The sequence below is a fragment of the Panthera tigris genome, chromosome D1 (assembly GCF_018350195.1).
Source record: "Panthera tigris isolate Pti1 chromosome D1, P.tigris_Pti1_mat1.1, whole genome shotgun sequence".
In the NCBI taxonomy this organism is placed as follows: Eukaryota; Metazoa; Chordata; class Mammalia; order Carnivora; family Felidae; genus Panthera; species Panthera tigris.
The window spans coordinates 103,693,768-103,754,715 of record NC_056669.1 but is presented as its reverse complement, the minus strand read 5'-3'; the positions used below and the strand labels follow the sequence as shown (position 1 = coordinate 103,754,715).

The window sequence follows — 60,948 nt, the reverse complement described above, 5'->3', positions numbered from 1 at the left end:
TGGCTATGTCATTTCTAAATATCTTCTTCCATCCAGTAGATTGTCTTTTTGTTTAGTTGACAGTTTCCTTTGCTGTGTAAAAGCTTTTTATTTTTATGTAGTCCCAATAGTTTATTTTTGCTTTTGTTTCCCTTGTCTTAGGAGACAAATCTACGAAAATGTTGCTGTAGCCAATATCAGAGAAATTACTGCCTATGCTCTCTTCTAAGATTTTTATGGCTTCAGGTCTCACATTTAGGTCTTTAATCCATTTTTAGTTTATTTCTCTGTATGATGTAAGAAAATGGTCCAGTTTCATTCTTTTGCATGTTGCTGTTCTGTTTTCCCAGCACCATTTGTTGAAGAGACTGTTTCCCATTGCATATTCTTGCCTCCTGTGTTAAAGATTAATTGACCATACAGTCATGGGTTTGCTTCTGGATTCTCTCTCCTGTTCCATTGATGTATGTGTCTGTTTCTGTGCCAGTACCATACTGTTTTGATTACTACTTTGTAGTGTATTTTGAAATCTGGAATTGTGATGTCTCCAGCTTTTTTCTTCACTTTCAAGATTGCTTTGGCTATTCAGGGTCTTTTGTGGTCCTGTACAAGGTTGAGGATTATTTGTTCTAGTCCTGTGAAACATGCTGTTGGTTTTTTGATAAGGATTGTATTAAATCTATGGATTGCTTTGGGTAGTATGGACATTTTAACAATATTTGTTCTCCTAACCCAGGAGCATGGAATATCTTTCCATTGGTTTGTGCTATCTTCAATTTCTGTCATGAGTGTTTTATAGTTTTCACAGTATAGGGGTTTTTTTTTTTTGCCTCCCTTGTTAAGTTTATTAGTAGGTATTTTATTATTTTTGGTGCAATTGTAAACAATGGGATCACTTTTTAAATTTCTCTTTCTGCTACTTCATTATTAGTGGACAGAAATGCAACAGACTTCCATATATGTGGAATACAAAGAGAAAGCAAATGATCTGAGACTATTCCTTAGCTAAAACGAACAAGGTTTTATCCTATTAGATACGCCCTGTTGCCCACAGAGATCAGAGCCAGGGGACCATTTCTTCAAATCACAAAGATCCTACACACTTTAGTCCACTTAATTCTCGGTTGGAGGACCATTTTCCCCTTTCTTACTGTCTACTACCTGCTTCTTCTTCATTATGTGAAGAAACTCTTCACTTATGTAGGATTGTCTCAGTCTTTGCCATGAACTAGCTTGTGCTGGGCTCTTGCCCTTCCTTCTCCAAATCCCTTGAAGGGTAGAGCAGGTGGTCAGGCTGTGTTTTCATCAGCAGACTTCTTGTTGCCCAAAAGCCATTTATCCCCAGCCTGTGAGCAAGACTAAAATTCTTGCAAGATAATATTTGTTTTTTTTTTTTCTTTCCCAGTCCAAGCATTTAGGACTTTCTTAGCTTTTTCCTCAAGATAACCTACTAATTAGAGATGAGGAAATAGCGGGGGAAGTACAGGAATATGTATAAACGGAGGAAGGAAAAGACTATTGTGTCTCCTAGTTTATAACTTTTGTTTTCCAAAAGTCCAAAGAATAAGATACCGCTAAAGAGGTTATGATAAGTGCTCAGAAAGAGACAAGTTCCCAGTGTTTGGGTACACGAAGAGAAATGGAATGGAAGGAGTAGTCATGATAAAGAGAATAACAGATGTCCCTAGGGACTTGAAGAAGATTCCTGTTGTCCTGAAGAAGACCGGGGGCAAATGCTTGGTGATGAAAGCTGAGAAGGCAGATGGGACCTGGATAAAACAACCAAGCTCCAGATGGCTGTTTGGGGTCCAAAGAGTTTGGGCCTTCTTATTTGCCAAGTAGAGATCCTTATCACAATGACCTGCTTTGATAGATGAACACCAAAATTACCCACCAGTCCAACTCTTCGTCACTTACACACGCCTGCTTTGCGAGCTCTGCCACAGGCAGAAGGGAGACTTCTCACCTCTTACCAGAATAAGATAACAAGAAATTAACTTGAGTGGCAGCAAGATGGTAGAATAGGAAGCCTCAGGCCCCCATTCTTCCATGAAGACACCAAATTAACTATATACGGGCCAAAGTGCCTCGTGAGCTTTCTGGAAACCAGTTAAGTCACAGCATCTCAGGCAAGCACGAAGCCAAGGAAAGATGCATCTAAGTGTGTGAAAAAGCATGTGATATATTACCCACCCTGGCACAGTGTGGTATGATGGGGAGAAAACTCTCCTCCAGCTCTTTCCTCAGGAGGGAAGGAACAGTGGAGGCAGAGTATGTGTCTAGTATTCTGGATTTTCAAGGGGCTTCCAGAGGAATTGGTTTCTGTCTCACTGGATTCAGAGTGCCGATGGAAACTGGCAGTTTGGCTGCAAGGTTGAAGGTCACTAAGAACAAAGGCAACCACTGCGGCTTGTCATAGCGGCAGAGTGACTGTAGTACCTCAGACAGACATCAGGGGAAGAAGATGTATGGGCTCCAAAGAAGAAGTGGGCAAACCTCTTTAACTGGGGGGTCTACATGTACAAGCCCAGAGAAGACGCATCTCAGAAAAGGTTGGAGGGGTCCCCAGAATCTCTAGCCATGCTGATTGGCAAAGGTCTTCCCCGTTATGAAGCCAGTTTGAAAGACTGGAGGAGGTGGCTTTTGTTTTTAATGTCCAAATCTCAAAAAAGATCACAAAGCAAAGAGAGGAACAGGAAAGCATGGCCCAACCAAACCAAAGTAAATCTTTAGAAACTGACCCTAAAGAAAAGAAGGTCTATGGGTTACTTTATCTCAAAAAGATTCCACACTCATTATTTATTGCATCATTATTCCCAGTAGCAAAGAGGTGGAAACAACCCAAATACCCACTGGCAGGTGAATGGATAAACCAGAAGTGGCACATGCATACAGTGGAATATTATGCAGCATTAAACAAGAAGGAGATTCTATCACACACTACAATGTGGATGAAGCTTGAGGACATCATGCTAGGTGAAATATGCTGGTCAAAAGAGGACAAACGTTGTACGATTCTATGGCTGTGAGGACTCTAAAGTAATCAAATTCATAGAAACAGAAAGCTGAATGATAGTTGCCAGGGGCTGAGGGTGGAGGAAATGGGAAGTTGTCATTCAATAGGTATAGAGCTTCCGTTTTACAGAAAAACGTTCTAGACATCTGTTGCATGACAATGTGAATGTACTTAACACTAGTGAACTGTAAATTTTATGTGGTTATATAAATATAAATATAATTATAAATATAAACATAGATAAAATATAAAAAGTAAATGGAGTGCCTGGGTGGCTCAGTTGGTTGAGTGTCCTCTTGATTTCGGCTCAGGTCATGGTCCCAGGATCGGGGATCGAGCCCCGCATTGGGCCCTGCACTGGGTGTGGAGCCTGCTTACGATTCTCTCTCTCTCACTCTGCCCTCCACTCAAATAAATACCATACAATAAGATAAATAAATAATCTAATGCAATTTTGAAAATAAATAAAAATAATAAAAATTTTAAAAATTAAAAATTAAATCAATGAGTTAAATAGCAACAATGATTCGTCTCTTGAATACTTGCCTTTGCACAGAAGTCACAGAAAAAAACCTTTTTGCTTCTAGATCAATGGTTTCTCAATGAGGAGATTTTTGTCTCCTCTCCACTGGGGGACGTTTGGCAATATCTGGTGACATTTCTAGTTATCACATCTGGGGTAGGCAGTGTTACTGGCATCTAGAGAGTGCAAGACTCCCCTGCCCTGCAAAAAAGAATTATCCAACCCAAAATGACATTAGTGCTTCTCCGGAGAAGAGATGTCCTAAATTATTAATCACAGGTGTTACTGCTCTGTCAGTCCTTTCCCTCCAAGTTGGATTGGTGGAGTCCAGACTCTGGAAACGAGAGACGGTCAAGGTGGGATGGGTCTAAGTCGAGAAAACAGAGAGAGGAGTCTCTTGTTCAGATATTACTGAAGCCCAAAAGAAAAAGGAGGAGGAGAATGCAGGGGGTAGAGGGAGGCAGGGAGGGAGATTGGAATAGGGTGTTTGAATGGGGTGGATATTGGAGGGAAGACAGGAGATAAAGCCCTTTTGGACTACCACTCTGTATGGTCCGGTACTAAGCACCTTGCACGTGTTGTTTCATGCAATCCTATAACTCGTCTGCGATTATTTGAAGCTATAATTGTATAGAGAGGAAGACAGACTGTAGAGGGAGTCTTTGCTTGGTTGATAGAATTCATTGGTTATTAGCAAGAGTCTGTTCCTTCTCTCAGACTCATCTCTCGAGTTTAACAAGATAATTGCATTAGTAATCTGTGCCATCTAGTCCTGGGAACTAAGCTAACCTTAATGGTGTTTCTTAACTCTTTTCTTTAATGTGTGGAGTTAAGTGCAGAACCCAGAATCCCTTGAGGTGACAGTGATGGGTTGCAACTGTGTTCCCAGGGTTCCTTCTGGCTCTCCCCCAAGGGAAAGAGGAAGCTTGTGGAATGGGGCTGTTCAGCCTCTATGACTGGCTCCGGTGCTGGCATCCTGAGCCAGCACCCTGATATATCAAAGTTGGCTTCCAAAGAACGTCCATCTGGATGCTTGAGGGTGCATAGGACCCCTCTGCTTCACAAAAGCATCCCAAGTCTGAGTTTGTTAAATCTGTGCAGGTCCTTCCCCAGCTACGCCCCCATCTGGTTTCACTACTTCCTAGAAGTGTCCAACCTTTCTGGGACACAGAGATCCATTGCTAGAAAGAGAGAAACCAGAAAAGAAGGACCACCCTATAGCAGGCAGCATCTAGGCAGTGGGTGCTGAGAGGCTGGTTCAGCCTGTCCAGAGCCTAAGGAACTGGAAAAAGAAAAATTTACATAAGTAACAAAAACATTTTTCTATATTCTATTATTACTGTTATTAGCTATATGTTATTGAATGCCTCTTGAAATCAGCATAGTCATTATCACTATTATTATGACTATAGTTAGCTATATGTTATTTAATATTATTATTTATCAATATCACTATCACGATCAATGTTACTATTATTGAATGCCTCTTGGAAACAGTAAAGGCCTTCTATAAATATTTTCTCTAAACTGATTCATAACAAATCTCCAGTGTTGGTACTGTTGCCCTGTTTAAGAGACTTGAAAACTGAGGGGAGAAGAACACCGACTTGTCTGATAACACAGAGCTAGGAAGTGTTGGGGTGGCAATGCACACACAGAGCTCGGGGAATCTCACGTTCTCCCAATCTTTAGGTTTTCTACTGGAGACTTTGCTGAAGATGCTAGGAGTTTGGGGAAAAAAGGAAGTGCAAGCACATTTCACAAATCCACAATCTGTAAGTATCACATCCTGTGTGGCTATAAACTCTGGACTGAGGAAGGGCTGGTGATTTTCAAAAGGTGAAGACCAGTAGAAAATTCTACAGGACTGTGTGAGAACCGAGAGTCTCCTGGGAGTTTGAGAGACCTCAGCTGCAACCAACAGGCTGGTCCACGGGCACAGGTAGGCAATGTCCAGAGACTGTTTTCAACTTCTGACTCCCCTGCTGTGCCTCCCTTAGAGGGGATATCGGATTGGAAGCTCCTGGAGAGAAGTTAAGAGGCACCAGATTATTTTGGAAATAGAGCAGGCAGAGGGAAGGAGTTCTGGATTAACTCTTGCTGCTGTGTGATCTCAGTGAGTCCCTTGCCTGAGGTCACGTGATCAGTGAGAGCCCAGCTCTGGCCCCTTCAACTGTTCTTGGGCCTTGTACAAACTGGACAGTCCAGGGGCTGAGAACGGTGCTATGAGCAGAGATGCCGGCTGAGCTCGTCGCTAATACTGCAGGCAGTTTGGTCACTTGAGGCTGGCAAGTGGAAGGCTCGGGCCTGGAACCCGGCTTTCATGACTCTGGTCCTGTTACCGTCTTTCTACATGCTGCTGCCTCTCCAGAATGAGTCAACACAGGCACAGTCTGCTGTTGCCAGGTGGAAAGGATGAAGGGGTCACACGATCTAGTGAACTGTGCAAAGGCTGCATACTCAGGGGGAGCTGGGGTCCAGTCCCAGCTCTACAGCTCTCCAGTTATGTGAACCTGCCTGAGTAATCATCATAACTGCAAATCTCTCTTCGGCATTAACTCTTTGCCGTGCATGTGTGCAAAGTGGGTTTTATTTCCCTTCACAACAAGCTTTTTGATTCTGAGTTTCCCTCACTATGGCATGGTTTTGGTAACTAAAGAACCAACTAACCTACAGGGTTGTTGTAAGGATTAAAAAGGCATTATAGGGTGGGGGCACCCGGCTGGCTCAGTCCATAGAGCATGTGACTCTTGATCTCGGGGTCATGAGTTCAAGCCCCATTTTGGGTATAGAGATTACTTTTAAAAAAAAGGCACTAGAGGATAATGTCTAATAAAATACAACTTAAAAATACTTGGGATTAATCCCAATAAGTATTATTATTGGGCTAAAAAATGAACAGTTAGGTAGCATGAGAAGTACAGAACCCGAATAGGAAAACGCTGATGAATAGAACCCTTCCTGCATCTCATAACTGGTAGGGACGTTTGAGGGTGACATTCTTGGAATATTTGGCTATTCACTTGTTGTGAGTAGAACCAGGGGAGAGATGTCGACGTATTGCAAGTTTTATGTGACCATCTGCCTCTCGAGATTGGTGTGCCAAACACCGTTGGGAAACAAATATTCATGATGCCAAGTATTTGTGGTTTTCACTGCTGCATGCTGTATAAATTTCCTTCCCTAAAAGAATAGGTCAAGTCCAGACTAATGGGAAAATACTGGCTTCCAATTTTGGGAGGCCTGAGAGCTCTATACTTTTTAAGAACTGAATGTGTTTATTTTCTCTTCCAGGGTTCGTGGCACAATCATGCTATCACGGTCCATGACCAATGAGGCCATTGCAGTTCTGACACCAAATGGCATCAGCTTCCCCCAAACAGGGGAACCTAAACCCACCAACCAGAGGCAATACAACCTCAAGAAACAGCTAAAGGCAGAGGTCAAAGTTCTTGGGGTAAGGCCAATTCAGAACGTGCTGGAATGGGATGGGGAGGGGGGCGGGGTACAGGAAAGAAACCGTAGTCTTTAGACTATGTCATGGTGGCTCTTAAGTTTTGCCAGAGGGACTCTGGGTTCGTGAGTAGTCCAATGGAAGCCACTTGTAGAGTCATCCAAACCTTCCCCAGACCTAAGATGATATTAAAAATGTTTTTCCCCTCTTCTGAATACTAGCAATTGAGTCTTTGTTGATGTTTCCATAGTTTTGCAATAGCGCACTCCTCTTTTTATAAAAAATCACTTTCTTTTTTATTGTTTTTAATGTTTCATTTATTTTTAGTAGAGAGAGAGAGAGAGAGAGAGTATGGGCAGGGTAGGGGCAGAGAGAGAGTGAGACACAAAATCTGAAGCAGGCTCCAGGCCCTGAGCTGTCAGCACTGAGCCTGATGCAGGGCTCGAACTCATGAACCACAAGATTGTGGCCTGAGCCGAAGTCAGACGCTCAACTGACTGAGTCACCCGGGAGCCCCCAAAATCACTCTCTTGAAGTGTAATCAGAGTACAAAAAGCCATATGTCTACATGTTTTACCAGAGTAATGGTGATAAGTAATTCCATATTTTATGTATGTTTTTTTCTATGTGTTCACCAATTGCATGCTTAGGCAACCTGACTGATGTTTTTGAAGGGAATTTTTCCCTCACCACAAATCATGAGAAAAATAAACTTCTCTCCCCTCTTTTATCCTTCCCTTCTGAGAACAGGGATGATATGTGTCTTTTGTTAGCTTCTCTCCTCTCATGCATGATTTGCTAGAGCTCTGCGGACTGAAGGGAGGAGAGCTGGGAGGGATATATGTAGGACTGGAATTATCTCTGCAGTTATATGATCTAAGGCTGCAGAACCTAGGGGGACCCATTGCCTTGCCTCAAATACATGATCCTGTGGGGTACTACGAGGTTCGTGGGACATAATGTTTGGAAAACTGCTTGGCAAATATTCACAGGGCTGGAAATATCTGCGGCGGGTGTCAAGGAGGCAACCTTGGCCACTTGGAAGCCAAGATCCACAGCTGTAGGGACGTGGACTGGAGGGGTCAAGGAGCCGACCGGAGGGTCAGGTTCTCTGTTGTGTCCAGCAGGGTATGGGAGATGAGGGGAGGGACTTCCACATCACCAGTGCCAAGGCGGTGTGAGGGCTCTCAGATCTCCCCTGTTTCCATAAGAGACAGGAGAGTTGGTAGTAACAGAATGAGAGAGCCAGGGAAAACAGTCCAACACTGAGCCGGGAGCAAGGGCCATGAGCCAGAGAGGCAGAGATGCTCGAAGGCTTGCTGAGCACCTGCCAGATGGCCCGAGACTATAGTTTTCTGTGACACAGCAACATCTCCTCCAACATCTTCGTGGAGCCCCCACCCCAGACCTTTTACAGTGTCTGTATCCTTGCTGGGATCCTGATGATGTGCAAGGACCCTGGGAGAGATAAAGAGGCTTTGCCTCTCCAAATGCTGACTTTAATCCTCTGTCTCCCTTCTTCTTCTTCCAACAGGCTATTCAGATCCTGTGCGGGGTGTTGGTGTTGAGTTTGGGGATCATTTTGGTATCTGTTCCGTCCTCTCCATCCTTTACCCCGGTGTTTTCCACCCTTTTGAAGGCTGCTTACCCATTCATGGGAGGCTTGTGTGTGAGTAGAGATCCTTAGGAGGACAAGCTGGGTGGAAGTGGGAAGAAGATGCCAGGAGGGCAGGCTGTGCATCTGTCAGCTCACTGTCTGCCGGGAGCAAGGGGTCAATGGTAGAACATGTTTCCCTGCGTGTATAGCCCAGGGAAGAGTTGAGTCGGGTGGGATAGCAGGAGTCACCTGATTCTACATCTATGTCTTGGTTGGCTCAAATAATCATTTCTTCTGAAGATCACCTTACTTTTCATCTCATCACCTTGTGGCTAACACTGCGGCTTCATGTATATGTAGAAACTGACCCCACCGTTGTCTCTCCTTTCTGAGTAGTTTGTCATTTCTGGAACTCTGTCAGTCATCATGGAGAAAAAGTCAACTAAGCCTTTGGTGAGTATAAGAACTCCGACCCACTACTCATGGATCGAAATGAAATTTAGGGAGAACTCTCCAAGGTCAATGTCTCCACCTTGCAGGTTCAGAGCAGATATTTATCAGAGTCAGGAACTGAGTCTGGATTATCCATATTCCTGTCCAGTGCACCCTCCTCTGGTCACTGCACGCTCAGTCACAGACTCCATTCAGGGTACTGTCTTATACTCTAGATCAGTGCCCAGGAATCTATTCTAGAAAAAGTCTGCCTCCTTATAATGCCCTTTTGATGGTGACTGGACTTTAAATTTAAGTCTTCAGTGACGAAGACGGTGACAGTGTTACAAAGAGGTCTATGTGTTGTGGATTCTGTCCAAACCCTTGAGAAAAGCCAGTCAAAATTGTTATGTGGGGAATTCTCTCTCATTCTTTTATCTATCTGATCTAAAACTCAATACTTTTGGTGGATCTGAGTATAAACTCTCGAGTCCTAAAAGGTGTCATTAATTATTGGTATTGGATAAAAAAAAAAAAAACAAATTTTCCTGCATTTAACTCTTCCAGGAAAGCCAGGATTGGGAGTGGCAGGGAGAGGAAAGATGATTGTAGGGAGGTTTCTAATCTGTAAAGTTTCACTAAATCTTCACTCAATCCTAGGTCCCTCAAGTAGTTTGATGTTGGGGGTCACATGTGAGAATGCCATAGAACAGAGAAACTCCATTTGGAAGCTCTGCTTAAAAAAAAAATCTCCTGAAGGCATCAGGAAATTAGAGTGAGTGCTCAGGACAATGCCAATCCCCCCCCCCTTCTCTCTCTCTCTCTCACTCTCTCTCTCATCAGACTTTAGAGGTTGATTACTCGGAACCCTTACCTAGCCCCCAAGCTGCTAGATCAGTGCTGTCCTATAGAATTTACTGGAATAGCAGAGATGAAGCAATCACACTGCCAGTCACATGTTGCAACTGAGAACAGGAAATGTGGCCAGTGAAATAGACAAACTGAACTTCAAATTTTATTACAGTTTACTTTAAATATAAGTAGTCCATGTGGCTAGTGACAACCGTATTGGATAATGTTTCTAGGGACGCCCGGGGGGCTGAGTCGGTTAAGCAGCCAACTCTTGACCTCGCCTCAGGTCATGATCTCATGGTTCGTGGGATCAAGCCCCACACTGGGCTCTGTGCCGACAGTGCAGAGGCTGCTTGGGATTCTCTCTCTCATTTCCTTCTGCCCCTCCCACACATGCACATACTTGCTCACTCTCCCTCTCTCTCAAAATAAATAAATATTTTTTTTTAAAGACTAATGTTTCTAGATTATCGGGGAAGCTTATGGGACCCTTACCCCAGAGAAGAGCAACACCAGAGTGAACAGAGCAGCAAACTCAAGGCCATGGGGGTGTGGGCTTTGGGTGCACTCAGGCTCACCAGAGTCATGAATCTTGTAGTGAATTCTACTGTGTTCACACATTATACCAGTCCCTTTTTTTTTTTTTTTAATTTTTTTTTCAACGTTTTTTATTTATTTTTAGGACAGAGAGAGACAGAGCATGAACGGGGGAGGGGCAGAGAGAGAGGGAGACACAGAATCGGAAACAGGCTCCAGGCTCCAAGCCATCAGCCCAGAGCCTGACTCGGGGCTCGAACTCACGGACTGCGAGATCGTGACCTGGCTGAAGTCGGACGCTTAACCGACTGCGCCACCCAGGCGCCCCTACCAGCCCTTTCTGAGGTGGAGGGAGAGTGCTGTCCCAGAACAAACCTAAATTATTCTAAGAAACCTATACTCTGGAAATCAGGTTATCGGGAGGCCCAGGAGCGTGCACCTTAGTCATTATTTTAGGGAATGGGGGTTAGGAGGAGAAAAATGTCCTGCCTATTCTCTACTGTGCCCCAAATCTCCAACTGCTGAGCCCCTAAAGGAAGAGGAACCTAGACAGGATTATGTGATATTCTAATTTGTGGCTACTGGGAGTTCCCTGGACCACACTCACCTATAAATATAGCTTTCAGGATCATCCTCGCTCGAGTCCCCTTTCCTGTGAGTTGGGGTAGAAGAGACCACATCTCTGAGCTCAGTGTATTTGTTGCCCTCACTCACTTCGTACATGTGGAAACGAGACCCAGAGTGGAAAATGGAACTGGGGAACGGAGCACTCAGGAAAACTGAGAGGGTCGTAGGCAAAGCTACTACCATGATGTCAGCTTCCTAACATCCAGTCTGACCTTCTGCCTCACCCTGCCACTCACATGCTACACCATCCTCGGGCCTAAGACTAGAACTCTCTCTATATACTCCTTCATACAGAGCTCTGGGTGTGACCACTCATTCATACAGAGCCCTGGGTCTGTCCACTCCAGGGCTCACCTAAGCCTGACTACACTATGTCCCCATATTCCTATCTGGGTGGGTGGGCGTTGAAGAAGGTGGGGTGCAAGGAGGAGCACCTTGCTTTGTCTGCCTCCTCTGTGTGGCTGATGCTTCCACCAGGCGTTTCTGGATGAGTTGGGGGAGAAAGAAATCACATCTGCCTTTGGTCATACCTTTTAGGGGATTCTGTAGACACGGCCTCAGGAAGCCCCGCCATCAGTCCTGGGTAAAGAATTCAGGAGAGGAATATTCTCTGTCACCTACTGAAGTCCTACGTGGGGAGAAACATTTCATTTATTCATTCACCTAGCCAAGATGTACCTTCTAGGTTCAGAGATGTTGCTAAGTGCTGGGGAGACATACAGGTTTAAGTCTACCCACGCTAGACTTCCTGAAGGACACAGATTAGAAAGTAAGGTTCTGCAATGCATTGGCAGAGAGGGATGGTAGAACATTGGTTGCTCATCGGAAGTGATTCTTAACTCAGCATTTGTCTGTCAGGTTCAGAGCAGCGTGGTTGCAAACATTCTGAGCTCTCTTTGTGCTCTGGTGGGTTTCATTCTCCTCTCTGTCACGTTGGATGCTGTGGATCCTGCCTTTCGGAAGTGTACCTTCAACAAAGAGCAAAGAAAACCTGAACGGACTACATTTAACTATTATATTAACCCATATATGGACAAAGAATGCATCACGGCCAAAACCACTCTGACTGTAAGTATTTTTTAGATGGGTTGTTCCAGTCATATGAGGTTTCTGAAAGCCTTGACTTGTCGTTACCCCTTCTTTTGAGAATCTGTCTAACTCTTTCCGGGTTGGGCATCTGGGGGAAGGCCAAGGCTCCGTCTTCCCAAAGAGGGGGGCACTGCCCGACTGAGATGACAGGGTAGGCTCTGGGGCAATGAAATGGAGTAGAACAGGCAATGACAAATAAAGGTGATAAGGAAAAGCTAAAACTTACCTTGATAGGGTTTCTTAATAATCAAAGTAATTCTGTTGTTAGAGTCATAAAATAGGAGTTTGCCAAACCAAAAATCTTGGCACGTGGAAAGGTAAATTCAGAAAGGCAAAGACAGCAGGAAGATGTAAGTGATCAGGAAGCATGGAAAGTATGTGTACTAGGGTGTTAACTTGGCCTGAGCAGACGTCAGGCCGAGCACTGAGAAGTAGAGGGTAGGAAGTGTGACCCTGGAGGTGAGGGCTTCTCCTTCCGGTGACCGCAGTGATGAACAGTATTGATCGAGTGAGAAAGCAGCATCATTGCTCTTTGTTATAACTTACAGAGGTGGAATTTATTAAATTGAGAAATATATATAGGAGGATGGAGAATGGCAACTGATAACAATTGCCACTGTTAGGGAAAAGAAAGCAATGAAGCTTAGCTAATAGAAATAATGTGTTAGGTTGGAGCATTGAAGGGTATGTGTGTGGTCAGAAAACCCTGAGAAAGACACGAATAAAGGGGCTCCAGAATATCTGTTGTCCTGCAGTCACAAAAGTGGGTGATGTCAAGGACACAGCTGGAGGCTGGCCAGAGCTGGTCAAGCACGTGCTTGCACACCACTCCTTATGGAGCTGGCCCAAGGAACTTGCCTCTCTCCAGGTTCGTGATATGATCATCAGCTCATGGTGAGAATCATCCTGGAGAGAAGTTGAGGAGGGATTTGTATAATGAATAAAGTCTGAATTGGTGAGGGATAATTTTGCTTTATAAATAAAGGGACTATGGTGAGCTTGCTTGCTAGGACAATTTCTCATTAACGTCCACGAGTTGTGTTTCCTCTTCCACTGTGTGTAAATAGACGAGAAGTCCGTGCAGTCACATTTGCTCTCCTGTCCTATCATCTCGCGGGGTCTGCATGAAGGCTGCCTCAGGACAGAAATGGTAGAACCTAGTCTCTTGGTGGAGCATCGTTTTTGAGTTGGTTGGCTTTGTCAGTGAGGGTGGCGGCTTTGTTTATGCTGTGTTTATTGCCTTGATTGTTCTTTCTAACTCTCACAGACATCAAGAAAGGCTAAGAAAGCCCATCCAGAGGGGGTGTTAATATTGACTTTCACAAAGGACTTACACCAATGAGGTCAAAACTTCATTGGTTCTCAGATCCCCCTGAGAAGGAAGTATCATGGTGCACATTTGATAAATGAGGAAACAAGCTAGAGAAGTAGAGACTTCGGGCTCACTCAGCTGCTTAAGCGGTAGAGGTGAGGCTGAGGCAAGAATGGGAGCTGGCCTTTCCCAGCCCTGGGAGTTATTATACCACTAGCTGCGTCAACGATGTAATCAGATACAGCTATGTCTCCGAGCGAGACGTACGGTGCACAAAGTGGATTATGTGTAGCTGATGTAATTACAGTTCATCCTCCCTCTCAAGGGTCTAACTAAGCAAAGGGGTTAAACTAAGCCAGTTGCTAGGCTGGACAGGAGCAGTGTGCTCTTCACTCTGTGATGGTTGAGGCCTTCCTCCCCACAGTCGCCGCCCAACAAGGGATGAGGGCTTCAGTTGACTCAAGCACCGCCAATCTTGTATTTCCTCCGCTGCAGGGAACTCTGTCTGTGATGCTGATTTACACGGCGCTGGAGTTCTGCCTGGCTGCGCTCTCTGCCGTGATTTGGTGGAAAGAGGCTCACTCTGACTTCCCCGGGGTGAGTGTGCTGGCCGGCCTTCCCGAGTCCTGCCAGGTGTATTTCAGGTTCAGGGTTGTGTTGAGTGATGTCAGCTAGGGTGACTGACGGGCTGGCAGTTGTCGGTCATGAGATACACATCGGAGCTGGTTTGATGGGGATGGAAGACAGATGAGGAAAGCAGATAACGACTGGGGAGCTGACTGGCCGAGGGTCAACCAAATGGAATGGTTGAACCTGAAAAATGGACCGGTTCGGTCTCCTGTCTTGTAAATGCAGAAACCTGGAAGTTAAGTGGCCTGCCTGGCATTGTGTGTGAGTCCGTGCTGTGCTTGGGTCCCTAGAACTTGGCTTGTGTCTTCCCTAGACAGCCCCAGTCTCCTTAACAGTCTTGACTCAGTGAAAGATATTTGCACATGACTGCATTTGGCAAATGTCCTTTGCTCTGGCTTCACCTTCCTGTGATCTTCAAATTCTTTTTTCACCTAAAAGATACTTTTAAAAACTTGTTTCAAATTCCATGGGACAGCACCCTCCCACCACCATAGACTCACAGCTTCATTTAACCAAATTAAAAAGCCTTGATTTATCCAAAATTTTATTACAGAAAGCAGGATGAATACTGAGCTGATGAGCAGCACTTATTTAAAGAGCTTAATGACATGCTACACTCATCTTGTATAACACACATGCACACACACACACACACACACACAGATTGGAGGAAATGACATCAAGAGATGTATATATTAAGCTGAACCTTAGTGAAGTCTGAAGAACTAACATATTTTGTTTCTTTTAGCGTGTGCTTTTCCTGCCTCAGAGTTGCAAGAATAAATCCAGCACACCCTCAAAGGCATTTGGTGACCCTGGATACGAAGAACTAGTAACTTCTTAGGGGAAATAGTCATCAGAAATTTGGCTTTATGATACTGTATGAAGACCAGCCAGAGAAACTCAAGAAAGCAAAGTTTGAGTTCCCTGAAATGTAGCGTTTAGGTAATGAGCACTGGAAATGTATATGTTTGTTTTCTTGTTGCTGAATATATGTGCTCAATAGGGGGGGTCTTGGTTTGGCATTAGGTAAAAGCACAGATGTGTAAGTTACCATCGACTAGACCGCCAAATAGTCAGACATTTAGCAAAAACCTAGATAGGATTGTGTGATTTAGTGATCATGCCGAAGTAAAGGAGACAACTCCTTCCTGTCCCCCTTAATCGCCAACAGGAGTTAACTGACTTACGGTGGTGTTCCGACTCTTTCATAGTAGACAGTAGTGTTCCCTCACAGGATTTTACTCATCACTACATGTAGACAAGCCCCCTACAATTAAACCTCAGGAGCTCTGTAAGTAATTGGCTTCAAAATAAAATCTTTATTTGATTTATGTGATGTGTATTTTATCAATACCACCAAACAATTAACTCAATTCTACCTGGAGATAGCATCTAACACTACAGGTTAAGGGCTCAGTCCTATTAGACTGTGACCCTACCACCCTCTTCCCACTTCAGATGCCAGTAGCAGGCCCAGATTGTCACCTGAGCTTCTGGCCCACTGGCTATAGGTAGAGGTTCCCAAGCCCTCCTTAGTTCAACTAATTTGCTAGAGTGGCTCACAGAACTCAGAGAAATGTTTCACTTACTATTACCAGTTTATTATAAAAGGATATAACTCTAGAAAATCCATAGGGAAGAGATACAGAGGGCAAGGAATGGGAAAGGCTGTGGAGGACCACTCTTCCCGAATCTCTTTGTTTTTACCAAGAAGCTATCCCAATCCTGTTCTGGAGTTTTATGGAGGCTTTGTTACATACCCATGATTGATTAAATCACTGCCCATTGGTGATAAAACTCAATTTTTACCCCCTCTCTTCCCTCTCTTCTTTCCAGAGGCCAGGGGGGTGGACTGAAAGTTCCAATCCTCTCATCAATCATAAGGTGGGTTTCTCTGCTTGGGGAGGGTCCCCAACCTATCCTTGGGTTCCCTGAGGGCTTTTCCCAAAGCTAGACTTCTCTTAGCTTTGACTCCTTTCTCAGAAAAGGCAGCCAGCCCTTTAGGCAACACTCAAAGTCACTTCTTACCATTGGTTCAACATAACCAGCATGTTAACCACCTGTGTCTTTTAAGTGGCCACGCCCCTCCAGCCTGAGTGAAATGAGATTGGCGTCTACCTTGAGATCTGAAGATGTATTGAAAACACGTGTGTTTCACATAGAAAATGCTCCATTGAGTTTTATTTTCAATTTTCTTCCACCACCGCCACCCCCCCCCCCCCACCAACTTTTTCCCTTACGCCAACTTGATTCTCTAAACAATTTGAATCTCTGTCTGCCTCTGGATTTTGAAACTGATTAATCTCCTAAGATCTTTCATTCCTCCAAGAGTGTCTGTACAGGGCTCTAAACAGAGAATCTCAGACTGCAGCAATTTATTTTCTCTTCCTTTTGCTGCCAAGGAAGATTTTAGAATTAAAGGCATTTTTCAGAGCTTCTGCACAGGTGACTCTACTGACATCCAGTGGTGATAAAGAGAAATGCTTTCCCTCCCCACCCCTGCCCCGCCCCCGAGCCCCCCAAATAAATAGAAAAGGCAAGCCAGGGTTATAATTCAGTGTCCATGGAGAATTTCCCTGTGGGCAGCTAATATGACAGTATAAAATCACACCTGCAAACTTTGTCTGCATATGTCATCAGTGAGAGGGGACAATGCATCTTTTGGAAATAATTTATTATTTGTATCTTCAAAAAGACACGAACCATTACTATAAGAAGCTAGAATACCTATATTCTTGTTTTTTTCAATATATGAAGTTTATTGTCAAATTGGTTTCCATACAACACCCAGTGCTCATCCCAAAAGGTGCCCTCCTCAATACCCATCACCCACCCTCCCCTCGCTCCCACCCCCCATCAACCCTCAGTTTGTTCTCAGTTTTTAAGAGTCTCTTATGCTTTGGCTCTCTCCCACTCTAACCTCTTTTTTTTTTTTTCCTTCCCCTCCCCCATGGGTTTCTGTTAAGTTTCTCAGGATCCACATAAGAGTGAAACCATATTAGAATACCTATATTCTTATGAAATAAAATAGGCCTTAATATGAGACATTATTAGAGAGAAAGAGGGATATTTTATCATGATAAAAGGGTCAACAGAGCAGGAAGAAACAAGGGTAAATGAAGGTGTAATTAACAGCAGAGACCCCCAAATATAGGAAGCCAAAACTGACAGAATTGAAAGAATTCAACTGCAAGTGGGTTTCAATATTTTATTCTCAATCATTGATACGAAAGCTAGACAGAAAATCAAGAAGGAAATAAAAGACTTGAACACTATTAACCAACTTAACTTGATGCACATATATATATATAAGATAAATCTTAATATAGGGGCACCTGGGTGGCTCAGTCGGTTAAGCGTCTGACTTCGGCTCAGGTCGTGATCTCACAGTTCGTGGGTTCGAGCCCCGCGTCAGGCTCTGTGCTGACAGCTCGGAGCCTGGAGCCTGCTTCAGATTCTGTGTCTCCCTCTCTCTCTGCCCCTCCCCTGCTCATGCTCTGTCTCTCTCCCAAAAATAAATAAATATTTTTAAAAATCTTAACATACTATAATATATATTATTTGTAGTAATGCATTTGTTATACAACAATAGAAAACAAATATAGATCATATGCTGGAACTTAAGACAATAAATTTTATAAGATTGAAATAATATAAAGTTCTCTGAACAAAACAGAATTAAACAAGAAATCAATAGCAGAGAGACTTTGTGGAATCCCCAATATAGCTGTAAATTTAAATCACTCACTTCTCAATTGACTATAGGTCAAAGAAATTAAAAAAAAAAGAAATTGGAAAATATTTTAAATTGAATAAAAAAGAAAACATCAAATGTATGGGAGACAGCTAATCCTGGACCTAGAGGAAAATTTATAGCTTTCAGTGCTTATATCAGAAGCAAAAATGTCCCAAATCCATAACCTTAAGCCCCCTCCCATGAAACAGGAAAAAGAGAGAGAAAACTAAATCCAAAGGAAGGAGAAATAAGGAAATAATTAAGGCTAGAGCACAGAAAAATAATGAAGAAAGACTAAGGAAAGCAAAGTTAGTCCTTTGAAAATGCCAGGAAAATTAACAAACTTCAGCTACACAGACCAAACAGAAAGGAGAGAGAAGACACACATTATCAAAATCAGTTATGGAAGAGGAGACCCATCACCAACTCTACAAAAATTAAAAGCATTATAAAGCCCTTATATATAATTCCGAACAATTTTATGCCAGCGACTTACACAAATAAATGAAACTGTGAGATAGACATAAATTACCAAAACTGATCCAAAAAGAATTAGAAATATATGGATGTATCTATAGCAAGTGAAGAAATTGAAATAATATTCAAACACTTTGCCACCAAGAAAAGCTCAGACCCAAATAGCTTCCCTGGAATATATCAGATACTGAAAGAAAAATAATAACAATCCATTATAAACTTCTTCACAAAAGAAAGGAGGCGGGGGGCACCTGGGTGGCTCAGTCGGTTGAGCGTCCGACTTTGGCTCAGGTCATGATCTCATCGGGACGTGAGTTCGAGCCCCGCGCTGGGCTCTGTGCTAACAGCTTAGAGCCCGGAGCCTGCTTCAGATTCTGTCTCCCTCTCCCTCTGCCCTTCCCCTGCTCATGCTCTGTCTCTCTCTGTCTCTCATTAATAAATAAACGTTTAAAAAAAATTAAAAAAAAAAAATGAAAGGAGGGGATGGTCTCATTAGAAGAAAGGAAAGCTACAGAATAATGTGCCTCAAGACTGCCATTTTTTTTCCATTCTCCTGAGGTCACAAGGGCAAAGTCAAATAAGATGCCCATTCTGGTGATACCTCTTTTATCACAGTGTCAGTCATAACCCAGGCAAGAGGCATCTCACCTGGGGGGCTTGTTTCATAGAGTCTTTGTAGAGCCATTCTGAAGCCGCCAGCTTTTGAGGTATTTCCATGGCTTCAGTAGGCGTTGACCATCACAAGGCAAAGGAAGGACAGTAGAGCATTTGCCCTCTTTTGAGTGTAAATGATGCACTTCTCCGTTAGTCCATTATACACTAAATTCTTAGGAGCCGTTTTTATAGATGTAGACAATTGATCGGTGTGATTTGTCCCGGTTCCTTTGGCTGGCGCTCCTCCTACTGGCCAAAGAGGGAAAAGCTCACTCTTGGTCTTGTTAAGCAGGAACACTAAAAAGGAATGTTCAGCTGACTTGCCATTCTTTTGCAGTTCCTTACTCATCCATTTTGCTAGATCCCCAGGTCAGGTTTCTATCATTTCCATATTATACCGGGAAGTCCTATTATCAGCAACTGATTTTAAAGCCTGTGCCACCTCAAATCGAAGGGGTTCAGTAACCACCTGGGCATTCCCTTTATCAAAACCACCCTTTTTACTTATAAATAAATCCTTAGCAATATTTTTAGTTAAAGACGAATCTGGGTCTTCAATGCAATGTCACTTCTGATGCCCAATGTTCCAGTGGTAGCGGTTAGGGTTTAATTTCTTTTTATTTTTTAAAAAAATTTTTTACATTTATTTATTTTTGAGAAACAGAGTGAGACAAAGCGTGAGCAGGGGAAGGGCAGAGAGAGAAGGAGACACAGAATCTGAAGCAGGCTCCAGGCTCTGAGCAAGAGTTCAGCACAGAGCCTGATGCGGGGCTCGAAACCACGAACTGCGAGATCATGACCTGAGCGGAAGTCGGACGCTCAACTGACTGAGCCACCCAAGCGCCCCAGGGTTTAATTTCTAAAGAAGACTCATAGGATCCAAATGGACTATGCGTCCCACTTTGAGATCTATTTTGCAGGACTAGGACACGATATAGCAACAGCGTTAAACTAAAAATGTGTGTTCCAGCTAATGACTGCCTCATTGCAAGGGGTCCATAATGACGGGTTTGTGTTCCAATTGCCCTCCCTTTCCCCCTGTGATGCACGTTTGTTTTTGATAAGGAATCCCAACAGAAAATCTCAGGACCAGGACCAAATTGTATTGGTTTGGGGGCTTCTTATACTTGGCTTGTCACATGGGCATGTTATTGCAACCAGCCCCAATAACATACCATTCTGTGGTCTCGCTGAAGCCACATACACATCACTAGTCACACTGTTATCAATAAATAATGCTGACAAGCTGGCACAAGCCACCCAGAAACTCCTCAGACCCCTGGTTACAGAGCAACACAATGAATCCATGTGTCCATGCCTTGACTAAGGGTCAGTGCCCCACAGGTACTCCCGAAAAACCTCTCAGGTCTGTTTCAGGCTTGCTGAAATTAACCCCAACAACACAGGCATGGGTTTGGACAGACTTGGTTTGACTAATTACTCCTTGTGTGATCTTGGATCAATTCTCAGCTTCCTTTTTTTTTTTTTAATTCTAATATATAGATAATAAGCAGATCCTTGTGTCTGTCATGTAAGGACTGAAAAAGAAATTCTGAGCACTATTCACTATACCTCTGATAAACGTTGGATCTATAGGTGTCACACTCAGATGTCTGAGATAAGGAAAAGGAAACATTTTAGCCTTTCAAAGGCATACTCTCAGCAAGAAGAAAAAGCATTTGGCAGAGAAGAGGCCAGCGTTTGCAGGCATCTTTTTTGGTAGGGGCACCTTAAGAACGGAACTAGAATTAAACAGAACTATTAATATAAACGCGAATCAGGGAGTTTGGGTCTAAATAAAAGAATCAAGTGGAAACCGATACAGTGGAATATGCACCATCAGAAGAGTTCAGAAAGCTGTTATCTCTGTTTCTGAGTGTGGTAGATTGTTGATTATCTTCTGATAATATTAAGGCTAGCTTATCTTTACCGCCCTTATATCTAACCTAAAGTTGGAAATAAAGAAGCCTAGAGTAACAATTCTACCATAACAATCCTTCTCCACAGAGGGCCAAGGGCAGGGGGCAACTCCATGAAAGATATGAAACACAAGGTTGCAAACCAGAACAGCTTGCTACTTAAAACCCACCGGCAGCCTGGGATAGACATCAGGGTAGGTGCAGCTCATTTTTGGTTGTATATATTCTGGCTGAATTTGGCAATGATTCCGGGCTTGAGTCTGGGCTGGGGATAGGCAAAATCCCTGGATTGGGAGCAGATCCAAGCTGGAAGAGTGAGGATCCAGGGAGGGGAGGAGACAGCAGAAAAGTCTTTCTCTGCCAGCTTGGCAGTGGCTCTGTGGCAGTATTTTCTCTTACTGTCATTTGTTTTACTAAGGATATATGCACAGATAATATGATTACAAATACGTTATCTATTGCCCAGGGCCAGCTTTTTGCTTCATTTGCTTCAATGTTATAAAATTTAAAAAAAATTAATAAAACTTTGTAGGCAGAGTTGGAGCCTCAGCCCTGAGCCTCCAGCTCATTTTCCTTCCTTCTGAACTCAGAGACAATCGTTATTTTTCCCTTCCCATCCATGTAAGACTTTTACCACATGTAGGTATATGCATGTTAATACACATGAGAGGACAAGGTTTTATTTACTTTTTTTAACGTTTATTTATTTTTGAGACAGAGAGACACAGAGCATGAACGGGGGAGGGTCAGAGAGAGGGAGACACAGAATCTGAAACAGGCTCCAGGCTTGGAGCTGCCAGCACAGAGCCCAACGCGGGACTCGAACTCACGGACCGCGAGATCGTGACCTGAGCTGAAGTCGGACGCTTAACCGACTGAGCCACCCAGGCGCCCCTTACAATTAGAGTTTTGAAAAATAAGATTATCTTCTTCATCAGAGGCTGAATATGACTTTTTTTTTTTTTTAACTCTTGAGATACACAGAAAGGTTTACACGGAGGCAAGTGTGTGATGGAAGTAATTCAGGAAGCTTTTAGAGCAACATGCACCACCCTTAATTTCTGTCCGTCCTTTGCATTGGAATTCATAATTTACCCATTAAAGTGTTACTTGTTTCTGTTTGACAAGGTCAGCAATAGATTCCAATCTTCCTTTCATTGTTTACCATTAATTCATTTAAAAAGTAAAGGATGTTCTCCCATTAGATGCCGAGCGATTGTTCTAGATGCTGAAGAAACAGAGATCAAGAAAACCTGGTATACTAGGATGTCAGCCAGAAAATGAAACATTTTGCTACTACTTTTTATATTTCACTTGAAATATTCTGCAGTTCATTTCATCGTTAGAAGAGAGGTGTTTCACTGAGGGTGTCATAACCCGATAATCCAGGTATTTCTAATGACAATGTAAATAGATAAAACCTTTTGGCATGGAATTTAGGATGTGTAAGACTTGCTCTTATCCTTATGCTTTGATCCAATAATCCCACAAAAGGGAATTTATGAATATGAACGTTAAAGGGATACTTATTTACAGTAACAAAAATAGGTCACTTAAAACATATATGGCATCTAGGGGCACCTGGGTGGCTCAGTCGGTTAAGCATCTGACTTTGGCCCAGGTCATGATCCCACGGTTTGTGGGTTCGAGCCCTGCATCGGGCTCGTGCTGACAGCTCAGAGCCTGGAGTCTGCTTTGGGTTCTGTGTCTCCCTGTCTCTCTGCCCCTTCCTGGCTTGTGTTCTCTCTCTCTCAAAAATAAATAAATAAAATTTAAAAATATACATATATGGCATCTTGAAAATGCTTAATAGATCATACCATTATTCTTTTTTAAAATATTGTGCAAACAGAAAAGTGATAATTAACCGACACTTGGATAGATTTTTAATATATAATGTGAAGTGTAAAACATTTAGAGACAAGGGTGCATGTAAACCATAATTAAACTCTCAAAAACCATTTATGTGTATCAGCAAAGACTTGGAATGAAGGCAAATATTGCTAGTTGTGTGTGGTTAATGTACCTTTATGTGAACTTTTCTCTGTTTTTTCAGAATCTTATAATGCAGTCATTATGTTAAATACAGAAAAATAGTATGGCTTTGTGAAGAAAAAAAGTAATGTAGGCTTAGAGGAAAAGACCAATCGAGTGAGATCCATTCTGTTCTATTCTAAAAATTCATCATATGGAAATTTTAGGCAATGATACAAAGAATTCATAGGAAAGCTTAAATTGCTCTTTTCTGAGGAGAAAAGAAACGAACTGGAAACGTGCATCACGTTGCAGATTATTAAATAACTTCGATGAATTGTCTAACATGACGTGAGAAAATCCTTATGAGGTCACAGAAACGTTGCTATTCCTAAATCACAGCTGAAGAAATAGAAACTCGGAGAATGTACCTGAATTGTCCAAAGCCACCGAGCAAATAACAGGAAGTCGCGATTCACGCAAGGGTGTGCCTGACCTTAAGGTATGCATTCTTCCAGTCCAATCCACAGCTCTTTTTTGCAGATATGTCAGAAACAACAGAGGCGTCCGCTCTACAGTGGTGAACATCTTGGGCTTCTAGAAAGTGTAAGGAAGCTGTCCAAGCCCCCGTGGTACTATTTCCCCATCCCTGCCTGTCTCCCACTGCTGTGCTCCAGAATTCCATATTCCATTGATTCCATCCTGGAGGGTTGCAGAACCACCCCCCCCCCCCCCCCGCATCCAGGCGTCAAGTACAGGTCTCTTACAGAATGAGTGATGCCGTTGCTACCGAGGGGACTGCTGGGGGCATTTCAACAAATGAAATTCAAAGTGCGCAGGTGGGACGAGCAGACGCACCCGATTTAGCTCAACGTGTACACAGCAAGCTGCGTGATTTCCTTAAAAAGAATCTGCAATCCCTGGGTGTAAGTTACCTTTAGCCCTGTAGACGTTAGGGGGTGAGTATGGAAAATTAAATGGTCTACAACTTTATTGGGGGTGAATTATTTTATGCCAGCTCATAAGACTGGGTAAAAAGTGGGTAGGAAAATATATCTGGGAGTACACTTAGGTCAGATGTTTTGCTTTGAAGGTGTTTCAGGCTCCCAGAGTTCAAATGGGATGTTTGTGCCCAAATATAATAGCCCCATGAGGTAATATCCATCCACAGGGCCTGGGAAACCAACACCATTTTTTTTTTTTTTTTTTTTTTTTTTGGATTTCACTCTTCCGAGGATTATTTTTAAGACCCAGTGAAGGTGGAAAAGATAAAATGCGATTCATATGTGGCCTTGGGATCGAGGGAGAAAAGTCTGGAATGTAGAGAGTTTTTCCACTTCCCCCCTGTATTCTATTTTTGTTCCTCCAGGTAGCTCAGATAATGATTGGCCTGAAATGTTTCTTATTTGGGATCATTGAGATTTTTCTTTACTGGCACTCTGACTTCAGGAATCTTTTATTCTGCTTTTATATTGGTTACCCGTTCTGGGCTGCAGCATCTGTGAGTATATCTGTTTGAACTACTTTGGGAATCAAAGAAGTTATTTAGAACTTGTAAATAAAGGAAAAATATATGTAATTAGTTTATCCTCACTTTTTGTAGACAATAGCTGAGACTCCTTTTTAGACTCTGTTAGAGGCACTGTGCCAAGTAGATAGGGAATTTGTTAGGAGAGAAAGTGAGGAAGCAGCCTCAGGACCAATTGTAAGTGTTTGGAGAAAAAAAAAAAATGCTCCTGAGTCCCATGCTCCCTCCTTTGAAGGGAGAGATCATTCCTACTTGAGAGGATCCAGGTGTACTTTAGATAGCAAATGAGGGGCACCTGGGTGGCTCAGTGGGTTAAGCATCCGACTCCGGCTCAGGCCATGATCTCACGGTTTGTGAGTTCGAGCCCCGCGCCGGGCTCTGTGCTGACTGCTCAGAGCCTGGAGCCTGCTTCGGATTCTGTGTCTCCTCCTCTCTCTGCCCCTCCCCTGCTCATGCTCTGTCTCTCTCTGTCTCTTAATAATAAATAAACGTTTAAAAAAATTAAAGAAAGCAAATGAACTTTCAGGTTGGAATAAATTGGGATAGGTCAGGATGGGGGTAGGATGGGGGTGTGTAGGGCAGAATCATCCATCCTATCCAACTCTATCACGGTCAATGGCATCTACCTTGAGTTCTTGCCTCACTTTCTCTCCACGTCAATATTCTTCCATCCACATGCCCCAAATGGACACACATTCAACTTGGTTCGATTCAATGCGTTGTTCTTTAGGAATATTCTTTTGGACTGGGAGAGATGTGGGGTTCAGGTTAAGTCATCCAAGGTGGAGGTGGGTGATGTGGATAGGAAAGCGTTCTCCCCCGTTAATGTCTTTCCTGTCTTATGAACAGTTCATCATGTCTGGATCTTTGACCATCTCATGTACAAGAAAACAAACAAAATTTCTGGTGAGTATCAGTTTCCCTTTTGCTCATTTAATGAGTTAACAAGAACTGTTGACTCTGACTCTCTACAGGAGGCCAAACCAAAACAAGATTTGGATATTCCAGTCTATTTCGTTGACTTGCAACTTTTTCTTCAATGATCTATTTCATTGGCTTGCAACTTTTTCTTCAATCATCTGTTAATTCTTTAGAAAATGAGACATACACTTAGCTTTTTTAAGAGAAGAAATTATCCAGGGGTGCCTGGGTGGCTTAGTTGGCTAAGCGTCTGACTCTTGACATCAGCTCAGGTCATGATCTCATGGGTTATGCATTCAAACCCTGTGTCAGGCTCTGTGTTGACAGTGCAGAGCCTGCTTGGGATTCGCTCTCTCTCTCTCTCTCTCTCTCCCTCCCTCCCTCCCTCCCCCACTTGCTTTCTATCTCTCTCTCAAAATAAATAAAAATTAAAATTAAAAAAAGAGGAGAAAGTATCCAACTGTCTGAATTTTAGCCTAGTAAGAAGCAAAAGAGGGGGGTCTTTACAGATAGATCCTTGTTTCAATGGTTGAAGAGACGCATTTTGGAAGGCTAAGATGGAGAGGGGTGCACGTTTGTGTTTGTATCAGGGAGCTTCTAGTTCAGGGTGGACATATTGAAAATCACTCCTACCAGTGATATCAGAACAAACAGAACCCCCATGATGTTGGCTCCATGGGCTTTCATTTCTGGAGGATCACTTCTTCCCTTCTCTCCCATGATGTAGAGTGGCTTGCCAAAAAACTGCTTCAGTAAAACAGGAAATTGAATTCCTCATGAAGGATCCCTTACCTTAGCCCGTAGAGCCAGGGCATGCCTCCAGGGTACTGCAGAAGATGTGTCTGGAAATACAAAAGGCCCTGAGTATTTCCATTAAAGGCTTTATTCTCTTCCAGATCGAAGTCACTATTGGAGCTAACATTATCAGCACACTACTTTCAAGCACTGGGATAATTCTTCTCTCCGTGAATTTAGTTGACATAGTCTTACTTGAATGCTGGGAGTTACCGGCATGTTCGTTGGTTAAATCTTTTATAACTGTAAGTACTAATTTGTTGGATGGTGTCTTCACACGTGATGTTTGTTTTCAGCTACCTCAGCCCTCAGCGACTAAAAGCCTGTGATGAAGTTTCTAAACGTTGAAAAGTGATAGGAAAACAAATAAATATAAACATGACATTTGTTTTAAAAAAAAAGTGAAACAACCTGATTTCAGAATTGCAGAATTATGTGTGTGCATTTCTGTGTGTCATTTTAAGAACACGTATTCTTATTATTCCAGATTTTCTCTGATGAACATGGGCTGTTCTAAAAAAAAAATGATAAAAAGACTGCTCACAGATCAGTGTGCCCAGAGAGGAGGGACCTGATCTGGAACATTGAGGACTGGCCTATGGATTTCTGGTAGTGAAAATGATACAAAATTTGGGAGCTGGTCTGAGTCATTTTAATGTTAATTTAAAAGATCAATGGAGGGGCGCCTGGGTGGCTCAGTCAGTTGAGCATCTGACTCTTGATTTCAGCTCAGGTCATGATCCCAGGCTCATGGGATTGAGCCCTGCATCGGGCTCTGCACTGAGTGTGGAGCCTGCTTGGGATTCTCTCTCTCTCTTCCTCTGCCTCTCTCCCCATGCTCTCTCTCTATCTCTCTAAAATAAAAAAATTAAAAAATAAATAAAAAAATAAAAGACCAATGGAATGTTAGTAAATCCATCCTTTCTGTGAGTAAAGTTGAGTCACATGATGTGTGTATGTGTATGAATGTGTGTGTGTGTGTGTGTGTGAGAGAGAGAGAGAGAGAGAGAGAGAGAGAGAGGGAGAGAGAGAGAGAGGGAGAGAGAGAGAGAAAAGTCCTGGTGTATTCAGTGTTTGACCAATGCGTATGAAAAAATGGCTGAAATAGGAGTAACTAACTCTAGAATGTTAAGGGAGTTCTTTTGCAGAGCTCTGCCATTTAGAATTCCTATAACTCATATTTGTTTCTGTAGGAGTTTATTTATGGTTGCTCGCTGAGGCAAGGTTTGTGCCAGATCCAATATTGTGTCTCAATGGAACGGGCATATCTTAGATAGGAAGTGCATTGTCCTCAAAATATCCACTAACCCTGGCCCCTTGCCCCCCCCCCCCCCGGACAACCAGGATGAGCACATTGCAGACTAAAGCTGGTTGGGGAAATCTTAATTCTTGCCCTTCTCTTCTGTAGAATATTGTGATCCTTCAAATGATACTGACTTGTGTGCAGATTTTTATTTCATTCTCACTCTGTGGGCTCACTTATACCGTGGATGGCAATGAGATCAGCTGGGTGAGTAGCCTTTTTTATTGAGAAGGTGAGGAAGCATTTAAAGCATCACAAAGAATCAGATGTGTTAATAGTTAACTTCAATCTCTGGTTGTATAGAGAATTGGCAAAAACAACAACAACAGCAAACACCCCCCCAAAACCCTCTTAATGGCAAGATGGGAGATGGGAGGTTAGAGAACAACAGTTACATGTTACATTCACCAGCCACTCCATTTTTGAAATATTCCTTTGCACAGATACTTCATTCATAGTCAGTTTCCCTCATTCACTCACACATGTATTTCTTACTCATCCATCTAAAGTATACTGAACATGTATTACATTTACTGTGTTGGGAGATGGGGAAACAGTGGCTTTTCCCATATCTTTAACAAGTGGATGTCATAATAGATCGAATAAATACTTAAGAAAAAAAGTAGCAGCCAAGTAAGAGATACAATAGCTCTAGGAACACGTAAGTGTGATTTCAATATTAATTCCATACCTCATAATTTTTCATGGAATCCCATCAGTCATACACACCCCAACACGTCAATGTGCTCACACGCACAGACGTATTCATACATGTATATGTAGTCTCCCACATCACCACATGTGTGTTCCTCCATATTTATTCTGCAAAGCCCTCGTAAATGGTTGGCCTTTGCTACATGCAAAATGTCATACTGATATTTCTGTTTCCATGTCCCTAGGACAAAAGTCAGGGGGACATATCTCGTTGTGTTCATGGATAGCATTTTATCATTTTTTATGGAATGACCGTCTCTCTTGCTACTACTCAAATCCCTGTAGATGCTGGCACGGACTGTTGGCTACATAAATACCTGACAAGATCACCGAAAAAAATGTATTTTATGGTGGTTCCAGACATGGCTAGAATTGCCCTATCTCTGCCTAGGCTGTTGTGAAAACATTGGCCGGCCAGGGTGTTTCAGCTTTGGCATTGTAAACATTTTGGAATGAATAATTACGTGTTGAGGGGTGGGGGGGGGGGGTGGGAGGGAGGAGGGGACATGATCTGTTTAGCAGCATCCCTGGCCTCTACCTGCTCAATGTCAAAAATTTCTCCCACCCCCAATTTTGGCAACCAAAATGTCTTCAGATATTGCTAAATATCCTCTGGAGGGTAAAGGTACCACCAGTTGAGGATCAGTGGGCTATACAGAGCACTGCAGCAAAAAACTTACAAGATCAAATAAAAATCACTGAAAATCTGGTTGAAGTAATTGTAGATGTTGTGATGTCCTATTTCTAGGCTTCTGCACTAAGTTGCTTGATCAGATCACATTCTGAAGATCCTTATCAAGACTTACTGACTCAACCTGAAACTTACGAAGATTTAGTGCTTCAAGACATAGACCAGGTTCACTCTCATCCATGAGACACCATCGAAACATTTTTTACCACACCAGGGCGTCTTGGATCCATGATGGCAACCAAAGACAGATCTGCTAGGAATCTTCTACAAATCCCCTGCTCCCCATGTCTTTTATTACGCACTTTCACATACACAGACACAATTAGCACGGATATGTGCTTACTTTGACAGGTGACCAGCAAATACTAATATTAGCATTCCGTGGCCTAATAGACCTCTTTTCATTGGGACGGTATTACCATTTTTGAGCCAATTTCAGTTCTTAGGCCTCAGAGAGGAATTTGTTGTTACCCACTTACTCCTTCCTAGAAACTGTACTTCCCTCTGGGTTGACAGTTTATTCAAGTGAAAAATCTTTGTGCAAATAGTTTGGGTGAGTAGTGGCATACCATCTGACACTGGGTCCAATCTAAGTTTCTTTGACTGTTGAATGTACTAGGTCTCCCTTGCTTGTGTCAAGGTGAACTTGACAAAATGTAATGCGATACAAAATGCACACTCTAATGTATGACACATAGTAAAAATCTAATGCAACCTCATTATTACCTGAATGCTGATTAAATCAACCTACCGCTCAATCTTTTTTTTTTTTTTAATGATGTTGCTTTCTTCTTGGTGACTGGGTATCATGGTGTTTTTTTTGTTTTTGTTTTTGTTTTTGTTTTATAAGGCACTATCCAGGGTTTGGTTTATCAAAGGCAAATTTTTTGAATTAGGATTTGTGTGTCTATTTTTTAAGAAGCGAAGAAAAACATCAGTAGGGAGGAAGAGAAGATAGAAGATAGTCAAATGAAGATAGCAGGGGTAGCCTGCTCAGGCTGCCATAAAAGAATACCACAGAATCAACAACGGAAATTTATTTACTCATAGCTCAGGAGGCTGGAAGTCTAAGATCAAGGTATCAGCTGGGTTACTTTCTCTGAAGCCTCTTTTCCTTGTTTGTAGATGGCTGCCTGCTTGCTGTGTCCTCACATGGTCTTTCCTGTGTATATGTCTGTGTCCTAACCCTCCTGTGATAAGGACACCGGTGACAATTGGATTGCATAAAATATGGCTTCATTTTATCTTAATTAGCTCTTTAAAAGACACTATCTTCAAATACAATCCCCTTCTGAGGTATTGAGCATCAGAACTTCAACATATACACTTTAGGAGGACACAATTCAGCCCATAACAAGAAAATGCAACCAGTAAAATATACCTTAGTGAGCCAGTTCCAACTGTATACGAAGTGGATCTTAGTTTAGAAGGAAAAATCTAGGAACTATATTTATATATCAACTCCTAGCTGTCGCTGTTTAAAAGCTCTTCTCAGGAATTATTAATTCCCTGGCAATATCTTCCTGCCATGTACATATGTAGGACCTACCTCTCTGGGGTTGGAGAAAGTCCTCAGGCAAAGAATCAAGAGTGTGCTCTAGAAACAAGGCCTGTGGGACATGGGTTGGTCAGTGACCAGTGTTGGCCAAATCATGTCCTGCTCAACTACACTCATTTCCTACGCTAGAGCCTTTTTTCACATGAAAACTTCTCAAAAAAAAAAAATATTGCAGTAGAGGAACAAACAATGGTACCCACAGCTACAGTTGTTCTGAAGCTTCAATAGTATCCATCAATTCCTTCTTTTAAGCTCCATTTTAGATTCCACGCACCCTCACTCAGTACTTCTGATTGTCTCAATTTCTTCTCCATTAGGACAGCCCAGACATTCTCCTTTGAGAGGTCTGAGCCTCTGGTTTCATGCCTCCTCCAGGCCACGGTTGTTCCATTTACCTATTTGTGGTTATTACGAGACATGGAAACATCAGGAGGCATCCTGGTGAATCCCATGAGTTCCTGACATAATCCTTTACACCCCTGTCACTTAAGAGCAATACTAATTCCTCGAAGAAAGTGAGTTCTATAGAGTACCTTCTTTCATTTTCTTCTGATTCACTGGTTTGAAGATTCCAAAATGACTCACTGTTACTAGTTTTGGTGGAACCCTTACGGTGTACCTGATAAATGCCTCACCCCTGCCTCATAGGAACCAACACTCTACTTCAGCAGAGAATAAACTTCCGGGAAAAGCATAAACTTTACAAATGGATCACTGGGATATTTCTTGAGAGGGGTCACCGTATTCTATCCATTAGGGTTATAACAATACATAATAGCCACTGGCTCAGAGATACATATAGCCGTGTAAAGGACAAAGCCCCAACTCCCCAGAGTATGACAGAGTCTTGCAGTATATTTAAGAAGTCATTCTGGCATTCTAACAGGAAGAAATTAAGAACTTCTGTTCATCAAAGGACACTCTTGGGACAATGGAAACAGAGGCCACTGACTGGGGGAAAATATTTATAAAACATATATTTGATAATAGTCATGTATCCAGGATACATAAAGAACTCTCCAAACTCAATAACAAAATAGCAAACAACCCAAGTAATACATGTGAAAAATAATTGGATGTGCTGAATCTTCACTTCACCAGAGAAGATGTAGCAATTAGAAATAAGCACGTGACAAGGTACTCAAGATCACTGGTTGTTAAGAAATGCGAATTAAGACCATGAGATTCTTTTATACTCCTATCAGAATGGCTAAAATGAAAAAGACTGATCATAACAAGTATTGGCAAGAATGTGGAGAATAGAAACCTTCATACGCAGCTGGTGGGAATGTGAAATGGAAAACATTCTGGCAGTTTCTTAAAAATCTGAATACATACCGATGACCCAGATATTCCACTCTTGGGTAAATACCCAAGAGAAATAAAAGTATATGTTAACACAAAGGCATATGTGCACAAACGTTCATAGCAGCTTTATTCGTAATAGCTTTCAACCGGAAACACTCCAAGTGTCTGTTAACAAGTAAGTGAATACACAGATTGTAACGTATCCAAACAGAGGAATGCTACCACCAAGCAATAAAAAGGAATGAACCGTCCGCAGACAATGCAACATGGATGAATCTCAATATAATTACACCAAGTGAGAGAAGACAGAAAAAGTACATGCTGTATGATTCCATTTATATAAAATAGCAACAGAAAGCAGACCAATAATTTATGGTAATGGGGATGGGGGTGAGGAGGGGCAGGAAATTTGGGGGGAGTGATGTTTCTGTTCATTATCTTGATTGTGATGATGGTTCATGGTTGTGTATATAAGTCAAAACTTTTCGCATGGTAGCCTTAAAACAATGATGGTGTTTTATACACCAGTTGTACCTCAATAAAGAGTTTTGTTCTGTTTTTAAGACATTATTCACAGGCCAGAGGACTCTTCCTCCAGGAAGCAGAAGCCGGAAGATAGATAGATGGCTAAGATGAAGACAGTTCTTCAGACAACTTTTCTAGCTGCCTTTACTCTCATGAGAATCAGTGCTCTCTTTACAGAAATTCAGAAATCACCCCTTGTCACTTGTAAAACTAAGAACATGCTCTTTCCTGGCAAGTGAGAAACCATTACCATCTGGTTGGGTAGCTTCAAAAAGTTTGAATTCAGGCTCCAAGTCTTCCTCATATTACTAGACCCTGATTGCTCAGTCCTGTGTTTCTAGCTTTCCGTAATGGAGATTAGGTTATATCAGGTTACACACAACCCATCCACTCCCCCGATCTAGAGGGTGAGATCTTATCACACCTCGCTTTAGTTCCCTAAACTCATCTCCTGCTAGAGGAAAACAGCTCTTCTCCAAATATCCAGACAACAGGGAGGAGCTATCTCTGCCCCAGGACTACTCACTCAGGGTGGGTCTCCACCAAGCATGTTATTGACTCTCTAAGAGAGCGAGAAGTGGAAATTAGCTTGATTCTTTCCCCGGTCCTGCAACCAAGAGATGACAAATGCTACTTTTAAATCTTCTGTGTTCCTTAGTGCAGATGAGGTACACTGGAAGGTTCCCCTTTTAGGGCCTAATCTGATTGTGAGTGTCAGATGTATATATAAGATTGTTAACTCTCGTGAGCAAATCATGCCATCCATCAGCTACAGAATATTTCACAACCAAGTAAACAGGGCATACTAATCTTCTTAGATATCTTCTATCTTTGGACTGTCCCTTGAACCAGGCCTTCTTGCAGCCTTGATCGTTTATAGAGTTTGAAAGATACAACAACTCAATTAAGAGTAAAACAAACCATTAATCAGAGGTCCCAGTTACAGCTATCTATCTAAAATGGGAAATGTTGGGGCGCCTGGGTGGCTCAGTCGGTTAAGCAGCCGACTTCGGCTCAGGTCATGATTTTGCAGTCCGTGAGTTCGAGCCCCGCATCGGGCTCTGTGCTGACAGCTCAGAGCCTGGAGCCTGTTTCAGATTCTGTGTCTCCCTCTCTCTGACCCTCCCCCGTTCATGCTCTGTCTCTCTCTGTCTCAAAAATAAATAAACGTTAAAAAAAAATTTTTTTTTTAATTAAATGGGAAATGTTTGCAAAATGAAAATTACTAGAGGAAAAAAGTCAAAACAAAACAAAACAAAGACAAAGGGGTATTTCTGAAGACCTAGCATTCTGGAAATCAAACGGGGTTTCCTTAAGAAATAATGAATAATATTGAGGACCAAGATTTGTCCTAAGGAGTTCAAATCTATTAAATGAATCAATGCTCACAACTCTTATCCGACGACAGTGCCTATAAACAATGCTTTTACCAGTTAGGAACAAGAAATCTAGAGAAGTTAAGTGCCTTACACATGGTATGCAGGAAGTAGAAAATGGTGTGATGAGGGTAGACCCTGAAACAGACATATGGAAGTCTAACTTCTTATACATAATAGAAATTCATTTCTCAGGCACACAATAATTCACATTGAGCACCCCTAGCCAGAAGCAGCTCTTCCCCAGGTTGTGACCCAGTGACCCTGACCTCATCCATCTGGCCTTCACCATTCCTTAGAACCCTATACGTATGTGTAGTAAACCGTAAGGAAGGCACAACAGAGGAGGTCACCATGGGAGTCCATGCTCCAGACCTGTCAGTAATGTTCCAGAATGAGGTCTTAGTATAGAACTGCCTGCAGAGGATGCTAAAATGTAGTTAACTCTGTGTCTAGAATGGACGGCAAAATAGACTCTGAGCAAGAGCAAGTTTTCTCCACCACCTCTAATTCTGTTGGCAAAATTACCCACTGGCATTTTCCCATCTCAAAACATACTCACTCTTCTCATCAAAGGAAACAACTCCACCCAGTCAACGTACTCGTCCTGAGAACCGGAACCTTTGGGTGTATGTAGTCTGCTTCATCTGTTCCAGTTGTTATTCCTCACAGTCAGAGACCTCTGAATTAAAAAACAGCACACCAACAACAAATCCGTTTATTTTCCATCACCCCCTACTCTAATTCGTGTATAGTCAAGGGTGGGAAACGACAGTTCCAAAAAGGGAGGAATGGGAAACATGCAGACGTCCTTGGTCTACAAGAATAATGGAACTCTGTAGGGCCAGTGTCATGACTGTTCCCTATGTTGTCAGTGAACAAGGCTGACTGTAGAGAGCCTGCGTCAGTGTGGAATGTGCTTCTAGTCCATCGTCTCCTAGGGCCCTGGCTTAAGTGTGGGCTGGATATAAACCCAGTCACTCTGACTCTGATCCTATTACAGGAAACAAATAACAGGCACAGGTACATATTGATCTCAGGAACGATTTGCTCTGAGAGAAAAAGGACCCGTCACCTGCCTTATGAGAATATAAAAAACCGATAATCTATCTATACACATTAGATACATGTAGAGATGAGAATGGGCCAGTTGAATATGCAAAGGCAATCTGGAAGCAAAGAGTGCTCTCCTGTAACTAATCTCATTTTCCTTCCTCCACTTTTATTCAAGACTGACTTTCTCTTAAGTTCTGCAATTAAAGGTACACCCACTGAAGTGAAGAATGAGTTTTAAAAGAACGAGCCCTGGAATCAGATGCTAGTGCCGTTAGCCTGTGATCTTGCAAAATTACTTATTATCTCCATGGTCTCTAAAAGAGGACAATAGTAGACCTGTATCAGAAGGCTGTTTTGAGGAAAAATGAGATTTTTGTCTACAAAGTACATTTTGTCTGCAAGGTGCTTTATACATCTACAAAGCTGGGCATATGCTAAAAGCTCAGTGAGTATTAGCCAATATTCTATCAGGCCTGATACTAGCTCTCTATTTTGCCTTATTCTCTGCTTTATTTAAATTCCTATTAAAATACGTATGAGCTGCAACATTATGCTAAGTGTAAGAAGCCAGACATGTTGTATGATTCCATGCATAGGAAATATGCAGAATGGGTAAACCCACATAGACAGCATGTGGACTGGTGGTTGTCAGGGCCTGAGGGAGGGGAGAAATGGGGGAGAAATGTTTATGTTATGTGACTTTCACTTCAATAAATTGAAAAAAAAAATACAGTATGGGCTTAGTTACAAGTCGCTCTTGGATTTGCCATTGGAGAAGATATGAAAGGAGACGTTGATGGCCGACCACCCCTTCCTAGACGGTGGCCTTTCGTCCTCCACGGGAGTCCAAGCATCCGAAGTCATGCCTACAGGCTCACACATCACTGCACTGCACCAGCACAAGAACGCACCGGGGCACTGCTCGCATCTGTGCCTCTCGTTTCTCCCAGTATGAATTCCTTGGTTTTGCCATTTCACCCTTGCTACCTTGAACTCCCGATCTTGTCTCCGCTGTCACCCTTGGGGATTTGAAATTTTGTCTGGCATGCTTCTCCCTGACCCAGGCTCAGTGTCTAATACGGTCCCCTTCATGCCATCCAAAGACCAAAGTGGTTAGCTCCGCCTCCGGGAATTTTTCTTTTTTCAGCAGGAAGTCTGGATGAAAACAGGAAGTGAGGGAAGACCCATGTTAATGCAGTGATTTCTCATTCTTCCACCACATCTGTGTTGTCTTTGCATTCTGTGTCTTGGCAGGGCCTCTCTGGCCATTTTTAATTTTATACCACAATAAATGCTTCCATTTCCTAACCAGGGATTATTTAAGCCCATGAAACCTGCCTACCTGGACGGTGGCTTCCTGACCACATCATTTGTTTCTGCTGGAGAATCACCCTCGCCAAATTCCTACACTGAAACCCCTGTTTCATATTTGGCTCAAGGCCCCAGTAAGTCCCTGACGCTTCTACCGTGAGTTTTTCAAGCCACTGTCTTTCTTTTTTCTTTCTTTCTTCTAATTTTATTTAAATTTTTTTTTCAACGTTTTTTATTTATTTTGGGACAGAGAGAGACAGAGCATGAACGGGGGAGGGGCAGAGAGAGAGGGAGACACAGAATCGGAAACAGGCTCCAGGCTCCGAGCCATCAGCCCAGAGCCTGACGCGGGGCTCGAACTCACGGACCGCGAGATCGTGACCTGGCCGAAGTCGGATGCCCAACCGACTGCGCCACCCAGGCGCCCCTCTTCTAATTTTATTTATTTTTGAGAGAGAACGGGGAGGGGGAGCAGAGAGAGCAAGAGAGGGAGAATCTTAAGCAACCCCTGCACTGTCAGCCCCAGCACATGGGGCTCAGGAACTCACGAACCACGAGATCATGACCTGAGCCGAAATTAAGAGTCAGATGCTTAACCAACTGAGCCACCTAGGCGCCCCAAGACATTACCTTTCTTAACTCGTGAATGCCCCAGGTTTTGAGAAGCATTTCCTTCCCCCATCTCTGTCCACAGAGGCATATGCTGTAGCAATTTGTGTGTATCTTAATTCATCTCCTTTGTAGAAGCACCTTTTATCAGGCGCTTGAGTTGTGCCTTCCTTCTCTGACACAGAGAGGCTAGCAGGATGTTTTCATCTGAAGGCCTTCCCTTAGAGGCTTAACATTGACCTTTCTCCTGCATATTACCTCAGGAAACAGTAAATGTCTATCAGCCTATCTAAAAGTGGTATACTCTTTAGAAATGCACAGACGTAATCTTTTTTTAAATCTTATTTTAGAGAGAAAGAGAGTGCACAAGAGGGAGAAGGGGGCAGAGAGAGAGAGAGAGAAAGAGAGAGAGAGAGAGAGAGAGAGAGAGAGAGAGAGAGAATCCCAAGCAGGCTCCGTGCTCAGCACAGAGCCTGACACAGGGCTCAATCCCCCAACCCTGGGATCATGACCTGAGCCAAAATAAAGAGTCAGACGCTCAACGCAATGAGCCACCCAGGCGGCCCCAGTTATAATCTTTGAGTATGACTTTTGAGCCTCTGTACAAGCCTGGGGGGGTTCAAATTCAGTAGATTGCCCTATTCTGTTTGCTTCTCAGTGCACGTTCTTCTTGGGTGCCTTCCCAGACCAGACTGCCCATTTGAATTACAAGCTCACAAGTGCTTCAGAAAACACAGAAGACTCTCCTGAGCTGCAGGATAAAATAATTTTCTCCTCTGTGATGTGTGAAAGACTACTAGGGAACGCTTTTCTTCCTGCAACAGCCGATAGCCTACTGTCTTCTTTGGCAGGTTTAGCTAGTTTCTTTACTGAGAAATTCCTCCCGAGTGTTTACTGTGATGGTTAATGTTATGTCCACTTGGTTGGGCCACAGTCCCCAAGTATTTGATCAAACCATTATTCTAGATGTTTCTGTGAAGGCATTTTTTAGAGGAGATTCACATTTAAGTTGGTGGACTTGAGTAAGACAGATTACCCTTGGTAATGTGGGTGGGCCTTGTCCAAGCAGTTGAAAGTCTTAGCAGAAAGAAGACTGACTTTCCAAGAGAAAGCAGCAGACTGCCTTTGGACTCAAAATGCAACATCTTTTCTTCCCTGGGCTGGATCTCCAAACTACTGGCCTACCCTGCAGGTTTTGGACTTGCGAGCCTTGATAATTGTGTGAGCCAGTTCTTTGAAATAAATCTCTCTCTCCTCTCTTGATTGATAGATGGATAGATACATGGATACATAGACAGATACAGAAATAGTTATAGATATCCCTTATTGGTTCTATTATAGTTTATAGATATAACTAGCTACCAAGGGACCGTGATATTATACTCTCAATGGCTATCTTAGAAGAAACCCTGCATGGCCCGTCTACAGGGCAGCAAAAAGGTAATTCCTCCAAAAAGGTAACGTCCCTGCAGGAGGTTACCATCTGTGTGCATTATTCTACCCAAAATAGTAGTTTTGTTCTCTTTCGAGTGGTCCGGACTTAAGCACCAAGTACTGAGATTTGAGAAATACCCGATAAATATTATTTATCTTCCTTCATCATCTTTCTACCCTCTTGAAAAATAATCAAGTAAAACAGAAGAAGATCAAAAGGTCTGACAATGGTAGATGTGGCTTATAACTGGTGGCTGCTCGATTTCCCAAGAGTGGGTCTCAGAATGACACAACCATGCAAAGTCATGGCAAGGCTGGCCCCACACAGGGTTAGCACACCGTCACAGGCAGCAGCCCATTCTTCCATAGGGAGCAGTAACTCTCTACATGATGCCGGGTTCCTCCTCCCTGGTGTAACAGACTGCTTCCTCCTTTCTGTGGAAGTAGGAAGTGATGGATAAGAAAAAGGCCAGAAATGTTGCTCTGGTGGAGCTCCCTTCCCCAGGAAGGAAACACCCTTGGAAGAGAAAGCAACCCTCCAGCCATACCACACCGCCCAATAGTTACCCCTGTTCTATAGATGGGAGAACTCAGATCTAGCAAAGATAAGATCTACTCCTGTAAGGGGTGCCTGGGTGGCTCAGCCAGTTGACTGAGTTGGATGACTCTTGGGTTTGGCTTAGGTCACGGTCTCACAACTCGTGAGTTTGAGCCCCGTGTCGGGCTCCACACTACTAGCGCGAAGCCTGCTTTGGATTCTCTCTCTCCCCCTCTCCCTTTGCCCCTCCCCTGCTCTTTCTCTCCCTGTCTCAAAATAAATAAATAAACTTAAAAGAAAAAACCACTGGTGAAAGTCACGCCATTCATAAGTAGTTTGACTATAGTTCATGCCCGAGTCTATCTATTGTGGGGGAATCTATTCATGCACTATTCTTTAGAAAACAACACTAGCTTTTCATAGGAAATAGAGAACCCCCTTTGGCATGCTTTATGCCAATGAAATGTGAGTTGAGGCATTTAAGGAGCTAGTATTGCAAATATGCACATTCTCATAAAGATCATGGCCTGGTGGTTTACAGAAAGATTCTTATAACTGGATTAACTGAAGGATATGAAACAAAACAAAAAGAAAAGAAAATAATGAGGAAATCTCTAACATGAATCATTGGGTAGGCTTAATTATCATTTTCAAAAATAATCAGAATCCTCTCTCTCCATGGTCTGGGCATCTCCCCGTGAGGATAGACCATATGCGCCATTACTCTGCTTCCTCTGATGTGTCCCTCCTCGTTCTACTTAAGGCCCCTTCCTCGCTTCATCCATCATAGACCTACTGAGGTTGCCACATGGAGTTGTGGTTCATTAATTTTCACTGCTTTATAATGTTCCTAAGTGTGTACATATTCTCCTCTCTTGTGCGTGTGTGTGTCCATTTATTTGTTCAAATACATAAATATAAAAACAAATGAATAAAATTTTTTTGACATCTTGTTTGACAAATTTTTCATTTGTATTTTTATTTGTCCATCCATGCTATAGATGGATATTTGCATTGTTCCAATTGTTTGCTATCCTTCCTTTAAGATACCTTGTGGTGCCTGACTCCCAGTCTACATGAGTACAAGTGTACTCTTGGGTCTATACCTAGGAGTGCAAGAACTGGTTCTTAGGAAATGCAGTATGCAACTTTAGGAGAAAACTTAAAGTGGTTTTCCGAAGTGCTTTTTTTAAATCAAATGTCTCCTTCAAAATAAGAGCAAATATTCACATTGGTCTGCATGTTCGCCAACAGCTGGAGTTACCAGGTTCCCTAGTCAGTGGGAAGTTGTGCCCCATTATGGACTTAACCGACATTTCTCTGGAGACTGATGAGGTGAATTTTCTTGTGTTTCTTTTTTATTTGCATGTCCACATCTATGAAGTCCCTGTTAATATTTTTTGCCCTTTTCTATGTTTGCTTTTTAAATTGGTTTGGGGCCATCTGTAAAGACTCTGCACATTAATCCTGTTGATGTTTTGTGTGTTACAATTATACTCTAGAAAGTTACTTCTTGATTTTTCACTCTATATTTCTTTTTAATTGAAAAATTAATTTTTCACGACTGTATAAAACATACTTCGGGCAACTTTTATGCATCTTGTTTGACAAATTTTTCTGTGCCTCAGCATAATAATATATCCTTCTACACTGCCTTATAGACTTTGTAGTGGTTTTCTTTTCTAAATTAATCCATTATTCATGTGGAATTGCCTTTTTTTAATGATGTGAGTTATGAGTCCAATTTTACCTTTTTTCCCCCTTAAGATCACTTAAGATTATTGGTCCAGCATCATGGATTTTCCCCACAATGTACATCTGGATCACCCATCGTTTATTAACTGGAAGATAAACCAGTGTCTCCTCAAACAGGACAAGTAAGGATTGCTTAGTAAAGGGTTGTTTACATCTTGCTTTAAAATATGTAGATTCCTGGGTGCCTGGGTGGTCATTAAACATCTGACTTTGGCTCCGGTCATGATCTAATGGCTTGTGAGTTCAAATACCACATGGGATGAGCTTGAGCCCTGCTTCAGGTGAGCCCTGCTTTTCTCTCTCTCTCTTTCTCTCTCTCTGTTCACCATGGAATTCTCTCTCTCTCTCTGTCTCTGCCCCTCACTCACTTGTGCCCTCTCTCTCTCTCTCTAAAAAAAAAAGGGGGGGACATTCTCCTGAATTATCTCTTGGGCCCAATATAGTCGCAGTCCTTGGCTCGAGCCCCTTCGAAGCCAGCAGTGGGAGGCCAGGCCCTTCTCACACTGCATCTGTGACTCTTTGATTGTCACATCACTCTCCATGACCACAACCAGAAAATTTATCTACTTTTAAGAACCTGTGTGATTCTATTGGGCCAGAAAGACAATCCAGGATTAGTAATCTTCTTAATTCTTTTTGCAATGTTTGACTCCCGTTTGCCATGTAACATATTTAATGGTTCTGGGAATCAGGATCTAAAGAGCTTTGAGGACTGATCTTTCTGAATACCACACTGCCCTTGTCTGAGAGTGTTAACAAGGAACATAGGAAGAAAAATATAGGTTATATTCTGCTTGACGCTAGCTAAGAATTCATTGGCGGTAGAAATGTCCTGGATCTTCATCCAGAGGGGCAGAATCTAAAAAAAACTAGGGACATATGGAGCTGTTGGAATAAGAAGTAACCAACATGGACTTCTTTCCTCTGGTGAAAGATTCGGCACGACATGGACTGATACGAGAAAATCTGAATCAAGAAGCTTATTTCCATTTACACAGATTTGGAGACCTTAAAATGACACTGTTTCCTGATTCCTTGAAAAGCTGGTAGATCATACGGTGGGGAATCAAAAGAATAATCCTCATCAGCAAATAAAAGCAGTCTTTATTATCCTGTGTTTTGTCACAGCAAGATTCCATGTATGTAAACTTAAGAACAGTCAGACAGATGTACTCTCAGTCTTAGTCCCATGTGGTAAACAGCCAACTGAGGGAGATTCAATAGGTCAAACTGACTGGAAATGCCACACCACAGGGATCTATTGAAATGCGACCTCATCATACAAATGGTCAGGAGAGGGGCTGTTGTCATTATTTGGCAAGAAAACCACCACCTGTGGAAAAATCAGAACATTAGATTCTTGTAGTCGACAATAGGGAGAAAGAAACCATCTCATTTGCTTTAGAAACCGTATGGTCACTGAGCACCTTCCTTCTGAATCCTGATACTTTGCAGGTCTAGGTTCCCATTCGTGCCTTAACCTTCCTTTCCCTACACCTCTTCAACAATGCCAGAAGTGACCTTCATTCGAGAAAAAGAGGGCTCTTCAGTGTCTAGGGATAGTTCTTTGGCTGAGTGTGGTTGGCTATTTCCCTGTGTCTCCCCCTGTGTTACTTCCTTCAAAGATGATAAAGACTTTATGCATGGAGCCGCACTTTCCCTCTTCCCGATCTTCCCCTCAAAAAGAATAGAGGACACACACAGGGAACGAAGCAGAGTAGAGAGAGAGGGAGAGAGAGAGACCCCATAAAGACCCAGAACACTCACCTTGTTGACGGAACAGGCCGCCCTGCACACGAATATGGAGAGAGCCAGAGCAATGCAGCCTTCCGCCAGAGACAAGAGCAGCAGTCCGGTTAGCATGCCCTGGAAAACACGTGGAAAACCCCCACGGGCTATAGAAGACAGAAAAGCAGGTATTTTAGGAGAGAAAATTGTTGGCAAAATTTCACATCTGGCACTAGGAACCCCTTTCCTTAGGAGGGATTCCTGAATTTTCTCCCAATTCAAACAACTTGAAAATGGATTGTTGGAATTCTACTCTTACTCACAGGGTCTAGAATGTCAGGTAAGTCTGGGCGTATCCATACTGATTTCTGGTGGTCTGTTTGCCTGATTGCTACCCACCTTTCATGACCAGTGTTGACTTTTGGGCCTTACACGTCTCCTTTGGTCCGTCTGCCGTTGTTCCTTATGACACACGACAGCCTGCAGTTAACCCTCTGAACTTCTCCCTCACTCTGGTTACACCATGCAATTCAAATACCAACACACCCTCCCCAGTCATATCAGGTGGTTGTTCATGGAGCACTGGGAACACCAGTTTTTCTTTTTTCTCTTCAGATGGCTTTTCAAATCAAGAGAAAAGTGCCCCAGGGAAAACTGAGTTCTTGCAGAATTTTCCACTCACCGACCACACATCGGGGCCTTCAGACACGAATGGTACTAAAAAGCTAACTTTTTTTTTTGCTCAGTACTCCCAGCAAGACGCAAAAGGCTAGGTCCCTTAGCCTTCAGGAGAGTGTCCAGAATCTAAGTAAGCAACGGCTGCCAATTCCATGGTGAGAATTAAGAGAAAAATTCAAACAAAACCAGTTAACAGGTTTCCATGACTGGAACCGGATATACTTACTATAAATGCAACTGCATAGGAAAACCTCCACATCACTGTGTCATACATGATTATTTCTTCAAAAATTATCACAATTATGCCAATGCCTGCTACGGTGGCACTGACTGTATTCATTCCCAGGCTGCCTTGGATCTGAAGGAGAATAAGAGAGAAGAGTTGTTGCGAACCTTTCTTGTGTTCTTCCCAGGTTAGATGTGCCAGTCGGGGACATTCAGCTCACCTGAGCTGAGTCTGGGAGTTTACTTGGAGATCTTCCCCAGTTTAAAAAGGAACTTCTGGTAAAGTTGTGGTTTTGACTCCCTCAGGCGCTCTCGTATAGCAAGCACGTGGGCACGTGGAACCTCACAGAGCACAGAGCTAAGCCCATCATTCTTGCCTAAGTGCCACGAAGGAAGCACTTCTAGGGACCCCCCTGGAACCACTTCTAGGGTCCTTCTCTAGAGAACCAGCAAGTTGTAGGTGCCTTAGCCTTGTAGCTGAACAGCTCCTTACTTCACTAGACCTATCCGAGCCTCGGCAAGGAAACACTTACCAAACCCTTGGTTACTTTCCTTCCAGCAGCAATGGACAGCGCTCCAGATATGAAGAACTGACCAGAGAGAGAAAACCCACTCAGAGCTTGTCCCATCCACCTGATCTCCCCCGCTCCCCTGCCAGTGTTATCTACCCAGTCAGCCCACGATTCGGACCTAAACAGCAGTGCATGGGTTTTTGAGAGACAAGGATGAAGGTCTTGAAGACCCTTGAAAAATTTGAAACACTGGAACAATCACTGATACTCACAGAGAAGGGTCCCCATAGGTGATAGCGTAGTTCAGTGGTAATGCAAAATTGAGAATCATAGTCATATAGGGGGAAAGGACTGATTGTCACACCCAGGCACAGTATTATCAGCCCAATCAGGATCTGAGCCACCTGGAAGGTAAGAGACATCCTATGAGGGGCAGCTTTTCAGGAGGAAGATTCTCTCTCAGATCAGTGCCTGTTAACTTCTTCCCACCGCTGAGACCCCAAGCCTGAGAAGGTCCCAGGAAGGTGACAGTCTACAGAGCGAATCTTTTTCCTTGTCCAATGCAGGACACTGACGTTAGTCTGAAAGTATTTATTCATATAATTACTACCTAAGTAGAAATTTTTTTTTTTTTTTTAATTCCAGTGGTGGACAGCTTTCCACCATTTCTTTCCACTTCCTGAATCTGTAAGGTCTGTGCCGTTCAGGATGGTTCCGTTCAGCTCACGACCACCGTCGATGATCTAGAGAATGGGGGTATTGCGAGGAAACCCGTCTTGTGTCAGGAAGCCTGCCCCTCCCCACAGCCTGCACTCTGATCTCGGGCCCACTCACCCCTAAGACCTGGGGCTGCCCCTTCAGGAAGAGCAGCAGACTCTGCTGCTGCGAGGGCAAAACCCAGGTACCTGGCCAGTGTGGTTGGGTTATACTCTCACTCTCAGGAAGGTTTATCGTGTAGTCCCGGGCTGTCTCTGCCTCAAATGTCCCTGTGTTTCTGTTGATACCAGGAAAGAAAACACTTCTCAGCATGGATTCACTTTTTTTAAAGGTTTATTTATTTTTGAGAGAGAGAGAGAGAAAGCAAGTGGGGGAGGAACGGGGGGGGGTGGGGGGGAAGGACAGAGGATCCAAAACAGGCCCCGCCCTGACAGCGGCCATCTCCACGCGGGGCTCAAACCCACAAACTGCAAGACTGATGACCTGAGCCAAAGTCAGCCGTTCAATCGACTGAGCCACCCAGGCGCCCCCTCAGCATTTCACTTTTAAATATCTTCCTTGTTCCTCAGCAAAATCCAGGGACAGGGGATTTGGTGTCTCTGGCATAACCCAGAGTTTTCCTTCTATCCCGGTTCCCATACCTACCCAAGCAGTCAGCTCAGAATAATCTAGACTGCGTTCCAGCTGCCTCTCCTTGGCAATGTGCACACAGTTATTGATCCTAAAGCAGAGACTCTAAACCTTGTAAGACTGAAAGCCAGATATTTACCTTCCGCTCATATTCCAGAAGCAAAAGCAACTGCCCGCTCACAGCAAGATTTCAAGCAAGATTTTTCCATTCACAAATTTTCTCTAGCTCAACTTACGGAATGCCCCATAGTCCAGACACTTGTATGCCTCCCACCTAGACGCCTTCTCGGAGACAAAGCACAGGGTAAAGATGAGAAAAGATTTCTTCCTACCTATGCATCTCCTCAGCACACACAAATGGGTGGTTGTGCCTTCTGCGGCGTGGTCTCGAATTCACAGCGTTCAAAGACAGTGACCTCTGATGTATGATGCGTGAAGAAGACTCTGCTCGGGGTCCCGGGTTGGCCATTTGTTTCCTGTGACTTATCTCAACCTTCCCAGATGAGTATCTGTGATGTGCTTCAGCTAAGATAATAATCGAGCTCCGCTTCTCACACATAAAGACTATATCAAAGGGCACACGTGTTCTCAACACCAGCTCCTCCCCACTGCTGTGCTCCTCTTCGGGACTAGGCAGAAGTCTGTGTTTGCCCAGATCCTCAACGACTGGGACCCACACTGATGGGGTGTTGGAGTGGTGGGGTTTCAGAGCTGTCGGCCGAGAAAGAATTGTTGAGATATCTTTGGTGCAAAAAAGGTGATTTTATCAAAGCACGGGGACAGGACCCGCGGACAGAAAGAGCTGCCCCAGGATCGAACCATGAGAAGAGACTGGAGTTGGGGGAGGTAAAGTCAAGAGGAAGTTTCCAAAGTGATTTTCATATGCTAAAGACACAGGATCCTGGAGGCCCAGCTACTGTCCAGCTCAGGTTGTCTTTCCCCCTAGCAAAGCATCAACATTAAGACGGTGGGGAGTTCCTGGAGGAATGTTATGCTCTGCCTGCTTCAAGTATTTGTCAACGGGCTGCAGGTTATAAGGAAATTGAATTTTATCTGCCATTTCTTTCTGCCTCTGTTTCCCACATCACACACTATCCTGGCTTGATGTAGTAGAAGCTGGATGCAAATGATGAGTTTTCATAAATAAAGGCTTTGCTGAAGCCTCTGATGAGGGAGCTTGGGGCCAGCTGAGGGCCAAATACAGGCTGGCCTACCCTCCACCCCCACCCTCCCCCCCCGCCCCAGCCCCGACCAGGTGGAATATGTCTGATATTCCTTGGACACTCCTGGCTACCCAAGAACAAAGGAAAGGGGTTTAAATGCTTGCCGTGATGTGGGAAACTAAGGTAAATGACAAATTAAATTCCCTACTGCCTATAGCCCATTGCCAAGTCCTCGAGATGACAGAGTGACCTCCCTCCAGGAGCTCAGCTGCCTCAAGGATGACGCTTTGCTGGGGGCAAAAGAGAACCTTGGCTTACCATTATCCCAACCTCAAGGATCCTTTATCTCAACTGCCCCAGGATATACGCTGGCAATCATGTTCCAAACTTATGCCCGACACCCCCCCCCCGCCCCCGGCCCCCCGCCCTGAGATGCATCTGAGGGGTCTCATGATTGAGATTTTATTAAACAGTGATAAAGTGGTGTTTTCTTAGCAACAGCTAACCCCTCAGTGTCCTGGAAGCCTCACTTCCAAAATTCTTTGGAGACTTACTCTATCCCTGACCCTCTCCCTGAGGATATATAATGAGTTACCCATCAAGACCCCAGTGCAGCTCTTCCTGCCCATGGGTCCTGTTCCCTTGCTTTAACAAAATCACCTTGTTGCACCAAAGACTTCTTCAAGAATTCTTTCTTGGCCGTTGGCTCCAGACCACTCACCATCACCCCAAAGCTTCATCAGCCTCTGTTTTAGTTAATTCTATTTTATGTTACTTTATATGAGCAATGAAGTTGATTTTATTACATAACATTTTCAACTCCACAAGACACTTTCCATATTAAACTTTGGGTTGTACGGGAAATCTTTATCACAAGTCGATTTTTTTTCTAAACTTGTAGTCCATGGTAACCTCTTGTAACCCACTTCACAAAATGAAAGCGGTGTTGTTCTTCTGCCCGATTCTAGCTGGATGCGCCACGAGGAAGAAGTATCTCCGAGTTATCCGTGACATGTGTGCCTGTGAGAAACAGTGAGCATTTATGCAGATGGTATCTGTCTCCCAAATTCCTTCTTTCTCCTGTTAGCCTGTCCTCCTACAGGCTGACGCACTGATTCTCGAAGGCATCACCTTCCATAACCAATATCCAACAGTATTTCCTGAATAATAGCAAAAGCCCCGTGATGGTGATGCTTATGTGTTAGAATAACTCTCGAATTCCCCTACAGCTCTGAGGTCCTTGTAGGTGGACTTCCAGCCATAACCACTCCCCTGAGAAAGTGCTCCCTCTACTGTCCGTATTTAGGCTAGCAGGTCCTTTTCAATACGATAAGGTGCCTTTAGGCCACAGTTTTGGTCTTAGGCTACAACGTACGTGGCAGTCCCCCAAGAATCCTACTCTCTTGGAAAAGGTGTTTTGTTCTGGGCCTCATACTGACAAATCCCTCCTACATGGTGTGAATCTTGTTATCGCCACGAAGTTCCAGGGGTTTGTATGGTCTCAGCCCATCTAATAGTATCGCAATTGGCTAGAAATGTCTGGAGACAATCAGCTGGGCCCCTGTGAGCTTCCCACAGATGTCTCCCCTTTCCAAACCAATGTTAGGGATGGACCAACTTTTGTGGTTATTATGATTGCAAGACATCCTTCGGAAGCCTTCATCAGGAAACTCTGAAAAATAAAGATTTGTTACAAGACCAGGAAATTACACAGCATACCGTGGTCACAATGTGAAGTCAAGGGTGGGGGGAAAAGAGAGAGCAGGGGCCTGGGGTTCTGCTCTTATTGGGGACAGGGTGGGGGGCTAGGGTCTGGGGGACTCACTCCTTGCCGGTGAATTTAAAACACAAGAGTAGGAATTTCAAGCATAGGAAGAGAAAAAACAAGCGGCCCAAGGTATCAGTTAGGGAAATCGCCAAAGATCTCTAAAATAAAGGGGTCAGTGCCAGAGGTGTTATGACTCTTTACCAGATGGCTGGCAGTGTGTTTATTCTAGATGGTTGTCTGGGAAGTGGATCCCTGTTTGAAAGAACGCCTCTCTCCAAATCAAAGCTTAAGTTGGCAGGCGCGTGCATTACCGAAAACAAAAACAAAAACGTCAGGGCTTACACTACACCTGATGAGGTTTTTGGGTGATGAGGGGTTCATGGGGTTTGGAGCTGAAAGCCAAGAAAGCACTCTTAAAGACATCTTTGGTGCAAAAAGGTGATTTTATTAAAGCACAGGGACAGGACCCGTGGGCAGAAAGAGCTGCACTGGGCTTGTGAAGAGTGGCTCATTATATACTCTGGGGCCAGAAGTGGTAAAGTCAAAAGGGAAGTTTCCAAAGAGACTTTCATATGCTAAAGACTTACTGGAGGCCTATCTATTGTCAAGCTAAGGTTGTTTTTCCCTCTAGCAAAGCATTAACATTAAGATAGCAGGGGGTTCCTGGGCTTTAGGCTATTGATGGGATTGCCTTTTTCTTGTAAACTGTTGGAGACTTTTATCAGTTAACACTTGGTTTTTTGTCCTTTCCTGTTTTGGGGTAGTCGGGACTGTCCAAGAGATATCACACATATCCCACCTGGGGAGGTGGGGTGCGCTAGCTTGTACTTTGCCCTCTGCCTGCCTTATGCTCCCTCATCAACACTGATGCATAAGAACTCTCCTCTGAGGGCAACTCTGTTGGATCCAGGCCTTTACCCACTGTGACAGGTTAAGTCACAATATCTGGAGCTCAAAATGTGCTTCCACTTAGGGATCAATCATGCACCCCCAAACATTCCTTTCTACTCAGTAGTATCTAGAGTTAGTAATCTGTCTCCTTATTGTGATGTTAATAATCCGTGTCAATAATGATCTGCCCTTCTGCTGATCTTTCCAGAAAGTGTCCTAATTCTTACACACTATTCTCTGGGGATTTCCTATCCCTTTGGCCCTAGTTTCTGCTATACATACAGTTTTTGAGTGGAAGTGATTTTAACTGAGCAATTTCTGAGTAAATAAAACTCTTCTCAGGAGGTCATGGAGGCAGAAGGGTACAGATAGTAAACCTATCACCTCCTATTCTTTCAGACATCAGGCTTTAAGCAGGGGCACTAACAATAAGCAGGTAATGGGATCTTCAACTAATTTCGTACACCTAGTGCTCCCTATCAATCTGCCTTGGTCTGTTTTTCCCGAATCCCAAAAAGATGGGTTGTCCTGATGAGGAGAACCGAGTCCAGAGAAATGTAGATAAAATGAAATTTCCTTACAACGGGCAACCTACTAATACCCGAGACATGCACAATGTAACATTCCTCAAGGAACTCACAGCTTTCTTAATGTTAATACTTTGCCAGAGACTAAAAGCAACCTTATCTTGACAACAGCCAGAACCCCAGGATCCTGGAAGACTTCTTTAACATAAGGAAATCCCTTTAGAGACTTCCATCATCTCTACCCACCCCTACTTAAAAATGTATCATCAGTCGCACCTCACAATCATAATGCAGCTCTTTCTGCCCAAGGGTCCCGTCCCAGGGCATACTAAAACACCTTTTGCACCGGAGACATATCCAGAGTTCTTTCCTGACCACTGTTCTCAGTGACCTCACGTCAATCCCAACAGCCAATTCTTATCCTGTCCATTCACCCCTTCCTCCTTCTTGCCTTTTAATCCTAAAATTGTGCCACCTCTTTTGAAAACTGACTAGCAGTTTCCAATAAAGCTGAATGTGTGTGTCCTGAGACAAATGTCTGGATAAAGAGAGCAGGCGTGAGAGCGAAAGGAAATTTTAAATCCTGCCAACTCAGAATCCTCTCCACAAAATGTGGGAAATGATGTGGTTTGATGTGGGGTGCATGAGGGAACGGTCAAGAAAGAATTCTTAAGATGTTTTATGGGTGCGAAAAAGTCGGTTTTATTAAAGCACAGGGATAGCTCCCGTGGACAGAAAGAGCTTCACTGGGGTTGGGAGGAGTGACTGATTACACACTTTTAATTTGGGAGGAGTAGAGACAAAGGAAGTTTCCAAAAGGATTTTCGTATGTTAAAGAAGACTTCCAGGATTGTTGTCAAGTTAAGGTTGTTTTTGCCTCTAGCAAGGTATTACCATTAAGACAGCAGGGAGTTCCTGGAGGAATGTCAAACTCCCCTGTCTCAAGCATTTGTCAATGAGCTGCAAGTTATAAGGAAATTTAGCTTTATCTATATTTCCTTTTGCCTTTGTTCTCCACAGCAGAAAATACAGAAAACAACTTTACTTTTTTTTAAGTTTATTTGTTTATTCTTAGAGAGAGAGAGGGAGAGAGAGCCGGAAAGAGAGAGAATCCCAAGCAGGCTCTGCAGTGTCAGCACAGAGCCCGACGTGGGACTCGAACTCAAGAATCATGAGATCATGAACCGAACCGAAGTCAAGAGTCAGATGTTTAACTGACTGAGCCACCCAGGCGCCCAAGTTTTACTTTTATCTTTAATGCCACTGAATTTATTTATAGTTGTATTGCCAAGTCTACAATATCCACAAATTTTGCCCATAAAAAAAAATGAAGTCAAATTGACACACAATGTTACCATACCTTAGGTGTATAATATACTGATAAGACATGTCTGCACATTGTAGTGGGGGAGAGGAATCTTCCTCTGCCTTTCAAGTTCTTCCAGCTGGACTAAGAATTCAATTTACATGAGACAGATTAACAAGAGGGGGGAAAAAAACAGTTTTATTATGTGTGCACAGGGGTCCGATGATGAAATTGAGGCCCGAAGAAATGACCAAGGCAGACAGTTTTTAGATATTTAAACAAAGGGGCGATCCATTTGGGAGGAATTTATAGGAGAAGGAAAATAGATACATAGGAGCTTTAATGAGTAAGGAATTCTAAGTGGAATTTGGGCTGAGGTAGAAGGTTAGGAAAAAAAGTAACGTGGTTTATTTCTACACCTTTCTCAATGTGAAAGTCCCTTTCTCGGGTGATAGAGTGTCTTTTTTCTTTTCTTTTTTTTCTAACCCTCTTTTACTTAAAAAAAAAATTTAAATGTATTGTTGAGAGAGGGAGGGTGCAAATGAGTGAAGGGCAGAGAGAGAGAGACAGAGGGAGAGAGAGAGAGAATCCCACGTACTGTCAGCATAGAGCCCAAAGTGGGGCTCAAGCTCAGAAACCGTGAGATCATGACCTGAGCCGAAGTTGGACACTTAACCAACTGAGGCCCCCAGGAGGCCTAGGGTGTCTTTTTTTCTTCTTAGTACGGGAAGGGTACTTTTCCATACAGGAGATGTGTTTCCTGCTTTCAGAGGGACAGAGGAGGGTCTGAGTGTCCTGGCAGTGACTGTTTCCCAAGTAGCTTTCATTCAATACAATCAATATGCCATTGCGGTACATTTGGGGGTGGCCTGCCCTTGGCCCCTACAATGTTAGGCTGTGCTCACCACAAGTGTAGCTAACTCCTGTCACCACAGGTGATTACAGCACCACGGACTATGTTCTCTGTGCTGGGCCTTTCACTCCTGTGACTTATTCAGGCCAGAACTGGAAGCCTGGACCTCCCACCCCCTTCACCATTTTCCAGTTTGACTTTGAACAAGCATATATGCCAGTGTACCTAGTGCATCTGTAAGAGCAAATACAAGTTAGAAATAGAAGGATTAATTTGCCTTGGCGACAATAAGGGAAAAGTCTCCCCCCCCACCTTGGGATATTTACCTTAGAAAACTAGTAAGTTCTTCCTCTGTCTTATGGAAATGTATGTACATCTTTTTGAGACAGGAAAACTGAAAGACTCTATAAAAATCTCTTTGCTCCTTTTCCTGCTTCTATTCTCGCTAGGACCTGCACCCTTACCTCACTCTACACATGCCTCAGAACGCGAAGAAGTATGTCCTCCTCGAAAGGGACAAGGAGCTAATGATTTCTCTAGAATAAATTACATCTAAGGAAGGACCAGGTGAGAGAATGACGGGACACAAAGCCATCGTATGTGTATTCCAGACCACTGACGCTAGACATCTCGATGCCAAGGCCCCCTAGCTCCAAGAAATGACACCTGGGCCCTCATCTGTGTTCTAACAGGTTCCTGGATACCTGAGAGGACACACACACCAGACCTCCATCCTCCATAAATCCCCCAGACCCTGATCAAAGACGAGGCTCATGCTCCTTTCCTTTGAGTCTCCTGGATGGTCCATCTGTATCTCTTCTGTCTAAATCTTCAATAAACTCTGTCACCTCCTCCTGGCTCACGCTTGATTTCCATCCTTCTTGAAGCCAAGAACCCTCTTGGCTGGTCTTGCGGGACCCCCTCTAGGTCTCCAGATCCGGCCTACCAGCATCGTCTTGAAAAGGCAAATATGTCTCTTGACAGTTTTAAGACTCAGGAATGTCTTTCTCAAGCACCTGGGAACCATCTCTTTGAAAAATCGTCGTCAAGACAGTGCCCTTAACTCCTGGTTCCTGTGGAGGGTAGGAGTCCATCTCCAAGAGGCAGCTCTCACTAGGTTGCAAAGCTGCTTCCTGATAGCCTGCACAATGGTCATACGTGGATGTCTTTGTGTCATACATCTCAGAAACATTATTGGGGAAAAGGTAAAAATTGTTGAAGGGTCTACATTGTCAGTAAATGTGACGTGACTGATATAATCGACAGGAACTCAGTAGAAACTTGTTCGTCACATCACATTCTGGCTTGATGTTTATTCACTAATGAAATGGGTTTTTTTCTCTTTCTCCTTTGTGGAAAGATTTTCTGGGTTGGGAGCAGATTTTATTTTTCATCATATTTCCCCAGCAAGTCATAGTTAATCCACCGACGGGATTTTTATACAGTTAAGCAGTTACGATCCTTTAGAGACATGTTCCCAGGAATAAAGACCACTGAACTCCTGGAAGAGGACTTGGTAGCACATACATTCTTTTCTATTTCATACTAAATATATCTAGCCATCGGAATAGCTGTCTGTACTAGCTAACTGTCTTTGTGTGAAGGAATAACAAGAATCTGGTATCTCTATGACAGGCAGATGGTTACAGTTTGGAGCAAGGCACTAAGCCAAACACTCATAGTGGCAAGGAAATGGTGATACTATCTTTCTTATTGTTTACATTTCAAAGAGATGGCTCTAAAGCCCGTAAGAAAAATATTCCTGCGTTGTAATTTGGGCAAGAGATCTATTTAGCCTTTAAAAAAACATTTACATACATACCAAAGGGACAGAAGAAGGATTCACAAATACTAAGTTTCTCAAAGAAACGGTTTAAAAAGGAGATGGGAGAGGGGAAGAGAGAGGTCTATTTCCATTTGGCAACAGGGAAAGTTCTAAATGTTTTTATTCACCATTACAGTATTGCCGAAGCCCCAAGGTGGTGGCTTAGGAAGGAAAGTCTATTCCTTTAGGCAGAGAGGTAGCATCAGGAGTGGAATCCTAAAGGACTGAACACCTCAATTCTGGTCAGGGAATAGTGGAGGCTACTTCAGAGAAGAAATGCAGGACCTAAGGATGACCATATCTTACCACCATCCAAACAATCCCATGTTGTTTCTTGGAAGTTGGTTGAGAAAAAGTAGATGCCCCATTAATGGTCTGTTGATATCTGATTGTCTTAGAGATGCTACACCCCAAATAAGTCTAATATTAGAAAAGTTGTATAGTGGAATCAGGGTAAGATTTTAAGGCAATTTTTTGAGGGTGATAAAGAGAGTCTTGGGGCGCCTGGGTGGCTCAGTCGGTTAAGTGTCCGACTTCAGCTCAGGTCACGATCTCGCGGTCCGCGAGTTCGAGCCCCGCGTCGGGCTCTGGGCTGATGGCTCAGAGCCTGGAGCCTGCTTCCGATTATGTGCCTCCCTCTCTCTCTGCCCCTGCCCCGTTCATGCTCTGTCTCTCTCTGTCTCAAAAATAAACGTTAAAAAAAAATTTTTTTTTAAAAAAAGAGAGTCTTTTAGTGACAGTTTTCTAGAGGATAAGCAAAGGATTCAACCATCCATATATTGGAAAAGAGTAGGATTTACTTCAAATGATGGTTCAAGTCTTTTTTTTTTTTTTTCCAAGATTGTATTTAAATTCAAGTTAGTTAATATATGTAGTGTAGTGCTGGTTTCAAGAGTAGAATTTAGTGATTCATATCTTAAATATAACACCCAGTGCTCATCCCAACAAGTGCCCTCCTTAATGTTCATCACCCATTTAGCCCATCCCCTCACCCACCGCCCCTCCACCAGCCCTCAGTTTGTTCTATTTAAGAGTCTCTTATGGTTTGCCTCGCTGTTTTTATCTTATTTTATTTTTCCTTCCCTTCCCCTATGTTCATCTGTTTTGTTTCTTTTTTTTTTTTAATTTTTTTTAATGTTTATTTATTTTGGACAGAGAGACAGAGCATGAGCAGGGGAGGGGCAGAGAGAGAGAGAGGGAGACACAGAATCCGAAGCAGGCTCCAGGCTCTGAGCTGTCAGCACAGAGCCTGACGCGGGGCTGGAACTCACAGACAGGGAGATCATGACCTGAGCTGAAGTCGGACGCTCAACCGACTGAGCCACCCAGGTGCCCCCATCTGTTTTGTTTCTTAAGTTCCAAGTATAAGTGAAATCATGGTATTTGTCTTTCTCTGACTTATTTCACTTAGCATAATCCACTCTAGGTCTACCCACGTTGTTGTAAATGGCAAGATTTCATTCTTTTTGATCGCTGAGTAAGTATATATAAAATAAGTATATATAAAAATATAGAAGTATATATATAAAAACATAGAAGTATTATATATAAATATTATAAGTATATAAGTATTATATATAATATAATAAGTATTATATACTTTATATTATATTATTATATTATATATACTATATTATATATAATATTAATATATTATTATATATTTTATATATAATATAATACTTATATAAGTATAATTATATATTATATATTATATTATATATTATAAATTATATATTATCTCACATCTTCTTTATCCATTCATCTTGATTTACAACCTGAGAGCCATGTGCGGGTAACACAACCTGAGGTATGGCTGTGTAAGTGGATTGTTGCTTTTCCTAAGTGACAGCAAACTTTTCACATCCAGGAATTATGATGGAAGTAGAATGGAGCTCTACTACCATGAAATGAACAGAATCTGAAGTAGAGGAAGAAAAGAACAATTTTCTGATTGGAAATCATTTGTTAAAATGCAAGAGATCATCTTATTCACAGCTCTGAGATCCTGAACAAGCATAGCTTATTCCACGAAGTGTCTTTGCTAGTGGACCCCTGTCCACTATTAAACAGGCTTCTCTAAGATATGTTCAACCTTCTTTGTTTTAGATCCTGCACAATTCATTCTAAACCAGATGTGGCTTCTTGTTTCGGGTTACTGAAGGAATCACATTTTGTGGTTGGTTGATCAGTTTTTAGGATCCGTGGTAACTTTTAAGGGTTCAATAGTCCGCATCAGTTTTTCTTCTAATTCATAATATAGTAAGGACATTTCTAGTAGATCAGACAAAATTGCGATAAGCAATCTAGAATCTAGAGCTGGGAGATTCAATACAGAAATATACCCCTTGTTCTGATACACACCCTGGGATATCTACAGATAATCCACCTGAGCCATAGAAAATGGTGATAACCCATTTACAGAGAATATCTTGGCCTAATAAGACCTAACAGGGTTAGAGTTATTAAGACTATTCAGGGGCTTAAAGGACAGAAGTAGTTTGGAAAGCAGAAAGATCTATAGGTTTTACAGGCACTTAAAGAAACAGACTTTGCTAAATTTCTCTCTGTCTACCACCCCTAGCTCATATTACACTGTAGTTATCTATGGTGATAATTCTCTTCCTGGAGAAGGTCCTCTGTCTAAATTCTTTTAGGCAGTTAAGGGGAAGATCAAAGTTTCTTCCTGAGTGGTTTGGACCTTGTTTGTTTTCAGCTTGAAATAGTCTGCATGCCAGAGTGGATATCTTGAGGTGATTAGTTAGTTCTGAACCCTACAGTTCCCATTAATCTGGCTGATAGATAAAGATCATAAGTTCTTAAGGCTGTCGCTTTCCAGCTAAGGCAAAAACAATTGTTCTACTAATGTCCTTTTTCCTTATCAACATGATAAGCGTCTTTATCTAGTGTGTATCACCTCATCAGTGACTTTATCTACTGTGCACCACCTCATAGCAGATATAGAGGCTAAATAGACTGCCACTTTCACATAGCATTTTAATTTTTTTATGTTTTCATTTTATTTTTGAGAGAGACAGACAGACAGAGTGCAAGCAGGGGAGCAGCACAGAGAGAGGGAGACACAGAATCTGAAGCGGGCTCCAGGCTCTGAGCTGTTGGCACAGAGCCTGACATAGGGCTCGAACCCCCGCACTGTGAGATTATGATCCGAGCCGAAGTCGGACGCTTCACCAACTGAGCACCCAAGTGCCCAAACATACTATTTTATTTTATTTTATTTTATTTTATTTTATTTTATTTTATCATTTTATTTTTTCCAACATACTATTTTAAATAAAAGTTACTTACGAGACAGCCTGCACAAGAAGGACACTCAGCCCCTCCTCTGTCTCCCCTGAAATCAGGAAAGAAATCTCCCGTGTGAAAGATACCCTTTCACAGCAGGAGGGACAGAGATATCCTTTTCACCAGAGATAGAAAATTTAGATCCAAGAGGCTGTATAAACGACATTTGTTACTTTTTACTAATTTACTGCCCCAGCTCAAATTCTGTTTAGAGTTCCTTACTAATTGAAGCTCCCAAAGTTAAGTTGTCTTTGTCCTGTCAATTCCTCACTGATTTATTGTCTGTCTAAAAGTATAAAAATTTCCTGCCTTGATCATTTCTTTAGGTCTCAATTTTATTCTCGGGCTTCCATAGGCATGTAGTAAAACTTTGGAGCTTTTTTTCTCCTACGAATATGTCTCATGTAGATTGCATTCTAAGTCCACCGGAAAATCGCTTCTCAGCCTTTTGGCTAAGATCAAGTGTAAGTCCACCGGAAGAACTTGAAGGGTAGAGAAAGAATTTTTTCCTTTCCTACACTGATAAAACTGCAAGCCTATACATTTGGTTTGAAAGTAATCCTCTTGGTTACCTACAGTTTCCTCCAAATGTTCAGCAGGTTGTAATGGCAGTCAGGAGCAGTTATACACCGATATTCTGTCTTTGCTCCTATCCTTGCTACTGAGCTGCTACACATCCAATTGTATACTCAGCTTTTGAGTTCTTGCTTCGGTTTTGTATTCTTGAACAAAACATCTTGAAGACATTGTACTTACCTGTGTTAGATCATCACCATTCTCTCGTGAAACACCCCAATTCACAACCTTCCAGTTGCCTTGATCTTCGTATTTAGAGCTCCTCACTTACAGTTCAACGATGAGTCAACAGACATGATGTCACTGTTCCCTTTTATAGAACCTGACCAGAGATTTCTGAGTGTAAAGTTTGTATTCTTTTTGTTCTTTGCACTAATTCTACAACTGCTAAACACAATTATTAGGACGATCTTCTTCTATAACAAGGATAGTGAAAATATAGCGAAACTGATTCTTGAACTCAGCCTCCCTCTTAGATGAAATGTCTTAAATCAGTACAAGAATTCTAAACTAATTATCTTTCTACAAATATTGAGGGAGACTGTAAAAGGGAAAATCACACATTAGCTAACCAATGTGAGCACTCCTAGGATTCATACTTGTCTCAAGATGATTCCCTGGGATGCTTATATTGGTTCCCTAAATAGCTACGAGGCAAATATCTTGGCCAGTTTTCTATTATATTGATGGATAAGGTCTAATGCTAATTGGAAATAAGTAACTGAGATCTTTTAAAAACATGGTCTAGAAGAATTCTTTGTAGTTTGGAACTTGCAATGTTAAATCTGTGGCAAGGTAATAATATTAGTGTTTTCTCCAAAATGAGAAATGTTTCAGAAAGGGGTTTGGCCTTCTCAGTGAATTACTCTCAGCACAGTAAACTTTCTTTAAAGGAATAATCTGTTCCTAAGATGTATCCCCTATTGGACAAAATTTCAAAACTGAAGCTCAAAAAAGAGAATTTGGATAAGCCCCAGAAATTGGCCTGGGGCCAAACTTATTTTCTATCAAATGGAGAGGATTTGCCATATGTGTAGTGACTTGGCCCATAAACATCATTCTGTTCCACCAGGGCCATAGGATGATACCTCTGTAAGGCATCGGTGTAGCACAGAGCTTTCCCTAGGAAGCAGTATACTGGGCTCTTTGGGGGGTACAATGTGGTGAAGTAGCTGGGCATTTCTCCCATTTATGCTAGGTTTTCTCTTCAACAAAACTGAATTCCCCTGTTGTGTAAGAAAATAATTATGCAACACAGGCACCCTCTAGCCTCTACGTCCTCCAGAGAGGGTATTAAGATGGGTTAAGATGTGGAGTCTCTCTGAGATAGCCTTTTAGCTTTTATTTTGAAACATTCAGACCTTTATCACAACCTACAAATGTTGATTCCCAGAACCTGACACACATTTTCCTCTTTGGTCTACCAGTTGTCCAAGAAGTCAGTAGTGGGTTATGTGAGGGAATTATCAGTATTGGAAAACTTGACATTTTGAGAATCAGAAACCACTTTGTCCACAGAACAATCATGACATGAGAAGAAGGGAATATTCCCTGTGGAAGTTACATTGTCTTGGGAATTCTCTGCTTTTTAGAACTCAATTTTGACCTCATAAATAATGACATAAGGGTGCCTGGGTGGCTCAGTTGGTTAAGGGCCCAACTCTTGATTTTGGCTCAGGTTATGATCTCACATTTCATGGGATCAAGCCCTGCCTTTAGCTCTGTGCTGACAGTGCAGAGCCTGCTTCAGATTCTCTCTCACCCTCTCTCTCTGCCCCTCCCCTGCTCATGCATGCATGCACACTCTCTGTCTCAAAATAAACAAATAAATTAAAAATAACAACTAAGGGCACCTGGGTGACTCAGTCAGCTAAGCAACCGACTTCAGCTCAGGTTATGATCTCATGGTTCATGGGTTCAAGCCTCACATCGGGCTCTGTGTTGACAACCCAGAGCCTAGAGCCTGTTTCAGATTCTGTATGTCTCTCTCTGTCCCTCCCCCACTCACACTCTCTCCTTCAAAAATAAATGAATTAACATTAAAAAATATATTAAAAAAAAAACCCAAAAACATACTTCCTTGCAATCTTCTCAAAACCCCCAATTATTCTTCTGGAGGAGAATCTACAGATAAGGAACACCAATGCACCTGAGAGAGAAAACCATGGCTGGCAATGACCTGTCATTTGTCTCTGTCTCTGTTCTTATCTTTCCTGCTGTTACCAGGAGGGCATGATATCAGGAGGGTTACTCCTGTTGGGGAAATATAATTGAAAACAAGATCTTCTCCCAACCATTAAAAACTGTCCACAAAAGTAGAAAAGAAAGAAAACATTGTGCATAACAGATGTTTCAACTGTTCATTCAAATTTCACAGGACAACACTGCTCTGAGGGTAATGAGCACAGTTGGTCAGCGTAACATTGAACCATGTTGCCAATCATTTTTCGTAGGTAGCATTAAAATATGTACCTGGCCAGCATCAATATACCCACAGGATCCAAAGTGACCAAGAATTCGTTGTTCCCACGCATTAATTCTACTTTTTCAGGTTGTTTCTTTTACAGGACAGGGAAGTCAAGAATAGAATAAGTGTCAGTCCCAGTTAATACCCATTCTTCGCTCTCAGAGACTACTAGGAGGGGTCTTCTAACTCCGTGCACTTGCCTTTCCATGACACTAAAGGGAATGTATTACCTCTCTGGCTATTGGCCCATGGCTGAGCACCCATATGCCTTTTCATTTCCTGAATCGAAGCGTCAACTAAGGCATCAGCCCCCATATTCTAATCTCCTGAGCCAGCAGGTGCTTTTATCGTTGTTCTGTTCTCTTTTCTTTGGGAGGCACCAAGAAGAGCCAAATTAATTCTTCCTCTAAATTTCTATGTAGATTTTGATAACAGAGTACCTCACGTGGCGATGATCCTTCTTGTTCGGTTATCTAGGGCCAATACTCCTGATCATCTAGAAAGCCTGTTGGCTAACATCACCTCCACAACATGCATGTATGTGTTAATCTTACCCTCCTGTGAGGCCTGAGTCAGACTCTTCTTCCACAGCTAAATACATTGCTATCAACTCTGAGTTACTCTGTCTCACTCCATCTAGATTTTTATTGCCTTCCAGATAGCAATGTAGTCATTAACCCAGGAATTCCCATCAGTAAACTATGGGAACTTTTTCACCTTCAGCAGGAGAGAATATTAGGATTCAGATCCCAGCAGTGGGACAAGGAGGTTCTCAGAGGGCTCCTCCCTTCCCTATTTTATGAAGCAACCAGATCGCAGTGTGCCTTTGAAGATACCACCACACACGATGAATGAGTCTTTCTGTGCCGCTTCCTCCCAGAAGGTCTGTCCGAAATCACCAAATATTTCTACCCTTTGCTTGCAGAAGCAGCTGTAATCAACTCAGTGACAAACCAGCTGTCTCTCAAATGGATTCCAAAAAGAAATTGCCTCGGGCAGATTTTTTAAATTAAAAAAAAATTTACCGTTTATTTCTTTTTGAGAGAGAAGGAGAGAGTGCATGAGTGCAGTAGGGGCAGAGAGAGAGGGGAGAGAGAATCCCAAGCAGACTCTGCACTGTCAGCACAAAGCCCGATGTGGGGCTTGAACCCATGAACTGTGAGATCATGACCCGAGCCAAAACCAAGAGTCAGACCCTTCATTGACTAAGTCACCCAGGTGACCCTGCCTCAGGCAGTTTTTGAGACCCAAACTCAGAACGCCTTCTCTGGGTAGACCTGTTCGATTTTTTTCTCAAGGTCCCACTGTGTGTGTTCGGGTTGCAGATATATCTCCAGTAGTATCCCAGCAGTTGGATCATAAGGACAGGGGAGGAATGTCTACACGATTGCTCTCTATAAATATTTTAATGGCTCTTCTGATCAAGAACCCACTCAAATTCAGATTTCTTGCTGGTGACTATGTGCATAGAGCCCCAAAAGATTTTTAGATGTGGGAAACTGCTATTGCTCCAGAAGGTATGTTCCATTTGGCATGAACATCT

At 42.8% G+C, this 60,948-nt stretch overlaps 3 protein-coding genes across 4 annotated transcripts; 2 read left to right on the top strand and 1 right to left on the bottom strand.

The window, feature by feature from the left end:
• The first annotated feature begins 6,828 nt into the window (after positions 1-6,828).
• LOC102972971 (membrane-spanning 4-domains subfamily A member 6D-like) lies at positions 6,829-15,324 on the top strand. The gene is made up of 6 exons (XM_007092131.3): positions 6,829-6,975; positions 8,507-8,641; positions 8,966-9,022; positions 11,876-12,085; positions 13,914-14,015; positions 14,797-15,324. Exons 1-6 carry the CDS (start codon positions 6,829-6,831, stop codon positions 14,890-14,892), a joined length of 747 nt encoding a protein of 248 aa, XP_007092193.2. The 3' UTR covers positions 14,893-15,324.
• Positions 15,325-15,922: 598 nt separating this feature from the next.
• On the top strand, positions 15,923-29,491 carry LOC102963876 (high affinity immunoglobulin epsilon receptor subunit beta-like). Of its 2 annotated transcripts, XM_042958514.1 has the most exons (9): positions 15,923-15,935; positions 20,926-21,031; positions 23,214-23,313; positions 23,570-23,737; positions 24,181-24,312; positions 25,189-25,245; positions 26,157-26,300; positions 27,464-27,565; positions 28,821-29,491. In XM_042958514.1, exons 4-9 carry the CDS (start codon positions 23,582-23,584, stop codon positions 28,944-28,946), a joined length of 717 nt encoding a protein of 238 aa, XP_042814448.1. In that variant the 5' UTR covers positions 15,923-15,935; positions 20,926-21,031; positions 23,214-23,313; positions 23,570-23,581; the 3' UTR covers positions 28,947-29,491. The 2 variants fall into 2 exon arrangements, with proteins under 2 accessions (XP_042814448.1, XP_042814447.1); XM_042958513.1 differs by lacking the exons at positions 15,923-15,935; positions 20,926-21,031 and having other exon boundaries at positions 23,131-23,417; positions 23,581-23,737.
• An 11,884-nt stretch (positions 29,492-41,375) lies between these two features.
• LOC102964175 (membrane-spanning 4-domains subfamily A member 4A-like) lies at positions 41,376-45,160 on the bottom strand. The gene is made up of 7 exons (XM_007092027.2): positions 45,056-45,160; positions 44,211-44,370; positions 43,649-43,780; positions 43,398-43,454; positions 42,866-42,997; positions 42,001-42,099; positions 41,376-41,566 (listed from the first exon to the last, which is right to left on the bottom strand). The coding sequence occupies exons 1-7, from the start codon at positions 45,061-45,063 to the stop codon at positions 41,492-41,494; spliced, it is 663 nt and encodes a 220-aa protein (XP_007092089.2). The 5' UTR covers positions 45,064-45,160; the 3' UTR covers positions 41,376-41,491.
• Between the last annotated feature and the right edge of the window lie 15,788 nt (positions 45,161-60,948).

Excerpts from the sequence above, each read along its gene's own strand:
- LOC102963876 (XM_042958514.1), top strand. The coding sequence starts at position 23,582 with ATGAGTGATGCCGTTGCTACCGAGGGGACTGCTGGGGGCATTTCAACA. Across the intron at positions 24,313-25,188 it reads CGTTCTGGGCTGCAGCATCT|TTCATCATGTCTGGATCTTT; the intron begins GTGAGTATATCT and ends TCTTATGAACAG. Across the intron at positions 26,301-27,463 it reads TGGTTAAATCTTTTATAACT|AATATTGTGATCCTTCAAAT; the intron begins GTAAGTACTAAT and ends TCTCTTCTGTAG.
- LOC102972971 (XM_007092131.3), top strand. The coding sequence starts at position 6,829 with ATGCTATCACGGTCCATGACCAATGAGGCCATTGCAGTTCTGACACCA. Across the intron at positions 8,642-8,965 it reads CATTCATGGGAGGCTTGTGT|TTTGTCATTTCTGGAACTCT; the intron begins GTGAGTAGAGAT and ends CTTTCTGAGTAG. Across the intron at positions 12,086-13,913 it reads CGGCCAAAACCACTCTGACT|GGAACTCTGTCTGTGATGCT; the intron begins GTAAGTATTTTT and ends CCTCCGCTGCAG.
- LOC102964175 (XM_007092027.2), bottom strand. Across the intron at positions 43,781-44,210 it reads GGCAGCCCCAGGTCTTAGGG|GTGGCTCAGATCCTGATTGG; the intron begins GTGAGTGGGCCC and ends CTTACCTTCCAG. Across the intron at positions 41,567-42,000 it reads CGGCCTGTTCCGTCAACAAG|GTGGTGGTTTTCTTGCCAAA; the intron begins GTGAGTGTTCTG and ends ATTTTTCCACAG.